The 72089-nt window shown below is 41.0% G+C and overlaps 2 protein-coding genes and 3 non-coding genes across 5 annotated transcripts; 1 reads left to right on the plus strand and 4 right to left on the minus strand.

Annotated features, from left to right (window-relative positions):
* Window positions 1-19943: 19943 nt before the first annotated feature.
* RPS12 (ribosomal protein S12) lies at window positions 19944-24973 on the minus strand. The gene is made up of 6 exons (XM_063309831.1): window positions 24936-24973; window positions 24745-24788; window positions 23253-23369; window positions 21069-21171; window positions 20687-20788; window positions 19944-20028 (listed from the first exon to the last, which is right to left on the minus strand). The coding sequence occupies exons 2-6, from the start codon at window positions 24756-24758 to the stop codon at window positions 19966-19968; spliced, it is 399 nt and encodes a 132-aa protein (XP_063165901.1). The 5' UTR covers window positions 24759-24788; window positions 24936-24973; the 3' UTR covers window positions 19944-19965.
* LOC134488698 (small nucleolar RNA SNORA33) lies at window positions 20237-20363 on the minus strand. Its single transcript, XR_010067016.1, has one exon. It is a non-coding gene; the product is annotated as a small nucleolar RNA SNORA33 (small nucleolar RNA).
* On the minus strand, window positions 20860-20949 carry LOC134488705 (small nucleolar RNA SNORD100). The gene has a single exon (XR_010067022.1). It is a non-coding gene; the product is annotated as a small nucleolar RNA SNORD100 (small nucleolar RNA).
* On the minus strand, window positions 21762-21835 carry LOC134488676 (small nucleolar RNA SNORD101). The gene has a single exon (XR_010066996.1). It is a non-coding gene; the product is annotated as a small nucleolar RNA SNORD101 (small nucleolar RNA).
* Window positions 24974-30883: 5910 nt separating the features above from the next.
* Window positions 30884-58246, plus strand: SLC18B1 (solute carrier family 18 member B1). The gene is made up of 14 exons (XM_063309843.1): window positions 30884-30962; window positions 31551-31690; window positions 32969-33064; window positions 35452-35525; window positions 36819-36966; window positions 38504-38660; window positions 39706-39842; window positions 41050-41151; window positions 46338-46429; window positions 48556-48651; window positions 49532-49606; window positions 55330-55423; window positions 55511-55560; window positions 57806-58246. Exons 1-14 carry the CDS (start codon window positions 30911-30913, stop codon window positions 57867-57869), a joined length of 1377 nt encoding a protein of 458 aa, XP_063165913.1. The 5' UTR covers window positions 30884-30910; the 3' UTR covers window positions 57870-58246.
* Window positions 58247-72089: the final 13843 nt, after the last annotated feature.

The following is a 72089-nucleotide window of genomic DNA, read 5'->3' on the forward strand; positions in this document are numbered from 1 at the left end:
CCAGAATGCGGCTGCATGGACAGTTACCGGTGCTGTAAAATCAGCCCATTTGACACCACTGTTACACAAGCTGCATTGGGTACCAGTCTGCTTCTGGGTCCACTTCAAGGTGTTGGTTATCATCTTTAAAGCCCTACATGGCATGGGACCAGGGTACCTGAGGGACCATCTCATCCCCATAACATTGACCTGCCCCACCCGGTCAGGCAGGGAGGGCATGCTGTGGACCCCATCAGTAAAGGAATTTCATCTAGCTGGGTCCAGGAGGTGAGCCTTCTCTGCAGTGGCACCCCCCCCCCCCTTTGGACTATCTTGCCCCCAGAGTTGAGACTGGTTTCCTCGCTCCTGGACTTCCGGAAGAAATTGAAGACCTGGTTCTGCCGCCTTGCTGGGGAGGGGGAGAGCGATAGCTCCACCTGGGGATGGCTGGCGCCATAGCACCTCTTAGTGATTGTGTTCCATCTCCACTTGGATTTTACATTTATTTTATTTATATTTTAATGGTAATTTAGGTGGTTATGTTTTTAGTGTCATTTTATTGTAAACCGCCCAGAGTCCCCCATTGGGGGAGATGGGCGGTGGTATAAATTTAATAAATAAATTTTTAAAAAAGTATATTATAAGAAACCTAATTCATTAAGTGAAAAAGTACAACTTGCTTTCAGGGAAGAAAAGAATGTTCTTTCTTCTAAGAATATGACTATTCTCCAAATGAAGCTCAAATGAAACTAAATAGAGTGGTAATATTGTATCCTATGACTTTGACATGATGTTTTGGTTAATGCATTCTATAGCAGTCATCTTTTCTTTTTCTTTTCTTTTCACTCACACTGCACTGTTGATTAACATTCAATCTGCAATCCCTACATGGCATGGGTCCAGGTTACCTGAGGGACTGCCTCACCCCCGTGACATTGACCCCTCCCACCCAGTCAGGCAGAGAGGGCATACTATGGACCCTGTCCATGAGGGATTGCCGATTGTCAGGGTCCAGGAGGAGGGACTTCTCTGCCATCATGCCCGCCCTTTGGAATAAGCTACCCCCAGAGGTAAGACAGGACCCCACTCTCCTGGCCTTCAGGAAGGGAGTTAAAACCTGGTTACACCACCTGGCTTGGGGTGGGAGGGGCAATAGTTATACATGGAGGTGTTTGGCACCATGATGGTGCCAACAGTAAGATCTTGATTTGCCATCTTGTATTTATATTTTATATTTGTATTTTTATATGTATATGTATATTATATTTATATATATTTATATTTATTACATTTTATTTTTAGTGATATGTTATTTTTATTGTTGTAAGCCGCCCAGAGTCATGTACACAAAGTTCAATAAATAAATAAATAAATAAGCGAATTAGTAAGTAAGTAAGTAAATAAATAAATAAAGTCCTTTGATAAATCCATCAAATCCAATCAGCATCCACTCTCCTTTTTTTTTTCCTCCAAAAGTACTCCTTTAAATTAAATTAAATCATTTCCTTTGAGTTGGAACTAAAACTATCCTGCCAGATTTTATCACTTCTTTAGGATTAGTGACCACCCCTCTTAGGTCTTGTAGAAACACAGTGCATAGAATAATTGGCACATGAATCTCCTGTGGTCCTTGCTCCATTATGTCTGTAGGGAGCTAGTCACCTGCCACACTTCCTGGTCCTTTAAGAAAAACATGGCTTTTAGAGGGGTCTTACTGAAGTGCCAGTCAGCTCTCCCTACATACCATTTACACTGAAGCTCAGTCCATCTGTTCTGCTTCAGCTCTATACACACATGGAAAGCAGTACTGTAGTAATTCTTTGCTACAGTAGCGGATTAAAGTTAATCGGGCATTATATGGACACTTTCCCTAATTATCTAGCGTCAGACAAAACCTAGAATTCTAACTCTCATCTCCAAACAAATAAGTGGCCAATTTCAGTAGCTGTTTCCCTGTCTTGAGAAAAAAAATTGGTTAATTCTATCTGCCTGATTAAAGCAATACACTTCGTAGCAAGTAGGGCTGAACCTACAAAGTAGGGAAACCAAACCCTCAAACTTCCTCTTCTCAGCATCCTCTGGCTTTTTGCAACATGGCTCCACCTCTTTAGAGTTTTGCACCTTAAGAGTCTGCCTCTATACACACTTACTAGGCATGGTTGTACTCCACACTTGTGTTCACACTACTCCATGAATTGGAGGATTCCAACCAGAATTCCTTCAATATTTTCCCCAGAGGTGAAGGCCGTAAGGATAGTAAGGATGACATAAACTAAAATAAACGTTAAAAAGAAAAGAGAGTGTAAGGCCTTTTAAAAAATGCAACAATAATCCCCCAAAGGAGCTATTCTGCTGTTACAAAGTGGAAAAAGGAAAGACAAAAGTTTCAGCATGAGATGGGAAACATCAGACAGAAAAGTGAAGTGGTGGATTGAAGAAATGCACAAGGGTGATGAAAAAAAGAAGGAAAGAAACAATGCCGGTCTGGTTTCCTTTCCAACATCAGCAGCCTGCTGCTGCGCTGGCCTTGTGCAAAGCATAAATACCTCCAGCTACAGTGGTAGAGAAAGCCAAGTACATCAAATGTGGGAGACACGCTTGGAATGTGACACGAAATGCCCTTGACAAAATTCTGCAGAGAGGAATCTAAAAGAACCTTGATAGATTTCAGTATTCTCTGTTAGCAGATTGCTAGGAAAGCCTTTGGCCCAGGAGAGATCAGAAAAGACACACACCAGGCATTTCTATAAAAATAATTTTATTTACAGAAAGCAAACATATTTACAGGCTCTCAGTGAGAGCTGCTTAACTCTCTACATGCCTACACAGAAGGGAAACTGAAACTAAAACACGTTCTTCCCCCCAGGTTCAAAAATTAACATCCCAAAAGAGGACAATTAAATTCAACCTCTCCACCCGGCCAAAATGATTCGTTACCATTGTAACCTTAATCTGTAGTAGAAAACATATTAACATTCTCGGCTTCAGGCCATTAGTTTATCAAGGCCCTGGGTGGTAAAGCAGGGAGAGAATAGTCTGAAGTCACTTCTTTGAAGAGGGCATTAGTGTTAATCCCTGATGGAGCAGTTACAGATCCACTAAGCCACCAAAAGAAGAAAAAGTGACAAGAAATTGTGTTTAGGCTCTAAGTGGAAAATGTTTGTTGCTGAGAAAGAACCTAATGAAGAGGGTCAGTCTCAGATAAGGGTTAAGACAATTGCACATTAAAGGCCATTAAGCCGCCCACCGTTGCTGGGAGTTGGGTGGCATATAAATTTAGTATGTTGTTGTTGTTATCAGGAAACTGACATAGAATAGCACAAACAATACCAGCTGGAGCTGAATAAGTTTAGACTCCACACATCACAACTGGAATTGCTATTATTTTGTGGTGGTGGGGGGGGAATCTTTATAGGCTGCCTTGGAAAGCTTTCTGTTCTTAAAGGCAGCCAATTAATAAAACCACACAAGTAAATGCTGAATTATCAAAACAGTTAAGAACATCAAACAACAGTTAAAACATTTCACGTGCACACCAGTACTGAAATCAGGCCCAATAACAGCTAAAATGCCATCAGGCAATACAACCTCTTAATTCATAAAACCAGAGGTAAGCAATCTTTTTATGGCTATTATGGCCATTCTTCCCTTTTTAATTTACCTCCCACCAGGGTCGCAGGAAGGCAGTTAAGAAAGAAACATGAGTGAACGTGGAACAACTGTAGGAAGCATTCACTGTTTTCTTAGTCTGAATCTTTAAATAATTACACATAAATAGTAAGTATGCATTCATTTTTGCAGAAAGGTATAGTGTTTAACTTTGTACCTTACCAAGGTTATGCCATCTTCTGTGCACAGATGGATTTATTGAAAAATGCCAGGTAGTAGGTGCACCTGAACTTTTGTGTGCAATGGTAGCTCTATTCCTTTTTATTATCTCCTGCCTTTTAATTTCTTTGTTTTGTTTTACTGTTGTTGTTGTTTGCCTGTGTTCTGCATAATGTCACCCACTCCAAAGGAAATAGTATGATGGGTATGGATGTATATGATCTGGAGATGCTATGCAGGGGACAGATACAACAGGCAGGAGAATGCATATAAGCTGAGGGTTGCCTGCTCTGAATATAGGTTATAGGAATATAATATAGGTTATAAAATATAGGTTACCTGCTCTGAATTAAACAAGTCAGGTGAGGATGTCAAGGTTCTGCCCCAGTGTCTGGAGTCCATGCAGGTTAGGATGGGGAGAAACTGTCTCCAATTCAATGGTACCAAGAGCAAGTAGCTGTGGGTGTTTGAGCTACCTAGATCTGGGGATATTCCATCTTTAATCTTGGATGGGGTGGCACTTCCCATTCAAGAGTGTGCACCATCTGGGGTCTTCTTGGACTCACAGCTCCTGCTGAATGAGCAGGTGGCAGCTGTGGACAGGAGGGCTCCATCTGCTGTGCCAGTTGTGTCCTTTCCTAGGTCAGGAGGCCCTTCAGACAGTCACTCATGCCCTGGTCACCTCACAGCTTGACTGCTGAAATGCACTCTACATGGGGCTCCCTTAAAGACCACCCAGAAGCTTCAACTGGTCCAGAATGCATGGGTGCACTGCCTCAGTTTGCCCATATACCACACCTGCTTCACAATCAGGACTGGTTGCCCATTTGCTTCTGGGTGTGATTCAAGATTCTGGTCATTAATTACATGGTATAGGGCCAGGTTCCTTGAAGGACTACCTATTTCCAATAGTATCTGCCTGGCCGATTCAATGTGACAGGGTTAGCATGCTGTGAGTTCCTTTGATTAAACAATGCCAACTATTGAGATCCTGGAAGTGTGCCTTCTTTGTCACAGCACCTGCCCTCTGGAATGAGGTTGCCCCCATGATCTGAGTGGTTCCCCCCCTCCTGGCATTTCACAGAGCCTTGAAGGCTTTGTGCTCAGGCCTTTTGGTAGGATGGGTATATGTTTTCATTTTGTCCGGTTTTGCCATCCTTTTCTTCCTTTGTTCTTATTATGATAGAGTCTTATTGTATTTTTTCTATGTATTTTTCTTTATGAACCACTTAGAGTCACTGGGAGTCAGGTGGTGTACAAGTTAATTAAATAAATAAATATCCCCCTGAGAGAACCTCTTGCCTGGCTTGGTTCCATTATGTCAAAGTTACTCTTAAGCACTGCAGTCTCCCAATGGTTGTATAAGAGTATCTCATAGTGCCTTCTCTATCACATCATATCCTCTGAGATTCATTTGGTCCCAATCATGCTGGCATTTGATAGGTCCTTGAAGATATGGGTGTTCCCTCAGGCATGAAATCTGGAGGTTGGGTAAGCCCATCAATGTGATTTTTCATGATTGTGGTTGTATGGATTTGGGTTAGATTACTCTCAGGTGCAATTATTTATTTGTTTGTTTGTTTGTTTGTTTTATTAGATTTATATTACCGCCCCTCTCCCCCAATGGGGGACTCTGGGCGGTTTACAATAAAAAAGATAATAAAAACGTCTAAGCCTCAGTCACAGTTTTAAAAACATAAATAAGATAATAAATATAAAATCCAAGGGGAGATGGAATCCTGATCAATAGGGGTGCTATGGCATCAACCACCCACAGGTGGAGCTATTACCCTCCCCATCCCAAGCAAGGCTGCAGAACCAGGTCTTCAATTTCTTCCAGAAGTCTGGGAGCGAGGAAACCCGTCTCAACTCTGGGGACAAGATATTCCAAAGGGCGGGCGCTGCTGCAGAGAAGGCCTGCCTCCTGGACCCCACCAGTTATTTTTTTCTTTTGTTGCCTTTATTGGTTTTAATGCTATGTTTGCCACCCATATATAGGTGTCTTCAAGTCAATGTTGACTCCTGGCAACTGCCTAGACCTTGCAGTTTCTTGACAAGATTTTCAGTAGCGGCTTGCCTTTGCTTTCTTCCTAGGGCTGAGAGATAGAGAGACTGGTCCAAGTTCATCCAGCTGGGTTCATGCCTAAGGGAGGACTAGAAGTCACAGTCTCTGGGTTTCTAGCCTGGTGTCTTAACCACTATGTGAAACTGGCTCTCAAATTATATATACAGTAATAAAAAGAAAATACAGCGTTAACATGTAATCACTTACCAGGATAGGTCCTACAGAGTAGTTGGTGGAAAATGGCCAAATGGGGGCAAACACAATCCAATTAGACTGCTCCTGGGATCATCTCCTACCTGTAGTATCAGCCCAGAATTTACAATAGAATCTAATATAGTACTCCTGTAGCAACGAAACAGTGATTAATGTATTAGAAATCAATATCCCTTTGTTGATTTCTGGTTTTATATGCTTTTTAATGAGTTCTCTGCTTTTTTGTATACTGAGTTTAAGGTTGTTTCAAATTCCGGTTGGCAGCTGAAACACTTACTGAAGCAGCAGTAAGCAGGCTATTTCATCTCATCTGAATGCAATCTGCTCTGGATCTCATTCTGTATTTACAGATGGAAGAAAATCACATTACCAGCCCATTATTATTTTAAAATAAAATAATAGGAAGGCTTGACCAAAACTGATGGCCCAAACTAGGTATTACTTCTCTGACTATATAATACAGTGTAACTGTATTCTAAACTTCACTTTATTAGCTTGTCAGAGACTTTAGTTACATTCATCAAGTGAAGCTTTACATTAAGCATTCCTCCACCTAATTGGAACCATCCAGGCACATTTTGGTCCACATTCATATTCTTGCTGAAGAAAAAAGGATACTTTGTTACCACTTCAGCATATGTTAGGGTTAAATTATATTTTGCTAGCAATTACAATGAAATATTAAATTCATGGTGAAGAGTAAGCCTTGTGATCAGTTAGAACTTGTTCTACTTCTAAAAGCAGTCTGCAGTGTAAACTAAAAAAATGCCTTGACAATTAAATCAACCATCCAGGAGCTTAAATATTCCCAGAATTTTAAAATGCAATAATGACAGATTAAAAACTTTTTAAACGTTTCCCCTACTGCTTAGAGCACCTATGGGAGCAGTGCACTTGAAGATCAATAAAAACAAGGTGAAATAAAAGAACAAAAGTTTAATAAACTTGTGGTAAATATAACTGCATAATTAGAATTTAGTAGGTTAAATAACTCCTTGTGGGGTAAAACTGTCAATCAGAAATAAGAATTCAAATCATTAAGTTGCCAAACAATGATCATTCCATTTTAAACTTGCATTTGAAAGGTTGCATTGTGAAATTAATTTTCTCTTTAGACCCTCCAAAGTTAATAATACATAGAAATGGGCAAAATATATACATTATGTAGTGAAAGAGTGTAAGATATATGCGTAATTTCATGTAAACTTGGAGTATGAATGCCTCCCAAAACATCTGCTTACTGCAATCAGCTTTGACATTAACTCCTGGGGAGGGCTGGTATTAGAAGGAGTTGAACAGAAGCTGAGTTTTTCTGCAGTTGGCACTTCCTATTGCAAGTGTGCATTTCAGCTGATATGTTATAAATATTTTAATCTAATTTTCAGTACCTCTGCTTCTGCTATGAAACTATTGTTGCCAGACACAATGGTTATTTGCAGACTTGTGATATTACAACCGTAACTTTGCTCTCAAAACAAATTTCAACGTAACAAACTCTCCAAAGATGACAGTTTTGTTTTTAGGAAAACAGTTAAGAAATTGATTGTTGCTAAATATTTTTAAGTTGTGTTGTGGTGATATAGACTGACTTGTCAATGATGGTGGTTATCTGATAACAAGCTGGTTGCTCTCTGGCAGATCTGATCTACTTTCTTGACAAGCAAGTAAACCAACCAACCTAGTTGATAAAAATGGAGCTTTTCTTCTCTTTGAGAAAATGTTTATAATAATGGTGTTTAGTTTGCAGTCTATAGGGCTAAATCTAGCCTGCCACAGGCAAAAAGACTGGTAATTTTAAGTCATGGTGGTTGCAACAACATTCAATTACATTTATGAGACTAGTTTTGTTTCAAGCCGTTATTTTGCCTTTTGTACTAACGCTTGCTTAACGCCTTCTAGTCAACCATCTTTCTCAGTGCTAATCAGGACCGTACATTACATGCATAGATATATTGATCATGTCTGCTTTGTACATTAAAGAGTCTGGTTGTAGAAAAAAGCACCAAACCATTCCCTTCTTGCAGTGTCAAGACTGATCTCTGCCATGATGCTAATATTTACCCAGGACAGGAATTAAGACCTGGGGATGTGTGGAAAGGAGGGTTCCAGACTCTCCCCCACCCTAGACACCATGATGCGCATCCAAACTGATTTTAAAAATCAGCTTTAAGTGACGTATTTAGCCTAGCTGAAATCTGGCCTTTTGGTGCACATTGAAAATAATGCACAAATTTGGCAATCTTTGGTTTCAAATAGTTCATTCACTGATTAGGAAACTAAAATTGGTTTGGGCAGATATATAAAATATGTCTTTCAAGTGAAAGTGTTAGTTATCTTGGCCATTCCTCCTACAAAAGGAACTGCTTACTGGGACTGTACCTTTAAACCTGAGATCCAGATTTGAAGAACAAAATGTAATTTGGAGTTCATATTTATCTATTTATCAAAATTTATCACTGCCCATCTCCCTCCCAAGGAGGGACTCTGGGCGGTTATAGGTGGACATGTAACACCTATCAGGAACACCTTAAACTCAAAGCATTTTTTCCCAGGATTGTGCATCAGCTGTGGTGAGCGGGTGTATAAGCCTAGGAAAAGACTCTGATGCTTTAATGTTTTCCAAATTATTTTTTGCCCTTCAAATCCAGGTTGTTCCACAGCCGTACTGGTTACATAAAGATTAGTTGGTTCATCTGCCTCCTTTTATTCTTTTAAGAAATCCTATAATATGAAAACATTGCAGGTTGTAAGCAATGGTGTGTTTTTAATTCAACTGGACTCTCTGTAATGGTTGCCTAATCCCAAATACTCAGTCTCACAAGCCCGGGCTTAAAGATAACTGATTTATTAAAGGAATAGTATGCAAATACAGAGAAAGCTGAGAATGAGCAAAAGTGCGCCAAATACAAACTTAAAAGCCTTGCTTCCAACCCAGTCCCGCCCCGAGCGCTCGTTAGCAACCACCTCCTCCCAGGTGCTAGCAACCATTACATCTGCCTGGGAAAGTAACCTTGAACAGAGTTGCAAACCCAAACATACATCTCAAAGTAGCAAAATAAGGAGCACAGCAATAATGGAAAATACCAGCAAACGTTCAAGCATGTAAGACACGGAAGAACGGTTTGACATGTGAAACGTTACGATGTTAACAAAACATTGAAATGGTGAACATGACACTCTCACTAGTTGCAATACCTAAGACTCCAAAGATCCACATTCCTAAAAGAGAAAAATGCTGTTCATTTTGCAATGCTTCCATCCATCAACCTTCATCTGTAAAGCTGAATCTGCACTTTACAATTCATTGTCAAATCCAATTTACTCTTTAAACAATCCTGGTGAACAAATGCTTTCTTCTGTATATTTTTAATAGAATATAATCTTTGTTGTGTATTATAGCAAATAAGGTATAACCAAACAGCACATTAAAAACTGTAACTCCATCTGGGGTTTGTTGACATTGATAACCCACTTAGGTTTCTCTTGCCATTCAAGGCATCATTAGAGTGGTGCTCAGTAAATTTCTAGAAGTCTCCATTTGGATGTACAGTATATGAGCCTGGTACTTCATGTGGTTTTGGGCACTGAATTGAGTTTTGTAACATAATTCTAGCCAATGTTCTAAGAGTTTAAACTATGGCTTATATTCTTTCATTACGCATGCAATTTTAATACACTTTTTTAGCTTTGACAATGAAAACATATAGGTCAGATGTATTTTCATAGGACACAATCCAGCTGAAGTTAAAACACTTGGAAGTCCTACCTGTTGTAAGTAGGAGAGAGAGAGGTGAGTACTATATATGTTTAACTCTTTCAGTATAACTAAGATGACTTGGAGTACCAGGCTTTGCCTGCTGGACATTCAAATAAAAGTTCAGGATATACCCCAGCAGCTGATGGAATGGAGAATGGAAGTGAGGCTAGCAGAGGGTGAGGTCTTTCCTGTGGCTACTTCAGCCAGGCAACAGGGTGAAGCAATCGTGCTTTAAACAGACATTGAAGGCAGTGATAAATGATTGCTGAAACTGGTATCTGCGTGGTGCAGCAAAACTTAGTACAGTATTTTACATATATAGTGATGGGGTCTGGATTGTCCATAACTAGCCAGAGAAAAGATTTTGGACTGTGGATGGCTCAAAGAAGGCGTTGACACATTGTGTGGCAGCTGTGAAAAAGGAACATTCCATGTTAGGATTTAGTACATGTTAGGGTTTAGTAAGAAAGGAATTAAACCAAAACTGCCATAATGCTTTTATATAAATCCATTGGACATTGGCATCTGGAATACTGTGTACAGTTCCAGTTACCACTTTCAAAAAAAGAATATAATTTTGCTGGCAAAAAGGGCAGAAAAGAGCAACCAAAATGATTGGGGGTCAAAGCCTGCTTTCTGAGAAAACATTCAAGGACTCTAGCTTAGAAAAAAAGCAACTGAAGTGGGATATGATTTAGATGTATAAGATCAAGCATGGCCTGGAGAAAATTTGACAGGAAGATTTTCTATCTCTCTGAAAATACTAGGAGCTGGCAATTTAATGAACACCAGTTGCACAGGAACAATGGCAGGAAAAAAATAGGTCTCCACCCGCTGCTTGTGAGCACCCCAGAGGCATCTGGTTGGCTTCTGTAAGAAACCAACAACTGGACCAGGATGGACTTTGGCCTGAATTAGCCTGGCTACTCTTATGCTTGAAAGAAAAGCAACCCAATCACACAAGCTGCAAAACAACAGCCCAGTTGCCACAGTTGAAACATCTGAAACAACAATACTCTGAAGTTTTGTTCATCCATGATTTGCTTTGAGTTCAGAATATCTGAGATGGTTGTGGTCAGACACATTAGAGATTGAATGTTTTGCACTATATCCACAGTGCTCCCAAATACCCAGGAAAAGAATATTGCAGGTAGTTACCAAACTGTATAATATACCACAATATTTATCTGCAACATCCAAAGCGTTACTTTCCAGATTTCAATTTTGGATAGAAGATTTTAAATAAAGAAATTGCTAAACAAGTTATTTCGGCCACACATGTGCAATGGGGTAGAAAGACAGCCATGGCTATGTCGTATTTTACTTTACTCTTATAAGGCTAATACTGGCAGGAAAAACTCACACACATTATGTTCCATAGCTTCCAGCTGTTCTTGCCCATTTATTCACATTCATTAATATAGACTAAGTGTCTGCTTCAAAGTATAAACTTTCCACTCAACTAGACTATTGTTTTAAATTCAGGATTCTTGGCAGACTGCAATTTAATTATCCACCTGATGTAGCTGTTTAGTTTGTGTTGAAATATAGTATGAAATATTGATGAGATTCTTTTCTTGTTCCAGCTTTTCTACATGTGCTGGACTGAATGTATATACAGTATTATGCTGTGCTTAGAGACTTCCAAATGCAAATTATACATAGGAGAAATATATTCCAAACTAAATATCTTATTTTTCTTCAGTGATTATAGATGAGGATTTTATCATGCAATTGACAGGCTCTTCATGGAATTTTATGAGGATTTCTGACCATTTTATCTTAACATGAAATCATCTGTATTTTTCAAGCTATCTCTTTCCATGGATCTTTCCTTTGGTTCACCAGCACCTGTCCTTCTGAATGATGGGGATTCAGGATGTCTGCATTTTGCTTGATGTACAGCTGCCATTCTGGAAAACTGTGAAGGCAATTTGGCTTGACAACAGAGTGCAAGCACAGAAAGGAATTAGATCAAAGAAATAACTACTGGCTGCTTAAATACTTTATTTTTGCCTAAAGAATTGTAAAAAATCTGTCTCCTCTTTATTTGCTTCAAGGTGAGTCTGTAGAAGGACATGAGACTGGACCTAGCTGTGAATAGTGACATGCTTCCTCAGTAATACAAGCAAAAAGTTTTTTTAAAAAATCCTTCTGCCTTGCAAACTCTTAGCCTCCTTCCCCTTCCCCCCCTTTTCCATGTGTCACAAGAAGCATGTCAAGAACTATTTATGAGTTCTTGTGCAAATTCCTCAACTGATAAATTTAATTTCACATTCCCTGGCTTAAGCAAAAAATAAAATGCTGCATGCCCTATACACATGTAGAGATTATATTACATATAGCAAAACTCCAGCAAGCAGTACATTATGGGTTTAACCACAAGCATTTAGTGTAGGAATGTCAAATACATTGCACCCTGTGAGTGTACTGCAATTTTATTAAACTGACATAATGTACTCAGGCAGGTTAATACAGGAAGATCTCCTTACAATGGCTGTGTGGAGCTTCCAAGTTTGATTTGATTCAAAGGCGGTTTAATCAAGTCATCCTTCAAAGTGAAATCCCTGACCGGGTAAGACGAGGTAGACCTCCATCTGCTGAGCCTGCAACTTACACTACCAGTGAGAGTGTGGAAAGAGATGCAGGACCTGCACATTCATCCCCACCTCCCCAATAGGCAGCTAACATTGCATGGGATTCCCTTCAGTAGAAAAAAGATTGCCCTGGTTTTCTGTCAGTACCCTTGGCAAGAACATCAACAAGGTAGACTTTATATTGTCAATGCTTTTACCTTTGAGGAACCATCACTGTCTTGTTCTTGTGGCTGTATGGATGGTAAGCAGTTCCCCTTGCTATTAGGCCCAGATCCCTTTTTCTTCAGCAGGTGAGTAGTGCACTTTGTAGCACTGGAGAGCTGGGACAGGCAAAAGTCAGGAGGTCCCCAAGGCAAGTGAGGTGATCCAGAGGATAAGCAAGATGCTGGCATTAGTTGGTCAACTCTCAAAATGGAGCTGCATTGTTATCTAAGGGAGCTAGAGGCTTCAGCCAACCTGTGACTGCCTCCTTGAGGTGGCAGGGCCAGGCATAATTCTACACTTCAGCCCTGACATGTGGAGCAGTAAAACAATAGCTGTGGAAGCTACAGATATCTTTCCAAGTGTATGCAAGCGTTTAGATCCAGAGGACAAGGATCCTAATTAAAGTATTAGGATCAGTAGGCAGTGCATGGAAGCTATGACATGCCATGAACCACAGGCTTCATGTTGACTAATAATGGCACCAATACAGTCAATATAGGGCATAGCAGGTACTCCTGTCCAGAATCACAACCTTAAACACAATGTGAAACACGCCTTCAGCTGTGAGAGAAGCAGGCAGTGACTGGTCTTCCTGCATCACCAAATCTATCAGGATGTGACTGCTCAATGAATCTCCACATCCCAATTGCTCAGCTGCTTGGTTGAGCAGAAGCATGAGTCTATGAGGAGTGAACACTAGTGTTAAACAGACCACTTGGCTGGCAGAAGTGGAACTGGCAGAAGTGGAACTTCATCTCAGCTCATGTTCATTCTCAAGCCTTTTCTTGGGGCCACCAATCTCATAAGTGCTAACATAGCCTTCCTTATCCTGGAATTCCTCTTTGTGAAGTTGCCTGAGGGAAGGATGAAAAGCTTCCCTTCATTTCCAGCATTCCCTGGCTAGAGAAGCCACTGGCATTATGGGTACTCTTGTGATGAGGTGGCTAAATGCAGATATTACAGGAGCCATTATTCAGGGACAGTTGGGATGTGTGGACTTCACCTGAAGGGAGGGGGCATATGGGAGCAACCTCTCGTAGCAGTGGAAGGCTGTGTAATCAGTACTGCCTGGGAGGTTCATGATTGACAGCAGGCAAAGGTGGAAGATGAGGGTCCACTTTTGCTGAATGGCAGTCTTGCCAGTAAATCCTCAGCCAGCACTATTCCAAATAGCAGCAGCAACCACCGACCAACTTTTCCACAAGTTTTCCATGTGAGCAGAGGGGATATCTAGAAGAGAAGGATCACAAAAGACTGTGTGCTGAACATGGATTGAATACAGAAGTGGGTGACCAGTATGAAAGATTAAACATGCTCTTCATCATCTGTTCCTCTTACATTCCAATCTTCCACATGCCATGGTTGTTACCAGATGAGCCCATCACTCTTTGGGTGGCTCCTGCCAGTACAATTCTGCCAGTTCAGCTCAGTGCTAAGCATTCTGAAGATGGTCTCAAGGCTGATCAGTATTCTTGGGTCCATTTTTTTCCTCTTTTTGGGCAGTCATCTTCCCAAGAAGGTAACAAATATCTGTTAGAACATGACCATGGTAGAAATCGATTCAGCCTTTTCTATAGATGTACAGAAGGCTACAAGGGCTTTTCTTCCTCTGCCACTAGCACAATTTACCAGTAGTTGTGGAGAAGATGCAGCAAGAAGCAGACAAGCAGGGAAAGCAAAATTGCAGCTTTATGTTTGAAAAGTACGTTTCTAAAATTTCAATTTAATTTTTTTTAAAAAGTCTCACGTAAAACATATAGTACAAGTTATGGGCTATATGATGGGGAAATAAATGACACAATTCTTCAATATTCCCATTTATTTCCTGAGAAGGCAGCTGAAAGGAACCACTGATGTGCCTACTGGGCTCCTGTTCAGCACCATCTTTCTCCTCTACCTCTGCATTGGTATTAACTGCTGTAGACCTATACCAATACTGCCACCTGCTGTTTTACCCTTTTTCCAAAAATCCTTTTTCAAGTGCCTTTGGTGATTTTTTTTTCATGCCATGTATTATTAAGTATGTAATTAAAACAGAATAGATTAAAAGGGCTGACTAGACTTTTACAGGAAAAATTCCCCAAGCAACACTATTTCTTTTCATGGTATACAAAAAACGAGAGACAGACAGACATCTGAAAGGTCTACAATCAAAGTCCTTGTGTGTGTAGTTTTATCATACAGTCCACTGGACTTGGTTGTATCTAACACCCCCATCCCTCCAACAACACAAACTTACGTGCTTTAGGCCCACTGTATCTGATTTCTCACTACAACTCCGCATAGCATTTCAGGCACCAATGGAAGTGTGTGTTTTGTGCAGGTAATACAACAGGGAACTCTGAAACTAAAGGAAGCCCTCAAAATAGTTCAACTTCCTGTTCATCTTATCCAATAGACAGCATGTAGCCTTTGCATAAATTCTGAATCAAAGCTGTCAGTTCCACAAACAGCTCAGATCAACAAGTTCTGCTCATGCATGTATTTGATAGGCAAGTAAAATCCTTTGCAACTATAATCCCAAACTTATTAAAGCATATTCATTTTAAGAATATAACAAATGATTCAAGATTATTGGTATTGCTGTACATGGGTCTTACCTTAAGGCAGTTCTATGAAAAAGCCTTAAACTATTTTATATTGTATAGTTTAAGTTTCTCTTGCAACTGCATATATCAACCATTATGCTGGCCAGGAATTATAGGAGTTTTAGTGCAACACTTCCTTGGAACTCTGGAACAACATAAAATTTTAACAGCAGAGGGGAAATGAAGGGAAAGGCTTTATCTACTGATCAAGCCCCACAACACATGATCAAGGAAACAACAATCAGGGATTTCAGTAAGTTTTAATGTAAGATACAGAATGTGGAGTCCTTGCCAGGCTAGGCAATATCTTCAGTGCGAACAGGGAATGGGCCTTGCTCTCTGTTTATATACTGTCCAGCTTGTGTTGGTGGAGGTGTTGTTCTCTCCTTGGGAGTTCCTTGATTGGGCTGTTGTTGCTGCTTGGTTCGTTGACTGGAGTTAGTAGTTCTTTGATTAGGGTATATTGTGCTGTTTGATACAGAACAATATACAGAATCCCGGAAACTGTAATATGCACCTCCAGCTCTTTTATTAGTTCCTGAAGGTGGAATCTCTGTGAATGCTTTCTATTCTTCCTGAGCTTTTTCCACCTCAGACTACACTGTCCTTTATGAAGTAACTAATCTCTTTCCCATCTGTTATGTCTGAAGTTCCTTGCATTTCTTTCTTAGCCTCCTCACAATCTCTCCTGTTTAATTCCTACAATCAGTTATAAAGGCTCATTAATCTAGCCAGGAGGTAATACTGGGATAGCGTGATGAGAGTACTACCTCTTGCCAGAATCAGCCCATTTTTAAGTCAACCATAAAACCACAATATAGAGAGAACGCCATCTTCCCCAGTATCACATTAATCTAACTCTGTCAATTATTCTGCTCAACAGCATCCGGTAACCCACTTCATTAAACTGTGCTAGAGTAAACATGAATGCTTAGTGAATAAACATTTTTTTAACCTCTTTAAAATCAAGGAATAAATTTAAGAGTTTAAAAACAAAATGTGAAAGCTTGTATAAAAACAAGTGACTATTTGTTTTGTTCTGCATTAACAGGTTAGCATATAGCTGTATACAAAAGCTTGATCAACTAAATAGCTTGCATCAATGAATCCCTACATAATCAGAATCTGACAGAATCTCTAGAGCTGAAATTGAATCATACTATCCATGTCACCCAAATCTTAGGTCATGTCCTTCTAACCCCAAAAGCCTTCTATTTCTCAGCAACACTCATTCTTTCATCCAAACCAAACAGCAAGCTGCAAAATACGATTTCAAATCAAGTAAACCCAATCCTCCTCTTTCCTTTCTTCCTGAACACCTCAAAACATTTATAGTAAGAACCTGATAATCCATCTGGTCCAGGCACCTTTCCTAGTTTATTCTTTTTTATGGCTTCAAAAATGTCCCTTATTGTTATAGGTCTGTTCATAATCTATCTCTGTTCCTCTGTAATCCTCAGTAAATTCTTTTTCTTAGATATTCATCTATTTTCTTTAGAGAGAGATCATTTCCTTTACATAAATTGGAATAATATTGATGAAATGCTTTTTGTATGGCTGCATTGTCCATTAATACAGTACCTCCCTCTTGTAATTTCATTTTCTTTTTGTAATTTATATCTAGCCACTTCCCTGGTTTATTTGCAAATTCAGAATTTTTTTGCTTTACGTAATTCATTTTTATTTCCTTTTCTCTTACTGTTAACATAGATAATTGTTGTAAAAGTTTAATTTGTTGAGAAATACTTATCTTTGGAATTTTTTTTCTTTTTATTTCATCTAAAATAGCTTGTGTTTTCTCTTGACTCTTCTTTTTAAGTTCACTATTATGGCAATTGCAATGGCAAACCACCCCACTATAGTCTGCCAAGAAAACATTGTGAAAGCGGTGTCCCCCCAAAGGGTCAGACATGACTTGGTGCTTGCACAGGGGACTTTTCACCTTATGTTGTATAAAATAACCACTTGCATCCCAAACGATTCTTAAATCAGTACCTTTACCTAACTTGTTTTCAAAAAAATTTTAAATTTTGTTTTACAATCCTCCATTATTGCTTCTTTCTGTAGCAACATTTCATTTAGTCTCCATCTAAAAAAATTAAATCACCTTTTATAAACCAAACTCACAGGATTATGATCCAAAACAAGTCTTTGGTAATCTCTACCTTAGAAACCGGGTTTGGGGGGGGGGGACTGTTCAGTATCAGTAGTTATGCTATCCAAAACTATTGCATCTAAAGATCCAAATGGCTGCTAGCACTTAAATATCACAGCACTATATATTATAGGATTGTCGTCTGAAAAAACATGGCACTCTTCCATTTCCATGTATTTTAATTCCAATATTCTCTTGGTTTTGATTTCCTTCTATATTACCCATATGCTAAAAATTGTTTGCTGTTTAGGCATGTTCCCTATCTGCTTAATTGCTTACCCATAAAAAACTTCAACGAACACTGATTACACCGTCACGCCAGCCACATACTCTTTCTGAATAATTTAAACTTTCCAAAGTAAAACAAGATTAAAACAAAGTTCTTGTTATTGTCAATGCAAATGTTACCATTAATCAGCAGCTTACAATTTCTAGGGCTCTGCAAAGTATTGCCAGGGGGAACTTTGCAAAGCAAGGATTTGCCCACAATCTAGCATTGTGCACACAGGGGCCTGGGATATCCCTGAAGCAGCTGTCCTTAACGGGTGACACGGCAGTCTCCGTGTTTCGTTCACAAGGCACTTCTCAAAGCATCCCTTTTGAACACCTCTAATTTCACATTACCCTTCTTTATACGAGCCTCATTTGTTGCACACATCACAAACTTGATTCTATACAACTCTCTCTTTCACGTTAGTTTTGGAACTGAATACTTTCCCCCTTAAACTTATTCTTCGGCACCAGGCCCAACACTCAGCAGCATTACCCTTATTTCATTTATGAATTAAATTTCCATTCACGGTACTTATGATATTCAGTGCCTACTCTCTAGTGTCAGAATTGTTTATCAGTCCTAGTTTCTTTACAAAAATCTCTTTAATCAGCAGGACTTTCTTTTTATGGAACTGAATTTTCTATACATCAATTAAGGCAGAAATCATGCCAGGAATAAACATAGAAAAGATGCAAGAACACAAATGATGTAAATGTCTGTTCTGTAGCTCATTATGATTTGTGTTACTTCCAAATTCATAGCCATTTCTTTTATATATAAAATATTAACAAAACATGTAGTTCAAATTCAAGTTTCTCCAACTAAGTACAGCAAATTGCTACTTTGGCTGAGCAACACAGCTGAGAATCATCCATCAGTGATTATCACAGGACTTTTCTGTAGCTCATTCTGAAATATTCTTAAAATGCTGTATTCGCTTGTGTTAGTTAACTTGCAGCTAAACTATGGCAGGCTGCAACTGTTTTGTAAAAATAAAACTTCAAAGTTGTCAGGTCAGTCTGTAAGCAGCTATTCAGGAATGTATGCAGGTACTTAATTGATGCAGGTTCGTAATTCAATGAAATCAGTACATTTTCTGGTTCTTTGTAAGAGGACATTCTCCATCCAATTCAAGTTCTGGAACTGAAAATGTAGTGGTTGGGTTTGCACATCTACACATGGCAATGTTTTGAGGATGGATAATGTCCATCTTCAATCAGACTCCAAACTTTTTCCAACAAGCCAGTTTGTGGTTATTTTTCCTTTCAGCTTCCAAAAATCAATATACATACACACCCTCCGGTTATACAACAGGATGCCTCCAGAAGTACATCTGGCCCTGACCCCTTACATTCCAAAACGACCTTAGAAGTACAGGTAGTTCTCAGGCTATGACCAATTGTGATTGGGATTGCTGCTGCCAAGCAATGCTGTCATAAAGTGCAATGTCATATGACATCACTTAGCAATGGCAATTCAGGCAGTCCCAGTTACCCTGGTAACCCCAAGACGCATGGGTTAAGCAAGAAATGGTGGGGGTCCACAGGAAAGCCCTATAAAGGCCACAAGGAAGTGGGGGAGGGGACGCTGTGGCACAAGGGCAGGGAGGCTGAGGGAAGGAGGGCATGGGTCCATGCAAGTGCAGGTAGGCTGAGGGAAGGTGGGCACAGCACACAAGGAGGTGGGGGGGGTGACTTACCAGAACTTGCAACCTTCCCTGCCTTCTTCCCCCATTGACTTTGCTTGTGGGAAGCCAGCAGGGAAGGTCACAAATGGCAATCACGTGACCACAGGACGCTGCAACTATCCTAAGTGCCAGCTGGTTGCCAAGCACCCAAATTGCAATCATGTGACTGTGGGAGTGCTGTGATAGCCGGAACTTTTTTAAAATTAAGAACTTTATTCAACATATATAGTTAGCATACATTATTAAAAAATCTAGAAAAGCAAGAAAAGATAGCAAAAGAACAAGGAAGGAACTGTAAAAGCCGGGACATTGAGGACCGGTCATAAGTACTTGTTCAGCACTGTTGCAACTCTGAATGTTTGTTGAGAGTGGTCAGTAAGCGAGGACTGCCTGTATTTCAAAAAGCCTTTTGACTTGGCCATCTGACTATATAGTTTTATCACTGATAAATTTAGTATTTCATTGATCATGTGTTTGTCGTACATCAGTCTTTTTATAATTAGGTCTATCATAAACATTATAATGGATAATGTTTATAATAATTCAATAATTATAATAATTCAAAGACCCATCATAAACCAGCAAAATACAAATACTGTCAGCTCAAATGTATTTTATTTATTTCTTGCACTTGAAGTACTCTTCGATGACATCTTTGGCCTGAGATTCTTTGCCATAGTCCTACAACAACACAGTGTATTAGTATCCCAATAAATTATGTGGATTTAAACAATCACCCATATAATGTCCAGACCAGTGCTTAAATCTTTAGCGATCTATTATGATATAACTGCAGAATCAGGAAAAAGGGCTACTTAGATTAATAATGCAGTTATTAGTTAACAATCGTTAACCATATTCTTTAAAGAAAAATCCATCCATAGAACACCAATGTGGCCTTTATTGGGACCTCAATGACTACAAAGTCTTTGAGGCTCGTACTCTGGCATTATTATTGCCAGCAATGATCTTCTGCAGAACATTAATAAGTTAAGCAGATTTTGTTTTACTGGCAGCCCCTTGGTGTACTAAACAACGGTGGTAATTTAGAAGACTGCAAGGGAATAAAACATTAAAAAAAGAAAAGTTCCCCTTATGTCCCTACCACACATTTACTGTCTTGTCTAGACAAAGTAACATTTCAAAAAAAGGATTTCTCCACCTTTCTCTACTATTTATGAGCAAAGGAGCAACTTCTATGCAGCCCAGCAGAAATTAATACTTTAAATGTAATGTTCAAAGATTATGACGTAGCACTTGCCATTTTAAGGAGCCTGTGAAAGTATACAATTTAATAAATGCAACCAATATAAAATAAAAAGAATAGCTGTTATCTTACTTTAACAACCACACAACTGCAACCCACAACTTTACGAGGTTTTCCTTCTCTGTCAATCTTGCAGAGACCTACCCACTCACCAAGCTTCTTGTTATCATCAACCTGTCAAGAGAGATTTGCATTTTGTTAGAAGTGCACATAGTACAAGACAGTAAAGAACAGAATCAAAGGTAGCTGTACACTCAGACAAATAGGGTAACAATTTGTGGTTGTTTTCCTCATACTTCTCAGCAGAGGGAGCCAAGTTATCATCACTGTACAGCACAAACAGCATTACTAACTTATTTTAACCAAGACATCCTGAGCAGCTGCATGATTTTTACTACAAGCTACTACTTGATTGTCTCGCATCAACAATTCTAAACAAAATAATAACTGTTACCTTTATCAGATTGATTTGATGTTCAGCACAAAGAGCCTCAACCAGCTTTACATACATAGGTTCATCACAATTGGATGCAAGAACACAAAGATGGGCTTGGCGTCTAAAATGAAAAGAGTATCAAATAAAATTGGTAAGACTATGTACATCTATTTCCTTAACCTAGCAGCATGGATTAAAAGTGTTATTTGCAAGGTGGGAGATACGGAGAGAGAGGAGAATATACCCACAAAGCCCAGGTCATAATTTTCAATCGTCCCCTAGCTCTACTTTACCCACAGAAATAGATTTTGGAAAGGTGATATAGAAAGCTGCAAAAGAATGGGGCACAGCTAAAATGTTTGCATGAAGCTAAATATGTTTAACTCACTGAAATTTTACTACTAATCTAGTGACTAGAAATATTACTTTTATCTTAAACAATAATGAAAAGTCATCATACAATTCTACAGTTAAAATCAGTATCATTCAACTGTTGTACCGGTGAATTTCACACCACTGCTATTCTAATGCTTAAATTATTAGAGTTCTAGTCAAGAATGTTTAAGCCATTTTTAAAAAAAAATATCCATTTGTTTACTACTCAGAAGTGGGTGAACCCACCATTTAGAGACATTCAAAAAGAATTGTCTCCTTTAAGTTTGTGCTATTGTTCCTGGCTTGTTCACTCACAAAATAAACTCCTCTCTACAGGTTTGTCAGACTCTTATTGTCACTCATAAAAAGAGTGAAGGGGTATCCGACTTTCATGAAGTCATCATTCAAACACTGTAGTTCTTTGAATATTATACACCGTTTACTGCTCATCTAGCCACCTTCTAAAATTCTTTAGTTAGTATGTCATTATATCATCTTTAACATCTGACTGGTATCTGAAATATATCCCCCCATTCACTACACCAGCTCAGCCCGACTGGCTCTTTTCCCATCTTCCTAACACCTTCCTTCCCTGCTATAATTACTCCACTCACTTGATGGAGCAGTTTTACCTCTCTGCTATCACTTTCCCACATCCACCCAATGGACCTGTCTTACCTCACCATCACTGCATACTGCTGGCCCTCCTTTCCCCTCTCTCTCATTCCGGAACAAACCTACCCGCACACATAAGCCATCTCTGTCCACAGACCAAATAGATGTGCTCCAGCTTAGTGCACAGATAAAGCATGTGTGCTTTAATCCATGCACAGACTGCTCAAGAGTGCCTGATTTGTAATAGAACAGTCTGCAGATCCTTAATATATAGGGTGCTGCACAATCCCAGGAAAATATATTTTGAACTATGGAGGTGCTGATGGTGTGTAACCATTGCATCTTGTTATTGAATACAAGGTTTTCCTAAGACTATATATTGTCTCCTGTGACTATTCTACAAGCCCTGGAAAAGTAGTAGCTTCTAAGCCATACCACACCCCCTCCAGATCATATTGTTCATTTTGGGCCCAAACAGCTGCACGTCTTTAGAATCCGGTCTACAAAAGAATACTGCTGGAGGAAGCAATAACAGCAGTATGTTTTATACCCCTTTCCAGTATAACTGCCAAGGTTCTGTACATTTCATTCTGGAGCATCTTCCAGTCTTTCAGAACATTTTGAAAGACATAAACTTTAATGAAAACATAGCAAATGAAAGGAAGATCAGACCTACACCAATTTTTCCAGTACCAGGAATGTAAGACTGAACCCAACTGATAGTGGACATTATATAATATCAGATCAAATAAATATGGAATTGATCTATCATTATATACTTATGAAATCTATTTATGGAAGCATATTAGGCTGACATAGTTTCAAACAGTTATAAAATGTGTACTAACATGGCAAATCAAAGAACATCAAGCTCCACAAGCCATGGGTTCATAGAAAGTTTTACCCCACCTTTAAACAAAGCTCATGAATTTGTATGAATCTTTTCCATTACACTAAACTTTTACAACACATCCCAATTAATCGTGACAATTACTACTTTGCAATGTGAGGAGGGAAGTTTGCAATTTAAGTCCTATATTTGATTCCACCTCATATTGGTAACAGAACAATTGCCCTAATAGACCTTAAAATTTCCTTATGCTATTATCTATCTACCATTATGCCAACATGAATCTCATATGAAATCAAAGCAATGGGCTGTAAAAATCTCTCTGATTTGGAGACAGCCTAACACTAATACCTATCACTTACTTGTCTAAGGCTTTGGCAGCTTCACGAATTCCACGTGCTAACCCATCATGGATAAGTGCAGTTTTCAACACTTCTTGAAGGGCAGTGTTGACATCCATTATACCTCCAGCAGTTATGCTACATAAACAAAATATGAAATAAGCAAACCAATGTAGATCACATAGAAATTCCTTATAACCTTGATCATAACTCTGTTAATATTAATCACAAGAACATAAAAGTTCTGAAGGATGAAAATGATGTGCAAGATCAGAACAGATATGAATTATGATGAAAATTTTAAAAAGTCCTTAGTTAGAAATTAGGGAGAAAAATACATTTCATACTCTGGAAGGATACTGATGATTGCAGTATCCTTAGACAAGGCTTGGACATAAAACACAAAAGACGTGTAACTCTCAAAAAGCAGACTGGCATTTCCATGCAAAATAGAAGAAAATGGTTAAGATTACTCTGAAACTGTAATTCTACTACTTTTTCTCAACGCTGTTGTAAATTTGGCTTCTGTTACTTCCTTTTACATTGTAGTGGATTTCTCAACCAGGGTACCGTGAGAGGTCACTAAGGGCTCCCTAGGAGATCAAGATTTATTTAAAAAATTATTTCAAATTTGGGCAACTTCACATTAAAGAGGTAAGTTTCATTCTTTTAGTTTAAGAACACTGTTAATGCATATATAAAGGCCGACACATGAAACAAATATAGTAATTTTGTAACTTCTGGCCTACATTTCAGTATGAATGTGCAGGGGCTCCCCAAGGCCTGAAAAATATTTCAAGGGTTCCTCCAGGATCAAAGAGTTGAGGCAGGCTGTATTATAGCCTTCTATTCCATTTTAATCCATATAAGTTACATAAAAAAACTTTCCTATCCAGTCCTTATTCCATCTCAAATGCTGCAGTACCTCCCCACCACCCCTACAGAAAAGTGATGAAAACTCTTTCATGAATGCAGAGGTTCCAAATTTTAACGGCAGAATCGAAACAGCTAACACACCATCTCTGTACTTGAGCCACCATCAGTAAAAAGCAGCTGAAACTTCTTAAAATGCTAGTATTTTGCTCTTGTTTTTTTGCCCACAAGTGATAAAATCTCATGTCCAAACAGTTTTTACCCCACAGCAGATAAATTCGCGCAGGCACGCTCTGCGACCTTTTATTAATCAACAACTCAGTTACAGGAACACTGCACAGATATATCACGTAAACACATTCGAAAATATCGTCGCTGCGATTACAGAAGTCACTGGCGGGCAAAAAGAGAAAAAGAAGCAATTATTTTACTAGCTTTTCTCAGCAATTAGAGCAGGGAAAAAAAGCACTAGGCCCCGCCACGTGGAGCAAGGCGACTGCGCCTTGCGCTCCACACACGGAACCACGCCTGACGAGGACAAGGCGGAACGAGGCAGCGCGTGCCAGTCCCAGGTGGCCTCGTGGATTCCTGGGACAGAATTCCAACGTCTCCGCAGCAACTCCGCCTCGCGCACACTTACCCTTCCTCGGCCATGGTTGGTGGTGATGCTCCCACCCGGAGTTCCTGAAAGAAGACAAATCCCTGTTAAACGTTGGAAAATACACCCAAGGCTCCTCTTCCTACCCTCTCTTTTCAGTCTCCCCACCAGGAAGAGCGAAAGAAACGAATAACCTTTTCCTAAACTCCAGGCCTAACAAGGCCCCCTCTTACCTTACGGCTTCCACGAGTAGCTGATGAAAAGGAAGAGGTGGAGCCTCTCGTTTCTTCTTTAACTCCGCAAGGACCCACTCGCACTTCTGAAAATAGGTGTCTGACCACATTGCCTGTTGGCAGGAGGGGGGTAAAACTTCTCGGAGTTGCAAGTGTTGCGATAACGCGGAACAGATGGACGCCATCCTATCAAAGTCGAAGGTCGCATATTCAGGGCGCGGAGATCTTTACGGCAGTGAGAGCTTTGCCAATAGGTGGCCATGCTACTGCCGGAAGCCTATTGCTCGGCTATTGCAGCACCCGGAAGCCGGGGCGAGGTGGCTGGCTTTCACGAGTTTTTGATTGTTGAAGCGGTGCCGGTTATAAATTGAATGGCATTCGTCCTGTATAAATTATCAGGGGCAAGCCACATTTCTTTCACTTTACTGTTTTACCAACTCTATCCTGATCAATTTCGTTTCGAAAATGAGCTTTTTGTCTGACTCCTTTTCAAAAAAATCGCAGTAAACACGTGCACGCGCGCTGGACTGCGCTTCGTTCGTGCTCGCGTTCACGCTCTTCCGCCTAATACTGAGGCTAGCAAATGGGTGCGCGGTGCTTGAAGGTTGTACTGAGGGACCGGGTAGTTATAAGAAAAGTTGTTGTTTAATGTTTGCCTGCTAACAGATAATATTAAACGCTTGAGGTTAAGTTTCAAGAGGATGTGAGTCGACAGCAGGTATCTGACAGGATGAGGAAAGTCTGCTCTACTTGGGGAAAAAGGGGAAGAAGACTGCCTTTGAAATCTGCTGTACTTGGAAAAAGGGAAGAAGACTGTTTTTGAGGTATTCAAAACCCACAGAGTGACCTTGTTATGGGACCACCGCTGAACTAGGTGTAGGGGCTTTCATAGTCAAACATATCAACAGCTACGTTCTCGTGCCACAGCTGGCAAATTTTATTTTAACATGATAATTATAGTTTCTATTTTAAAAACACACTCGATTTTTAAAAATCGTGTTACTAGGTAATAAATGGATAATTCTGTTGATTGCTCAAACCTACAACGTGCCTTAATCCCAAACCAGATTTTAAGGTTAGTATATGCTGCTGAAGGTGCTTTAGTTGCTGCTGAGCGCAGCACAGTACACACACATAAGTTTTAGAAGGAATTGTACTTCTAAACAAAGTGGTTAGTGGATAGTGAAGTATATCCCATTCACAAAATGTTGTTGGAACTCCAGATGATGTCTTGGATTTATAATCTTGTGTTTTGTCACTGATGCTTCCAGCTTTCCCTCCCAGGAAAAATCCCTCTTAAGAGGAAGATAGAATGGCATTTGATCGCTAACACTAGGACAGCGTTTCTCAACCTTCGCTGCTTTAAGCTGTGTGGACTTCAACTCCCAAATTTCTTGGAGTTGAAGTTCACACAGCTTAAAGCAGCCAAGGTTGAGAAACACTGCACTAGGAGGAGCCCTTTGCATGAAAGCAACTGAAACCAGCTGTTGCAAATTGTCAAGACACTTTTGCTAGGGGTTTGAGTGAGATTTGAATGAATGAATTTGTAAAACATAAACATGTAAGGTTCCAATAGAAAGCTCACTTATGAATAAGTTATAATTTGGAACTCAGTGGTATTTATTTCAGTAGATAGTGAAGGCTACAGTAAATATGTTGACAGAAGGAGTAGAATCCTATGCGTCCTATTTCAAAAGTTGGCCCACCAAAGTAAATGGGGGTATTTACATGACTCCCTGAAACACAAACTAGTACATCACATTTATTATGCAAACTCAACCCATGTGGTCAGGTAATATGGTGCAGTTTGCTGTAGGAACCAGGAAGATTAGATACTTTCAGTAAGTCATAATTGTTACTTCAGCAAAGGATTGTTACCTTGTTGTGGTGCTGGAGCTTGAGCACCTCAATGATGCCATGAGCTAAACCGTGAAGGGCCACCCAAGATGGGAAGGTCATGACAGAGAGGTCAGACTAAATGCGGTCCCTGGGGAAGGTAATGGCAACCCATCCCAGTATTCTTGCCGTGAAAACTAAATGGATCAGTACAACCAGGGATATGTCAGTATACCATCGGAAGATGAGACCCCCAGGTCGGAAGATGGTCAAAATGCTACTGGGGAGGAACAGAGGATGAGTTCAACTAGCCCCAGATGTGATGATGCAGCTAGCTCAAAGCCAAAAGGACGGCTAGCGGCCGACGGTGCTGGTGGTGAACAGCGAATCCGATGTTCTAAGGATCAACACACCATTGGAACCTGGAATGTAAGATCTATGAGCCAGGGCAAATTGGATGTGGTTATTGGTGAGATGTCAAGATTAAAGATAGACATTCTGGGCGTCAGTGAACTGAAATGGACTGGAATGGGCCACTTCACATCAAATGACCACCACATCTACTACTGTGGACAAGAGGACCACAGAAGAAATGGAGTAGCCTTCATAATTAATAGTCAAGTGGCTAAAGCAGTGCTTGGATACAATCCAAAAAACGATAGAATGATCTCAATTCGAATTCAGGGCAAGCCATCTAACATCACAGTGATCCAAATATACGCCCCAACCACAGATGCTGAAGAAGCTGAAGTAGAGCAGTTCTATGAGGATCTGCAGCACCTACTGGACAACACGCCTAAAAGAGATGTTATTTTCATCACAAGAGACTGGAATGCTAAGGTGGGCAGTCAAATGACACCTGGAATTACAGGTAAGCATGGCCTGGGAGAACAAAACAAAGCAGGACATAGGCTGATAGAATTTTGCCAAGACAACTCACTCTGCATAACAAACACTCTCTTCCAACAACCTAAGAGATGGCTTTATACATGGACTTCACCAGATGGACAACACCGAAACCAGATTGACTACATCCTTTGCAGCCAAAGGTGGCGGACATCTATACAGTCGGTAAAAACAAGACCTGGAGCTGACTCTGGTTCAAATCACGAACTTCTTCTTGCACAATTTAGGATCAGACTAAAGAGATTAGGGAAGACCCACAGATCAGCTAGATATGAGCTCACTAATATTCCTAAGAAATATGCAGTGGAGGTGAAGAATAGATTTAAGGGACTGGACTTAGTAGATAGGGTCCCAGAAGAACTATGGACAGAAGTCCGCAACATTGTTCAAGAGGCGGCAACAAAATACATCCCAAAGAAAGAGAAAACGAAGGAGGCAACATGGCTGTCTGCTGAGACACTAGAAGTAGCCCAAGAAAGAAGGAAAGCAAAAGGCAACATGGGGAGATATGCCCAATTAAATGCAAAATTCCAGAGGTTAGCCAGAAGAGATAAGGAATTATTTTTAAACAAGCAATGCATGGAAGTGGAAGAAGACAATAGAATAGGGAGGACAAGAGACCTCTTCCAGAAAATTAGAAACATTGGAGGTAAATTCCAGGCAAAAATGGGTATGATCAAAAACAAAGATGGCAAGGACCTAACAGAAGAAGAAGAGATCAAGAAAAGGTGGCAAGAATATACGGAAGACCTGTATAGGAAGGATAACAATATCGGGGATAGCTTTGATGGTGTGGTCAGTGAGCTAGAGCCAGACATCCTGAAGAGTGAGGTTGAATGGGCCTTAAGAAGCATTGCTAATAACAAGGCAGCAGGAGACGACGGCATCCCAGCTGAACTGTTCAAAATCTTGCAAGATGATGCTGTCAAGTTAATGCATGCTATATGCCAGCAAATTTGGAAAACACAAAAATGGCCATCAGACTGGAAAAAATCAACATATCCCCATACCAAAAAAGGGAAACACTAAAGAATGTTCAAACTATCGAACAGTGGCACTCATTTCACATGCCAGTAAGGTAATGCTCAAGATCGTGCAAGGTAGACTTCAGCAATTCATGGAGCGAGAATTGCCAGATGTACAAGCTGGGTTTAGAAAAGGCAGAGGAACTAGGGACCAAATTGCCAATATCCACTGGATAATGGAAAAAGCCAGGGAGTTTCAGAAAATCATCTATTTCTTTTTTATTGACTATTCTAAAGCCTTTGACTGTGTGGACCATAACAAATTGTGGCAAGTTCTTAGTGGTATGGGGATACCAAGTCATCTTGTCTGCCTCCTGAAGAATATGTATAACGACCAAGTAGCAACAGTAAGAACAGACCACGGAACAACGGACTGGTTTAAGATTGGGAAAGGAGTACGGCAGGGCTGTATACTCTCACCCTACCTATTCAACTTGTACGCAGAACACATCATGCGACGTGCTGGGCTTGAGGAATCCAAGGCTGAAGTTAAAATCGCTGGAAGAAATATTAACAATCTCAGATATGCAGATGATACCACTTTGATGGCTGAAAGCAAAAGGGAACTGAGGAGCCTTATGATGAAGGTGAAAGAAGAAAGTGCAAAAGCTGGCTTGCAGCTAAACCTCAAAAAAACCAAGATTATGGCAACCAGCTTGATTGATAACTGGCAAATAGAGGGAGAAAATGTAGAAACAGTGAAAGACTTTGTATTTCTAGGTGCAAAGATTACTGCAGATGCTGACTGCAGTCAGGAAATCAGAAGACGCTTAATCCTTGGGAGAAGAGCAATGACAAATCTCGATAAAATAGTTAAGAGCAGAGACATCACACTGACAACAAAGGTCTGCATCGTTAAAGCAATGGGGTTCCCAGTAGTAACATATGGCTGCGAGAGCTGGACCATAAGGAAGGCTGAGAGAAGGAAGATCGATTCTTTTGAACTGTGGTGTTGGAGGAAAACTCTGAGAGTGCCTTGGACTGCAAGAAGATCCAACCAGTCCATCCTCCAGGAAATAAAGCCAGACTGCTCACTTGAGGGAATGATATTAAAGGCAAAACTGAAATACTTTGGCCACATAATGAGAAGACAGGACACCCTGGAGAAGGTGCTGATGCTAGGGAGAGTGGAGGGCAAAAGGAAGAGGGGCCAACCAAGGGCAAGGTGGATGGATGACTCGTCCCTGGGGGAGCTGGGGGTGTTGACGACTGACAGGAAGCTCTGGCGTGGGCTGGTCCATGAAGTCACGAAGAGTTGTAAGTGAGTAAATGAATAAACAACAACAACATAATTGTTAACCATGCACAAGCCTGTCAGGCAGCCAAATTTTGGACTCGCACATTGGCCATAATGTGGCTGGTTTAGTTTCTGACTTAAAATACAGAGTGAGCATACTGTAGTTTGTAAAACAAACTTTGTGATTAAAATCAGTTGTAATTGATTAATGACACTGTGGATAAACAAGCCATTCACTGATATATGTGAACACATCCATTAAAATGAAGGGCAGAAAATTCCCATTAAAATGTAGGGCCCCACCAAATCACCTTAGGCAATCATAATTTGTTGCATAAAGCATTTGGCAGAATTCAGACTTCACTACGCCAGAAATCATGGCTCACTAACCACAGTTCAATACATTAACTTAAACCATATTATAGCATAGTGCAATATATAAACACAATTGAATTTCCAAATGACCATTAGAATACAGTTTAGGCTAGATAACCCATGCATTTTTTTCTCGTCTACTTAGGTTTGGCTGATATCAAAAAGCAAAGCAAGGTCGGAACACTTAACATTTGGAGGGGAGATCAAGGGAAATCCAGGTCGATAAACTAAACTGGGAAGTAAAGAAAAAAGGAAAAAAAAAGCCGGAAGAAAGTACCGACCATTGTTCCCGAAAATAAGTTGCCGGGAGTCGAGCCTCACTGGAAGCAAACTTTACGTCATTTATTTCGAAAGTGCGTTGACGGATGCCTGAGACATTCTCATAGCTATAAATCTGGGTTCCTGACCGCGAATATGGATGATTTAATTTTCGACCGCAGCGTCTAACTAAAGGAGGGATCCTAGGCTTGGCTAGATCTCGGCTTCCGGCTGAATTTCCTCCGGTGCTCCTGCGACGCCTGGGGCAGTTCCTGACTGCACGAGCTGAAGCTTTTCGACCCCGTGCTCCTTCCAAGCCGCCTTAGAGCAGGAGCCCCATGGCTATGGGAAGCTACGAAGCGGCGGGTCCCCAGGTTGGCGAGATTCCAGGTGAGAGGGGTCCGGGAGCGAGCTAGTGCTGGGAATTCCCGAGTCTTTTATTTATATAAAAATAAATATAAAATTTATTTAATAAATTATATATAAAATAAATGTAAATAAATAAATAAAGCCAGCTTGGTCTAGTGGTTAAAGATACTGGGCTAGAACTTGGGAAACTGTAGAGGCTGTTCAATAAAGGAGTGGAAGGGACCTCTTTAAAGGAAAAGTAAAGAAAGCTGAACAGCAAAAAAAAGTCATAATGAAAATCATTAAATGATTAGTCCTGCCTGAGGCACAAAGCCAGCTGGCTGATCTTGGGCCAGCCACTCTCTCTCAGTCCTAGGAAGCAGGCAATGGCAAACCTCTTCTGAAAAACCTTGCCAAGTAAACTGCAGGGACTTGTCCAGGCAGTTTCCGAGAATCAGACACAACTGAATGGAGTAAAATAAAATTAATTAGGAGCAGGATTCATTCGTAAGTTTCTGTATTTCTTTGCTAGCTGATCAGTGTAAGAAATCCATAGTTGTTTGTTTCCAACTGTTAGTTTTGAATGCTGCATTCCTTTTTTCTGTTCTAAGAGAGATTTTTGCTGCTCAGATAATGATAGATCAAAGGTTGCCAATGAGGAACCCAGGCGGATGACCAGAGAGCAGGTGTTTATCCTGATAGCAACAGCATCTCTCAACTTCAGTTCAATGGTTTGCTACTCGATTCTGGGCCCCTTCTTCCCAAGAGAGGTAAATGGATGTATGCATTTAAAACAAGTGTCTATAATAAGATGCTTTAATGAAGAACTCCGTAGCACTTAGCGCAGCTTAAAGGCTCATTTACCCTTGTAGCAGTTTGCATTTCACAGAATACAAAGAACTCACATTTTGTAAACTGTTGCTAGAAAAAGCGTTTTGTCTCCCTCCCCAATCTAGTACTTTTATGCAAATATGTAGAAGAAGCATAGGAGTTATGACATTTCAAAAACTGGGTGCCATTCTGAATTAGTTTAATATAACAGTCTTGTTCATTGTCTATTTGCGGACTCTCGTTATTTTTTAAAAAGCAAATAATTATGTGCAAGTCTCCCAACTGGATATCCTTGCCTGTCAGTTGGATTAGATTCCCAAAAGGGTTTAAACAGCCTTTTAAAAGCTGCTTCTACAAAGTTGTAAACTCCCAGTCTTTGAGGACTGAGCACCATTGTTCACACTGTTCTGCTTTTCAAAGAGAATTCAGCAGCTCTCACTACCCAGAAAGTACTTGCATAATTATGAGAACACTTTAAAAAATGATTGCCTCACCTCACTTGCTGTAATAATGGTCCTTTTGGTTTCCAACTCTCTCTTTCTCTCTCTCTCACACACACACGCAAACACACACACACACACAATATCACTCTGACTTTGGTATGTATGTGCAGTTTTCTCAGTTGCTAGCACATGATAAACATCTAAGCCAGTGTTTTTCGATCTTAGCAACTTTAAGATATGTGGACTTCAACATGCTGGCTGGGGAATTCTAGAAGTTGAAGTCCACGTATCTTAAAGTTGCCAAGGTCGAGAAACACTGATCTAACCTGATAAAAATAATTATACAAATGACTGAACCCAGGGAGGTGTGGTACAAAGAGCAGCCGAAAGCGGGCTCTTCTAACTTAATTTTTCATGCCACTTTTCAATATCTATCAACATTCCAATACCGCAGGCATTTATACATTTAAATTTATTTTTCCTCTTCTTGCTTTATACTTAAGAAATGCTGCAGTAATTTTTCACAATACTATAAGACTTGTAGTTAGAAGGGAGCGCATAAATATAAGCATAATCACAAAAACACTAATTGTAGGAAAAAATCAGGAGGGAAAAAACATGTATATTATACAACAGCCAGAGTTTCTTTTCATACAGTATTGTGGTAGTCCAAGTTCCTTTAGGCACTTTTGTAAAATTTGAGCCATGTAATTATTTTCTGCATGCTACAGGCTTTTGTTTTCTGAGTCTTTGTATTTGATTTTTTTTTTTAAGGCAGAAAAGAAAGGGGCTAGTAGTACAATAATTGGACTTATTTTTGGATGTTTTGCATTATTCAACTTCCTGACATCTTTGATAATGGGAAAATATGTAAGTATCTTCAATAAATACCATAATGACTAAACAAAAATGTTATATAGCCTGATAAATAAAATTTTCATTGTACTGGAAAAATAGTTCATAATGTTCTAAACAGTCCTGTAAACAGAACTTAGGGGGATAGTCCAAGCTTTTAAATGGCGGAGCATATGAACTGAAACACTGTTCAGTGAATATGCGCCCTTAGTACTTTGCGAACATTGACACTCTTAACAGGTCTGGGAAATCCAAAACCATCTCTAAATTATGTAGTGACCAAGGAATTTAGGACTATATGAGACTCCTAAATCATGTCCCAAGGGCAACAGAGGGCTTTATGTAATATCAGCGGTCTGCTGTTGAATATATCCTAGCAGATAAATGAATGCAAATCTCTAGCAGGCAAAGCTTTCAAGATCTATCTACCTACCTACCTGCCTGGTTTCTAGACTGCTCCAATCTGCCAACTCTGAGTAGTATAGAACTCCGCAATATATAATACAGATTAAAACCATACACTTACGATTAGAAACAACAATGTATCATATTCCTATACAAACAGGCGTTATGACTAAAACATTTACAATAATAATAAAGACCAATCCATCAGTGTGAAGGGCAGTCACAACAGTCTAGCCCCCATTCTCCCATGCCCCAGGCTTGGTGTAACAACCAAATATTCACTGTTTAAAAAACAACAACAACACGTACCAATACATCAGAGGAAGTATTTTTCCAGAGGAGGGCAGTGGTGACTGAAGAGGTACTTGAAGATGGCAATCACTAATCAATAGGATACACAGTGATTCCATCCTATTAGATCTTATTGGGCAGATCTTAATGGGAGAAGATGGTCCCCAGCTACCCAAGCCCTGAATTAAGGGCTTTAAAGATGACGCGCAGTACCCTGAATTGCACCTGGAAGCTAACTGGCATCCAGTGCAGGTCCTGAAGTAGAAGTGTCACAGTGGACTCTCAGTTAACTGTCACCCATGGGGATTGGTAGATGCTGGATAAATGTAGTTTCTGGTTGCTTGAGAGTTACTATTAAACTCTAATTCCCACTAGATGGCAGCAGAGAGAGAGAGATTTTTTTGCCCATGTCTTGAGAGTGCCCTTTTTTTTTTCTGGTTGCTTGAGAGTGCCGGGTTTTTTCCAGTTCGATTTTTGTACCGGTTGCTTGAGAGTGCTGGTTGCTTGAGTTCCGGTTAACTGAGAGTCTACTGTATATGGGTGCCTTAAAATGCATCCTCAGTTACTCAAGCTGCTGTATTCTGGACCAGCTGTAGCTTCCAAGTGCTCTTCAAAGGCAGCCCCATGTGGAGTGCATTGCAGTAGTTCAAGTGAATAGCACTTTGACAGTATTATTTATTTAACCAGGGGTTGAGGTGTACAATTGGATGTCGTCAGTTTACTGTGAACATGATCACATGCCAACAGATGATCTCATCCAATGGTTTCATGTAGATGTTGAATCAGAGCAGAAGAAACAGTGAGCCCTGCAGCACAGAAGGTACCTGGGGCTCGATCTCTCTCCACCATTCCCACCAACTTGAACCATCCCTTCAGGAAAGAGTAGAAGCGCTACAATACAGTGCTTCTCACTCCTAACCTTTGGAGACAGCTCAGTGGGATAATATAATTGATGGTATAAAAAGCCAATGAGAGGTCAAGCAGGACTGGAAGAGTTGCAGTACCCCTATCCTGGTCCCACCAGAGATCATTACAGGGACCCCACTTATGCACCCATAAGATTGTTTGGAAATCATAGCTAATGATAATGATGGCCAATATAAGCTACCAGTTTTCTGTTCATTCCTGAAGCATATCTCCATAAGACATGCTAACATGTTAGTTTTTTTTTTCTTAAATCCTGGAACCTTTAATCAAAAGACAAAGCTGTAGTGATAGAAAATTGACTGCATTGAGTGGTTATGCCTTCCATGGCAGTCACATTGTAAATAGGCAATAAATTGTTTTTGCCTGATGTTGTATTAGCTTGCATTTCCTATGAAACTCCAAGATTTTTCCATAGTGCTTCAGCAATATTGGGGCCAATTTATCCTACTGGAAATTTAGAATTAGATGCATTGGAATGTATTTAACTTTTTTTTTTTAGCATTTTATTGGCCAGTCACTGCTCCTCGATCTTTTCAATAAACTTTGGTAGTCATAAGCATTATATAGTGCTGATAATACTACATAAAGTTTCATTATGTTATTTATTGTATGAACTGTTAGCAACAAACAGTTAATTGTACTCATTTTCTTCACATTGTGAAACTAGGTTGGTTCATTTATTTAAAATGTTAGAAATGTAAATGTACAAATCTACCGTTTGTTTTTGAAATATAAGTAAGTCCCCAAAACAAGCATTTATTTTTTTTAACAATTTACAGCTTGCACGGATTGGAGCAAAGTTTATGTTTGTTGCTGGTATGTTTGTATCAGGATGTGTCACAATTCTCTTTGGGTGAGTATAGATACCCGTTTTATGCAGCAACTTTTCCTAAAAGCCCCCACTGTGTTTCTGTGGCTAGCTTATTTTGGCATATGCATCTACTTTCTTTCTTCCTTTTTTCAACCAGAATTGTTATTTGAAAGGAAGGGTTGTCACTGGAGTTCATTGTCTTAGTCCCTTTGAACAACTGAAGTAGGGTTTTTTTCCTCCATTCCTTTTGATATTAGGCTGTAGGTCCCAGGCAATTATCCTGACTCTGCAGGGTGAAATGTTTGTTAGTACTTCCATGTTTTGGAGCATTGCTGGAAATACAAATTACTTTTATTTTATTCTGCAGTAGAATACTGCTAAACCAGTCAAAATACAATGACTTTAACGCCTGTATGAATTAAGATAATGTAAAATGCTTAGCTATTTTGATACATTCACAGACCTTTATTTAATGGAGAACATCATATAGCATGGCTGTTACCTTATGAAAATAGCCACATACTTAAGTCAGCCTTTACAGCAGAAAGTACTGTAGAATATATCCACAACTCAGTTTATGTGCACAAGTGGCCAGATGGAGATCTGCCTGAAACTTTGTCACATACGGTCCTTTCTCAGTGCAGTGTTCAGATTAGTTGCAGCCATTCTTTTGCGCAGCAAGAGTTCCACAAATTGAATGGGAGGCCACCATATCGAAACAACGTAAGTCGTGATTTTTAACGCACAGCAGTGCTTGGACTGCACATAACAAGAGCCCATAGCAAGTAGACTGATAAGGCATGCTTAGCTGACAACAAACCACAATACAGTTTAGCGCCGTGGATGAATTAGGCCAAAGAGAGAGAAAAGATGACACTACCACTACTGTGTACAGTCCATTAACAGCTCACCCTGGACGAAATGTGGTCGACATCAGAAAAAGTTCCCTAGTCGTGCGTGGTGGATTTCAGTAATGTTGCCGGCTCTCAGGAAGGAGGGAGCACACTCCAAGGAGGAGGACAAGGTAAGAGGAGACACAGTCCAGGAGGCAATGGTGGTGAAATTAAGATGTTAAGAATAGCCCCGCCCTAGAGTCTCCCAGGTGATTTCCCCTTAGGTTAGGTAGAGTAGCTTTAGTCTGGCAAGATTCTGTCTATATGGTGTGAGCAAATAAAGAACTGAAGTTTGGCTGGACTGATTCTCTGAAATTCTTGGGCTGGGCCTGCCATGCCCTGATGATTAGTTTGCCCAAGGCAGAAAAACATTTCCGTCTGTTACTAAAGCAGGATTCTCTGCTCTAAGAGATTAAGTGATTAGTTGTATCTTTCTCTTTAGATTTTTGGACAAAGCACCTGACGGGCCAATATTCATAACCCTGTGTTTTTTGGTTCGAGCAATGGATGCCATTGGTTTCTCTGCTGCAGGAACAGCCTCATTTTCTATTCTCATAAATGCTTTCCCCCAAAATGTAGCTACAGTTATGGTATGCATGAAGCCGATCAAATGTGGTAAATAAGTAAATAAATGTTTCTGCCTCCTAGTTTCCCCACAACAACAACCCTGCGGGGTGGGTTAGGCTAAGAGAATGACTGGCCCCAAGTCACCTAGCTGGCTTTCATGCCTAAGCAACATAAATAGCAGTAATCTTTCTAATAAATAACCATTAGTATGATGTAGTAGTTAAAATGCTGAACTCTGAGGCCCCATTCTACCACAAAGTTGCTAGGGAATTTTCCTCTCACTCTAATGTACCCCACAGAGTTACTCTTGTGAAGATAAAATAGGCAGTCAGAGAAAAAGTGTGATATGTAGTAGTAATAATAAAATATATACAGTATACGGTATATACAATATACAGTCCTGTTTGCATAAAAACATGGACCCCTCCCTATTCCCTTTTCTTTTTTCCCTGTAGCACAAGAATCCATTGCTTGCTGATTGTTTATATTTTATGCTACATTTCAGAGCAGAAAAGCACTCTTTAAGAATTCTAGAGTGTTTTAAAACATCAAACACATCTTAAGCATTAAAAAAATGTTAAACAAGCAGAAACGTTTTAGAACTTAAAATGACAACCCAGAGCAACTCAGAGTAAGATCAGGAACATAATATAAAACCACTAGCAGAGGCAGAGAAAAAAATCCAGCTCAATATTATTAATTAAATAGGGACTTGTTTATGAAGATTTATTATTCAAAAAGGACAAAAAAGATCAAACATCCATTATGTGTATATGTGTTTCATGACAAGAAGGCCGTCACTGAATTGATCCTGTCCTTTTGCCAGCTACTTGGCTGACCTTAAAAGGTAGCAATTCAGAATAACCTCTGTAGCTAATCTAGGAGGCCAGAAAAGTTGATTGAGGTGTAGTCCTTTTAATTACCTTTTTTTTTCTTGTCCTTTTGAGTCAGCGTTGACTTCTGGCAGCTGCCTGGACAAGTCCCAGCAGCTTTCTTGGCAAGATTTCAGAAGTGGTTTGCCTTTACCTGCTTCCAGGGCTGAGAGGGAGGGACTGGCCCAGGGTCACCCAGCTGGCTTTGTGCCTGATGCGGAACTAGAACTCACCATCTCCTGGTTTCTAGTCTGGTTACTTAACCAATACACCAAACTGGCTTGTCCCAGGCTTAATTAAGGTTCTGCAGTGCAGAAAATGGAGGCACTTTATTTCTAAACAAAGCATAAGGCAGCTCACTTTGCTTCAGTGGAAAGGTCTTTGGTGGTGTGTCCAGAAAAGCCATAGAAGGCCTGTGAAGCAGTTGCTTTAAAATGGCACAGCAATTCAGTGAAATAGGTTGCCATATTATTTTGCAGTTTTAACCAGTCATAACACTGATCAGCTCCTGTAAAACATATTAGCAATTATTGTAGTGGGGTTCAGTACGTGTGTTACATAGACTAGTCAAGAAACCACATGCAGACTGTTGTTAATACATGGTAGGTATTCACCAAGACCATGATTTTCTGCTGGTGCCAGATGTCTGTCCTTTCTCACTGCATTACTGCCTCTTCCTTCTTTTTAGGGTACTCTTGAAATTTTTACCGGTTTGGGATTAGTGATGGGCCCCCCAATTGGTGGCTTTTTGTACCAGAGTTTTGGCTATGAAATCCCTTTCATTGCACTTGGAACTGTGACGCTGCTTATGGTGCCTCTGAACATGTTCATCTTACCAAATTATGGTAGGTGGAGGTTTTATTGCCTTCCTTTTTAAAACTGGGGAAGGGAAGGGGAAAATAAGGTTTGTGCTGTTTAACTCAACTTAGGAAGTTTCTTTCCTAGAGAGCGGGCTATTGTTTATTTTGTCACTAGTATCCCTGAAGTAGACTCTGGTTGTAATTCATAGAACCTTTTTCCATAGTTTCATGGATTTTAGAGTTGTGCAGTGCTCTGGTAAAAATTTCGGAAAATATATTTTCAAGTACTTGGGAGCACAAACAGCACCTGTTTGCAACTCTTGAAAGCAGCTTCATCTTCTCCCATGATTGCATGCTGCCACATGATCTCAGGAAAAGATGGGGTGGTTTTAAAGAATTGCAGACAGGTGCTACCTTTGTGCACACTCGGAAACATGCCAGAGCTCTACTGTAATGGATTTATACGTGTGCCAAAATACTTTTTTGTCCTAAATGGCAGTCTGACCTCACATGCCTCAGTGAAAGCTTAGAAAGCAGTGAGAGGCAGGAGAGATGATGATAGTATGATAAAAAAACCTTGTGGGTATTTCAGGTGGGTGGGTCCTGCAGGAAGAGGTTACTGTTTTTGTTTCTCTGAAACAAATGCATTAAAGGTAGAGATCTATGACTGTGTTTCTACAGAGTTGAAAATTAATTATAGCAATGTTATTGCCAGTGGAGCATGGCTGGCTGGGGAATTCTGGGAGTTGAAGTCCACACATCTTAAAGTTGCCAAGGTTGAGAAACTGTGGTATACAGGGGGTTACCTTCTGTTCTGACATGTGGAGCCTGCTCATCATTGATATTTTAAATGATTCCTGTTAATTCTTGTTTATAAGGAAAATGCTTGAGGAATACAATTTGTGAGTCAGCCTGTGTAACTGAAACAACTGGTTAGGCATTAACAGGGAAAGGCTATCTTCCCCTTTCTTTATCTGAATTTAGGATTGTAGGCTCAGATCAAGGAATAGTATCTTTTAATCTCTAAAAGATAGTTACAGATTAATTACTATAATGATTAATGTTATATTCTGTGTTTTTCTAATTACAGGTTCAGTTCCTAAAAATGATTCGTTCTTGAAGCTTATTGTTCTACCAAAAGTTATAATCCTTTGTCTAACTATATTTGGATTAAGTGCGAGCTTAGCCTTTCTAGATCCTACCATGTCATTATTTGTCTTGGAAAAAGTAGGTACTTCTTGGAAGAAAAAAATCTTTTAGATACATTCTATCCATTCTAAAATAACTCATTAAGCATAATAGATTTGGTAAAAGATTTATAAATTATGGCTGTAAGGAATATTAGCTGCTTGATTTAACCATTCAAATGGTTGCTGCATCTCTAGGTGTCTCTTCCTACACAGTAACTCTAAGGCAACGGGCTAGAAACCAGGAGACTGTGAGTTCTAGTCCCACCTTAGGTATAAAGCCGGCTGGGTGACCTTGGGCCAGTCACTCTCTCTCAGCCCAACTCGCCTCACAGGGTGGTTGTTGTGGGGAAAATAGGAGGAGGAAGGAGTATTAGGTATGTTCACTGCCTTGAGTTATTTATAAAAATAATAAAGGAGGATAAAAAAATAAATATAAATAATTAGGGGTGCCAAAGGGCCATATGTGCTCCAAAAAATAAATGAGCTCATATCTCAGAAATTATAACTTTTAAAACAATGGAAGGAGAAAATTATTAAAATTAAGTACAATTGATGGGATTCATCTTCAGCCATGTAGTCAATAAAGTAAATGGAATGAAATATAGGTGTCCCTAGGGGGATAGGAAGGGGCAACGGACAAAATGGGTATCACTATGTCATGGTGCCAACTCCCCCCCTTTAGGTATTTGCATGAGATGTGATACAAAAAGAAAAAGAGTGGAAATTGCATTATGACATCACAGTTGCATTATGACATCACAACACGTGTTTGTGTCATTTTGGCATCATTATGGTTAGAAGAAATCCCTCCAGATGTTTTGTACTTCAAAATCCTTCAGCCCCTTCAAGCTGAATGGTGAGGGACCAAAGCTAATAATGAGGGATCCAGCCAGTTAGGATTATAGAAAAGTCCCTTCAGGAGCTGTGCCTGGGTTCCAGAATTTCCAAAATAAGTTCCACCTTGATGAAGATCTTTTTTGTTAGGAATGTTTTAATTTGGTTGTGTGCGTGTGTGTTTAATTAAACAGGTGTTTTAATATCCTGTTACTGCTGCATTCATCTAGAAATATGTATAGGATAGGCAGGGGTTAAATGTTTTAAATAAACTGAGAAAGACATAAATCAGAACATCTGAAAGGCCTCAGAATGCCCATTATTCAACAGACTAAGTCAATGGAATCTGTTCAATTAATATTATATACTATTTTTATGCCTTAACATGAATATTGGCTTTCTTTCTATAGTTTAAATTGCCAGCAGGCTATGTTGGATTAGTATTCCTGGCAGTAGCACTCCCTTATTCCTTAACTGCACCGCTTCTTGGTTTTCTAAGTGACAAAATACCGGTGAGTACAAAATCTTACTCCAGCCTTATTTTAATTTGTGAAGTTCTATAGGTTGTGATTATCCAGTATTAGTATTTAGGTTTGGCATGCTTCAGAAGCCAAATAATAGAAATCCTTGTCTTGAAATTGGATCGTACCAAATCCCATAGATCAACTATGAAGTCATGTGTCTCTCTGTTGAGTTCCCTTAGTATGCTATCCCTCAGCCAAGAAATACTACAAAATAATAATAAAATATATTCATAATAAGTGGAAGACACTGTAGAGCTAGTTTGTCAAACCTATCAAGTCTTTTCTCAAGAAGTCTCATGTCTGATATGATAGATGTGATGAAACTTGTGTTTTGCACATACAGAGTTCACAGCAAAAAGATCACCAATAGCACAGCTCTCTGCAACTTGGAGAACCATTGTCAGCGATAGCACACAGGATCATGGAGTACTCATTAGTTTTATATTTTAACATGCAGGACTCCTGTCTGAAAACAGACAACTTGTATCCTAACTTTCTGAAGAAACAGTCTGCTCACGAGATATTTCCATTGGTAGAAGGGGAAGGTTTTTTTGCCTAGTCACCCTTTCCCCTCTGTAGGTCTTCTGAAAAAATAACCTGCTTCAGAGGATTAGATATATCTGCTCCCTATAAGTTGGTGCATCTGTTAAATCAGCGTTTCTTCTATATGAAGAAGAAGAAGACTGAAGAGCACAAGCCATTGACTGTTCTGTCAGACAAACATACTGCTGTCTAATAAAAAAGTGGAGTCCTGCATAGATACTAAAATCTTCTCAGCCCGTACCATTCTTGGAATTCAGCTTCTTCAGTTATGGTGCAACATGGGAGCAAAACCATAGGCACTTTTTTTGTTGTTTATTCGTTTAGTCACTTCCGACTCTTCGTGACTTCATGGACCAGCCCACGCCAGAGGGTCCTGTCGGTCGTCAACACCCCCAGCTCCCCCAGGGATGAGTCCGTCACCTCTAGAATATCATCCATCCACCTTGCCCTTGGTCGGCCCCTCTTCCTTTTGCCTTCCACTCTCCCTAGCATCATCATCTTCTCCAGGGTGTCCGGTCTTCTCATTATGTGGCCAAAGTATTTCAGTTTGGCCTTTAATATCATTCCCTCAAGTGAGCAGTCTGGCTTTATTTCCTGGAGGATGGACTGGTTTGATCTTCTTGCAGTCCAAGGCACTCTCAGAATTTTCCTCCAACACCACAGTTCAAAAGCATCGATCTTCCTTCTCTCAGCCTTCCTTATGGTCCAGCTCTCGCAGCCATATGTTACTACGGGGAACACCATTGCTTTAACTATGCGGACCTTTGTTGTCAGTGTGATGTCTCTGCTCTTAACTATTTTATCGAGATTTGTCATTGCCCTTCTCCCAAGGATTAAGCATCTTCTGATTTCCTGACTGCAGTCAGCATCTGCAGTAATCTTTGCACCTAGGAATACAAAGTCATTCACTGCTTCTACATTTTCTCCCTCTATTTGCCAGTTATCAATCAAGCTGGTTGCCATAATCTTGGTTTTTTTGAGGTTTAGCTGCAAGCCAGCTTTTGCACTTTCTTCTTTCACCTTCATCATAAGGCTCCTCAGTTCCTCTTCACTTTCAGCCATCAAAGTGGTATCATCTGCATATCTGAGATTGTTAATGTTTCTTCCAGAGATTTTAACTCCAGCCTTGGATTCCTCAAGCCCAGCTTGTCGCATGATGTGTTCTGCATACAAGTTGAATAGGTAGGGTGAGAGTATACAGCCCTGCCATACTCTTTTCCCAATCTTAAACCAGTCCGTTGTTCCGTGGTCTGTTCTTACTGTTGCTACTTGGTCGTTATACAGATTCTTCAGGAGGCAGACAAGATGACTTGGTATCCCCATACCACTAAGAACTTGCCACAATTTGTTATGGTCCACACAGTCAAAGGCTTTAGAATAGTCAATAAAACAGAAATAGATGTTTTTCTGAAACTCCCTGGCTTTTTCCATTATCCAGTGGATATTGGCAATTTGGTCTCTAGTTCCTCTGCCTTTTCTAAACCCAGCTTGTACATCTGGCAATTCTCGCTCCATGAAGTGCTGAAGTCTACCTTGCAGGATCTTGAGCATTACCTTACTGGCATGTGAAATGAGTGCCACTGTTCGATAGTTTGAACATTCTTTAGTGTTCCCCTTTTTTGGTATGGGGATATAAGTTAATTTTTTCCAATCTGATGGCCATTCTTGTGTTTTCCAAATTTGCTGGCATATAGCATGCATTACCTTGACAGCATCATCTTGCAAGATTTTGAACAGTTCAGCTGGGATGCCATCATCTCCTACTGCCTTGTTATTAGCAATGCTTCTTAAGGCCCACTCAACCTCAGTCTTCAGGATGTCTGGCTCTAGCTCACTGACCACACTGTCAAAGCTATCCCCGATATTGTTATCCTTCCTATACAGGTCTTCCGTATATTCTTGCCACCTTTTCTTGATCTCTTCTTCTTCTGTTAGGTCCTTGCCATCTTTGTTTTTGATCATACCCATTTTGGCCTGGAATTTACCTCCGATGTTTCTAATTTTCTGGAAGAGGTCTCTTGTCCTTCCTATTGTATTGTTTTCTTCCACTTCCACGCATTGCTTGTTTAAAAATAATTCCTTATCTCTTCTGGCTAACCTCTGGAATTTTGCATTTAATTGGGCATATCTCCCCATGTTGCCTTTTGCTTTCCTTCTTTCTTGGGCTACTTCTAGTGTCTCAGCAGACAGCCATGTTGCCTCCTTGGTTTTCTCTTTCTTTGGGATGTATTTTGTTGCCACCTCCTGAACAATGCTGCGAACTTCTGTCCAGAGTTCTTCCGGGACCCTATCTACTAAGTCCAGTCCCTTAAATCTATTCTTCACCTCCACTGCATATTCCTTAGGAATATTAGTGAGCTGCTATCTAGCTGATCTGTGGGTCTTCCCTAATCTCTTTAATCTGATCCTAAATTGTGCAAGAAGAAGTTCATGATCGGAACTACAGTCAGCTCCAGGTCTTGTTTTTACCGACTGTACAGACGTCCGCCACCTTTGGCTGCAAAGGATGTAGTCAATCTGATTTTGCTGTTGTCCATCTGGGGAAGTCCATGTATAAAGCCGTCTCTTAGGTTGTTGGAAGAGAGTGTTTGTTATGCAGAGTGAATTGTCCTGGCAAAATTCTATCAGCCTATGTCCTGCTACGTTTTGTTCTCCCAGGCCATGCTTACCTGTAATTCCAGGTGTCATTTGACTGCCCACCTTAGCATTCCAGTCTCCCGTGATGAAAATATCATCTCTTTTAGGCGTGTTGTCCAGTAGGTGCTGCAGATCCTCATAGAACTGCTCTACTTCAGCTTCTTCAGCATTTCTGGTTGGGGCGTATATTTGGATCACTGTGATGTTAGATGGCTTGCCCTGAATTCGAATTGAGACCATTCTGTCGTTTTTTGGATTGTATCCAAGCACTGCTTTAGCCACTTGACTATTAATTATGAAGGCTACTCCATTTCTTCTGTGGTCCTCTTGTCCACAGTAGTAGATCTGGTGGTCATTTGATGTGAAGTGGCCCATTCCAGTCCATTTCAGTTCACTGACGCCCAAAATGTCTATCTTTAATCTTGACATCTCCCCAATAACCACATCCAATTTGCCCTGGCTCATAGATCTTACATTCCAGGTTCCAATGGTGCGTCGATCCTTAGAACATCGGATTCGCCGTTCACCGCCAGCACCGTCTGCCGCTAGCCGTCCTTTCGGCTTTGAGCTAGCTGCATCATCACATCTGGGGCTAGTTGAACTCATCCTCTGTTCCTCCCCAGTAGCATTTTGACCATCTTCCAACCTGGGGGTCTCATCTTCCGATGGTATACCGACATATCTCTGGTTGTACTGATCCATTGAGTTTTCACGGCAAGAATACTGGGGTGGGTTGCCATTACCTTCCCCAGGGATCGCATTTAGTCTGACCTCTCTGTCATGACCTTCCCGTCTTGGGTGGCCCTTCACGGTTTAGCTCATGGCATCATTGAGGTGCTCAAGCTCCAGCACCAGGACAAGGTAATGATCCTTTGCTGAAGACCATAGGTACTACCAGGCTGTAATTTAAACATTAGAGTAATGGGGGTTGGGAGGTTATAACTAAAGGTACTTGTTACTGTTATTGCTGCTGCGGGGTTTGATAATTCTTTTCTTCTATTTTTATTAGTTCTTGACTTCCATGTTGCATTTGTGTTAATTTAGAAGCAACTTTGAGCATCTTGTTTAACTGAAAAGTGAAGTACAATAATTATATATGCAGTAACTGCAAATATTGGCCTTGTGAGCTTGGATCTTATTATGATAATGGAGAGCAGCCTTGGATTAACCATTAAGCAAAATAAGCACATGCTTAGGGCACCATGGGAAGGGGGGCACCTTGGTGCCCTAGGTGCTATAGGTAGTGTGATAACCTGTAAATTATAATTGCCATTATTCTGACTACTTCCAATATTATTTTCTTCCCTGCCTATTACTTTTTTAGAGAAAGTATGCGTGAGTACATAGATTCAAATGACATGTAACTAACATAGGTAGTGTATGTGTGTGAAGTGCCCTCATTGGCCACTCTTCATTCATCTGTTTTATTTTTCTGGAAATTAGGCACTGGCTTTCATATTGTGTTTTGAGGAACTATAGAGCTCATCAAATAGAAGTTTAGCATCAAAGTATGACATAACTCCCTAAGAGCCAGGTTGCAGATCACCCTAGGCTTTGCTTGTTCCCTCATTCCCTATTGTCATGTTAGGACTACAGTGACCAAAATTTCAAGCTTTTGGAATATATGAAGTAGGTGAAAGCTAGCTCTTGTTCTCCTACATAGAAGCACAAAGGGATGCTAGATGCATATTTCCGCTTGGGCGGTGCCTTGAGTGAATCAGATTTGCACCCTAGAACATGTACTGGTGTTCCTCTTGAGACCAATCAGCATGGAGGACATTTAATGAATGTAAAAGAAAGCTTGAAGGAATCAATTAAACCAAAAGGCTATCTAAAACTATGAATGCTAGGTTCTGTTTGAACTGACTTGGAATGTATGAAATGACATATAATTTCTGTTATTTCACTTTGTACCCTATTGGTTGAATTAATGCATTCAGTTTACAGAAATATGGTATTTTGGTGAGATTCAAGATCTTGTCTATCTCTTACAGAGTTTAAGGAAGTGGCTGTTGATCTTTGGAGGTTTGCTGTCTGCATTTTGCTATTTTTTCTTAGGACCTGCTCCCATCTTGCATATTGAAAGGTAAAATATACTTTACTGACTTTACCACCACTGACTGTTTTCCTGTTCTGAAGTTTTCCTGTTCATCAAGTCATCAGTGAGAAGGCCTGTGTATATACTACCTTCCAGTATCAAAATTTTGTACCCCAATAAATGAATTCTACTGCCTTGCATTAGGTATTCTTTTTAATGTTTTCTTCCGCCTGTGGACAGAATAATTCTGTTTTTCCTTACCTGTAAATGGAAATGCTTAGAGACATTGTATCTCCAGACAGGAATTCCACTGTCATCTAATTTTATTCAGCTTTTTATCTGGAAAGATCAGAGTGGTATTCCTGGGAATTGCAGTCAAATATATGAAGGGAATTAGGCGATTGTATGCTTTTCATTTAAGCCAACAGGTATCAGCTCTCCAATAGATGATTAGAGATTCAGGGATTGGCCCATGTGCTGTAGCCTTTCCCCAAAAGTTATGTTGTTTCATGGGACTCAACATCCCATCTCCTGCCTCCCACCCTGGCTCCTGTGCAGTAAGAAACATGGTTCTTGTTACTCATTGGCAAAATGTAAATGCCATTGCTCAAAATTAAACAATGGTTATGAATTGAAGCTCATTAGATACCTTCAGGGAAATCAACATATCTCCATAGAAATTAGGCAGCTTTGAGCCCTAATGGCATAGGAATGTGCTAAGTGCCAGGTTGCCCCTTCGTATGAGCCAACTGTTTCTAGAGGGCAGGAACAAAAAATGTCATCCTCTATCCATCTCAGCCCAATGTGAATGCAAACACTGCCTGTTTTTTCTTGCTCTGGGTTTAAAGGGGTATTTTCCAGCTTGTGCCAGCTCAAGTGTTGCTATTCAATTTGCTTGTTGTGCTTTACTTTCTTGCTGGCAACTCCGTGCACTTTAATTAGATATGGTGCATGGTGGCTGGAACGCCCTCTCATCTGGATCACTACTCCAGTGTTTCTCAGTCTTGTCAACTTGAAGATGTGTGGACTTCAACTCCCAGAATGCTGGCTGGGGAATTCTGGAAGTTGAAGTCCACACATCTTCAAGTTGCCAAGGTTGAGAAACACTGCTCTAATTTCTGCTCCAGCTACTGTTACTGTTGGGGTTCCAGTTGCATACTGGTCATAATATTTCTCTGTCAAACAGAAGGTCCCTGGTTCAAAACATGGCAGAATAACTTTTGGTTTTGATTTTGTCACTGTTTTTCTTTCCTTGAGCTATCTACTTTTTTTTTGGATCTTCTTTTCAGGTAAGTCTACCAGTGCATCATTGAAATATTTGAGTCTTTTTCTCTTTTCTCTTTTCTTTTTCTCTTTTTCTTTTTTTCTTTTCTTTTCTCCCAGCTATTTTGGGAACTGGGGTGAAATTCTTCCCCCTCAGATGACAGGAAAAATAATAAAATGATGCACCAGTGAACTTGTTTTAAAAAAAGCCTAACAGTAAAGGGGGTAGCTCAGGAAAAGAAAAATAGTAATTGAAAAGAAAAGGCTTCTGCTGAGTTTTGAACCAGTGACTCTCTGCATGTCAGTCGGATGTTATAAGAGGCTTTTGCAACAGTAGCTCTGTCAGACGTTATTGAGTCAAACCTGGAAAAATGCAAGAAATGATTTTTTATTTATTTAAAAGTTTGTTGTTGTATCTGCATATATGCATATTTTGACACTTTAACACTGTACATATAGATTTTGCTTAACCTTAGATAGATGTATTTTTATGAGCATATACAATTGTCAATTACTTTCTTGGCATGGAAAGTTGGGACAGCCTAGCAGCAAGGGACTTTTCAATGGAGGGCTGCTGTACCTGGCAATGCTAATTAAAAACCTGACAAATCACTAAAGCAACCCAGAGTCCAGGCAGAATATTCTTAAACTGGCTTAGAGTCCAGGTAGCACCAGCATGGAACAGGAGAAGTTTAGTGTAGCAGTGCTGATTAACAGAATGGAGCATGTGTAGTGTTATTGCAGCCAGTGAGAATGACACATAACAGATAAAAGAAGTGGTGGACTCTAAGTCTCTAAGGTCACTGTGAGTTGAATGGCCTTATAAATGATGACAGACAGACAGACAGACGGATTCATACTATGAATTACAGCTGAAATGAAGCATTGTGTCTATGCTTACGATTTTGCAGTCAGCTTTGGCTTTTCATTCTGATGTTGGTCCTGATCGGTTTTGCTCTTGCGATGACTGGTATCCCAATATTCCCTGAAGTACTCAGTTGTGCATAGTAAGTGATCTTCTCTTGATGTTTATGTTTTCTTTAGTCTCAGAGTCTAGAGTAATTAACTACAGTTCTGTACTAGGATTGCTTTAAATATACAGAGAGGATTATTCTGGTTTAAACCAAATTATGATTTAGGGGAGTGGCTCTGCCTCTGTTTAGAAAAGGCTTTCCTTCTCTTTCTCCCTGCCCTGTCTTGCTTATCATAAGATACATCCATGGCTTCTATTTAACATAACCTAACACAAGACAACACCATGCCACTCAGCAATTATATGTGGAAAGGTCTGCATGCCATGGTTCATGGATTAATGTATTGTACATACATGGTCAACCCCCATTTATTCAATAAACTGGAGTAACCATCCCCCGATCCATGGCCACATGTGGCCCCCAGGTTCTCTTTTTTTGACCTTGGTGTTCTCCATTTATGACAGCTGAAACCTAATGGCCGTTTCCTGCTGTTTGAACTGGGAAACGCATGAAAAAAAGAATGTAACAAAAGCCATATCAGTTTAAACAAAGTGCCCCCATCCCCCTCAACTGCCAACCCACATATCTGATACAGCTCTTGGCCATTGTTAAGAACATTAAGTGTGGCCCTTGGCCAATCCCAGAAACAACCATGATTAAGCAAACCAAGTCAGAGTTCAGTGTGCAAACCAAATCACTGAAAAGATTTTAAATGCTGAATTTATTCCACTGAGGAGAAAGAGGACCCTCAGTACTTTTCTGCACTACATTTAAGGACAAAGCAGTGCTATTACAGACGTCACTGCTCTGGGATTATATAATTATTGTCTTTTAGGTTACTGCTTTCTAAAATATTTTGTAGTTGAAAATATTGTCTTTGGAAATAACCCTGTTTCTGCCTTTTCTTCTGCAGTGAGAATGGATTTGAGGAAGGATTAAGCTTGTTAGGACTTGTGTCTGGACTCTTCGGTGCATTATGGGCACTCGGGTACGTAACCACTCATCAAACACCTATATAATTCATGATAACAGATACAACTGCTGACCATTATGCAGACCAAAGAGCATAATACAAAAGGAACTCTTAAGAGTCGGGGAGATCTAAGGTTGGTAGAAATATATAAAAACAAATAACCCTTTAGGAAGTAGAGCAGTAGCATCTGCGGGGGAGGGTCAAACAAGGGAGGGTCAGACTGATGAATGCAGCATCCCAGCATCCCAATAGAAGCCCTCCCCATTTTCTGTCTGCATCATGATATTGCATGCATGCCCCAAGGGGAGACGCTCATGGTACAGTGCTACAATGCTTCATCATTTCATCATCAGGATGCTATAGTGGTGCTTCATGAACAATAGAACATGTAGCAGCCTTTATCTTCTAAAACATACCTGAGGTTTACAAAATGGCACAGACATAGGAAGGAAGAACTATTGTTGCTTCAAGTGATGACACTATTTCTATTTGATACTAGCCCGTGATGCTTGCACAGCCACATCATATGCCATCAGTGTATTAGCTGGTGAGAACAGCGCTTTCTCAGAAACATTGCACCTTAAATTTTGGCAAAATATGATTTCTCCCAATATCTATATCCTCCATAATTTGTTGACTAACTCATGTAGGACCTTGCCAGAAGTGTAGAAGATTGAACTGCACAAAGACACCAAAGCACTATACAGAATAATCATAGTTTTTTGTGATAGGGGCAGCTGATTGTTTCTGATCTTTGGATCACAATCATGGTCATTTAGCTGTCCTTTGGATTTTACTGTATTATTAAGCAGGCCTTACTGTTACACTGAAAGCTGGTTATGAGCACAGCTAAAGAACATATATTACACTGTTTCCTTCACAAGCCAGTATTTTGTATGTAATGGGTAGGAACGTGATGCATTTGAAAAATTTACGATTATTGATTTGGGTTTTATAGTCCTAATGTAAAACTAGCCACTTCCTCTTAAAAATAAATGTAACATTTAAAAGCAAACTAATAAAAGAACTTCTTCAGCAAAGGATCATTACCTTGTCATGGTGCTGCAGCTTGAGCACCTCAATGATGCCATGAGCTAAACCATGAAGGGCCACCCAAGACAGGAAGGTCATGACAGAGAGGTCAGACTAAATGCGATCCCTGGGGAAGGTAATGGCAACCCACCCCAGTATTCTTGCCGTGAAAACTCAATGGATCAGTACAACCAGAGATATGTCGGTATACCATCGGAAGATGAGACCCCCAGGTCGGAAGATGGTCAAAATGCTACTGGGGAGGAACAGCAGATGAGTTCAACTAGCCCCAGACGTGATGACACAGCTAGCTCAAAGCCGAAAGGACGGCTAGCGGCCGATGGTGCTGGTGGTGAACGGCGAATCCGATGTTCTAAGGATCAACACACCATTGGAACCTGGAATGTAAGATCTATGAGCCAGGGCAAATTGGATGTGGTTATTGGGGAGATGTCAAGATTAAAGATAGACATTTTGGGCGTCAGTGAACTGAAATGGACTGGAATGGGCCACTTCACATCAAATGACCACCAGATCTACTACTGTGGACAAGAGGACCACAGAAGAAATGGAATAGCCTTCATAATTAATAGTCAAGTGGCTAAAGCAGTGCTTGGATACAATCCAAAAAACGATAGAATGATCTCAATTTGAATTCAGGGCAAGCCATCTAACATTACAGTGATCCAAATATACACCCCAACCACAGATGCTGAAGAAGCTGAAGTAGAGCAGTTCTATGAGGATGTGCAGCACCTACTGGACAACACGCCTAAAAGAGATGTTATTTTCATCACAGGAGACTGGAATGCTAAGGTGGGCAGTCAAATGACACCTGGAATTACAGGTAAGCATGGCCTGGGAGAACAAAACGTAGCAGGGCATAGGCTGAGAGAATTTTGCCAGGACAACTCACTCTGCATAACACACACTCTCTTCCAACAACCTAAGAGACGGCTTTATACATGGACTTCACCAGATGGACAACAGCAAAATCAGATTGACTACATCCTTTGCAGCCAAAGGTGGCGGACATCTATACAGTCGGTAAAAACAAGACCTGGAGCTGACTGTAGTTCCGATCACGAACTTCTTCTTGCACAATTTAGGATCAGACTAAAGAGATTAGGGAAGACCCACAGATCAGCTAGATAGCAGCTCACTAATATTCCTAAGGACTATGCAGTGGAGGTGAAGAATAGATTTAAGGGACTGGACTTAGTAGATAGGGTCCCGGAAGAACTCTGGACAGAAGTTTGCGACATTGTTCAGGAGGCAGCAACAAAATACATCCCAAAGAAAGAGAAAACGAAGGAGGCAAAATGGCTGTCTGCTGAGACACTAGAAGTAGCCCAAGAAAGAAGGAAAGCAAAAGGCAACATAGGGTGATAGGGGGAGATATGCCCAATTAAATGCAAAATTCCAGAGGTTAGCCAGAAGAGATAAGGAATTATTTTTAAACAAGCAATGCGTGGAAGTGGAAGAAAACAATAGAATAGGAAGGACAAGAGACCTCTTCCAGAAAATTAGAAACATCGGAGGTAAATTCCAGGCCAAAATGGGTATGATCAAAAACAAAGATGGCAAGGACCTAACAGAAGAAGAAGAGATCAAGAAAAGGTGGCAAGAATATACGGAAGACCTGTATAGGAAGGATAACAATATCGGGGATAGCTTTGACAGTGTGGTCAGTGAGCTAGAGCCAGACATCCTGAAGACTGAGGTTGAGTGGGCCTTAAGAAGCATCGCTAATAACAAGGCAGCAGGAGATGACGGCATCCCAGCTGAACTGTTCAAAATCTTGCAAGATGATGCTGTCAAGGTAATGCATGCTATATGCCAGCAAATTTGGAAAACACAAGAATGGCCATCAGACTGGAAAGAATCAACATATCCCCATACCAAAAAAGGGGAACACTAAAGAATGTTCAAACTATCGAACAGTGGCACTCATTTCACATGCCAGTAAGGTAATGCTCAAGATCCTGCAAGGTAGACTTCAGCAATTCATGGAGCAAGAATTGCCAGATGTACAAGCTGGGTTTAGAAAAGGCAGAGGAACTAGGGACCAAATTGCCAATATCCGCTGGATAATGGAAAAAGCCAGGGAGTTTCAGAAAAACATCTATTTCTGTTTTATTGACTATTCTAAAGCCTTTGACTGTGTGGACCATAAAAAATTGTGGCAAGCTCTTAGTGCTATGGGGATACCAAGTCATCTTGTCTGCCTCCTGAAGAATCTGTATAATGACCAAGTAGCAACAGTAAGAACAGACCACGGAACAACGGACTGGTTTAAGATTGGGAAAGGAGTATGGCAGGGCTGTATACTCTCACCCTACCTATTCAACTTGTATGCAGAACACATCATGCGACATGCTGGGCTTGAGGAATCCAAGGCTGGAGTTAAAATCTCTGGAAGAAACATTAACAATCTCAGATATGCAGATGATACCACTTTGATGGCTGAAAGTGAAGAGGAACTGAGGAGCCTTATGATGAAAGTGAAAGAAGAAAGTACAAAAGCTGGCTTGTAGCTAAACCTCAAAAAAACCAAGATTATGGCAACCAGCTTGATCGATAACTGGCAAATAGAGGGAGAAAATGTAGAAGCAGTGAATGACTTTGTATTTCTAGGTGCAAAGATTACTGCAGATGCTGACTGCAGTCAGGAAATCAGAAGATGCTTAATCCTTGGGAGAAGAGGAATGACAAATCTCGATAAAATAGTTAAGAGCAGAGACATCACACTGACAACAAAGGTCCGCATAGTTAAAGCAATGGTGTTCCCTGTAGTAACATATGGCTGCGAGAGCTGGACCACAGGGAAGGCTGAGAGAAGGAAGATAGACGCTTTGGAACTGTTGTGTTGGAGGAAAATTCTGAGAGTGCCTTGGACTGCAAGAAGATCAAACCAGTCCATCCTCCAGGAAATAAAGCCAGACTGCTCACTTGAGGGAATGATATTAAAGGCAAAACTGAAATACTTTGGCCACATAATGAGAAGACCGGACACCCTGGAGAAGATGATGATGCTAGGGAGAGTGGAAGGCAAAAGGAAGAGGGGCCGACCAAGGGCAAGGTGGATGGATGATATTCTAGAGGTGACGGACTCGTCCCTGGGGGAGCTGGGGGTGTTGACGACCAACAGGAAGCTCTGGCATGGGCTGCTCCATGAAGTCACGAAGAGTCAGAAGCGACTAAACGAATAAACAACAAATATAAGAACTTATTAATGCTAGCTGCAAATATTAACGTTAATAGTTGAATGCTATGTTCATTCACAATGGACAAAAAAAACAAGGAAAAATCATGTGAACAGATAAAAAGAGCTTTTTAGATGTTTAGATAGTCATACATTCTATTCCTAAACTGCTTTTTGCAGCTGCCAAAAAATTCTTACTTATAGAAACAGACTGAGCTTGACTCGCACAGTCATGAGTACATCTCAGAGCTTGAGTACATCTCAGAGCTTGAGTTTCTTGACTGCCTAGAAAGATCAGGGTGGATGCATATATGGAAGTGTTGGCTACTCATTACTATGTAGCCAGTGATAAGTCAGGAATATTGATTATACAAACCTGTCATCTGTGAAACGTAAGAGGAATTGTGCAATTCAAACATCTTGCCTTACAGAAGGCAGAATATGGTTACTAGCTCTGAGAGAGTATATATATTGTATATATATACAATATATAGTATATATATATTGCGCCGTATGTATGTATGTAACAAAATAGTCTGTGGGGCCTGACTTTTGGTACATCCTGTATATGCATTTTGTGGTAGATCCAGAAACCTGTGGATTGCGTGGCCAGCTGGCTCTCTGGGGATTCCTAAGTGATCTACAAACATAACCACCATCTTTCTCAAGTGAGAGACAGGGGATGGAATTCAAGGGGAAAAAATAATAGGAATCTACTTCTGTTGAGTCTTGGCTGATGGTCTTAGGGAGAAGCCAGGACCTTAAGAAACAGATTTCTTCTGACTGAGTCTAGGAATTCAGGACAATCACTCAAGTCCCAGGAGATCTGGAACCAGCAAGTTAAAGTAGGCAGGAAATGAGCAGTTGGCTGTGTCAGGAATCATTTGTTTTTTTTCCAGGTGGCTTACTCAGTTTTGGGGTAGCTTTATATGCATTCCTATTCTTGGTCTATCAGTCTACTCAGGTGTTTACAAGTTCATGATGGTTACCTTTGGTATGTACAGTATCTCCCAGCCTCACATAAATTGTTGCATCTCACGTATTTTATCAAATCTTTGTTGTCTTTATTAAGATAAAATCATTTATTCTTTTTCACTCTGGGGTGGGGTTTATCCTTAGCACCCTGCATTCTGAAACTACTTGGGCCTGGTAACCCTGGTTCAAAGGGCAAAACTGGAGCCATTTATTTGAAAGCTTATTTCAGAGGAAAGGGGAGTTCTTATTCTGCCCCATCCGGAGTTCAGAAGAGGGCGGCGTCTCCCCATTCCAGAATAGGTGGTAGTAGAATAGCTACCTGCCCAAGTGGAGTTGTTTCACCTATGGAATAGCCACACCCAGGCACCACAACTCAGGCAGAGGGGTTGAGCATGGAGCTCCTGGAAGGGACCTGGCAGGCTTGTGTGGTTGTTGATTACCCCAACCTCTTCTTCCCTGCTACATATTTATTTTCTGATTTTATATATTTTTAGATCTATGATAAATTTGGTGTGTTTCTGTTCAGGTCTTTTGTAGGTCCAACTTTAGGTGGCTTCTTAAATGAGAAACTGGGTTTTGAATGGTCTGCAGCTATACAAGGAGGATTGCCTTTGTTAATTGTATGTACACTAACATGATTTATTCATTCTTTTATTATATTTAAATCTGAAATACCACAAATATACTAATAACTGCTTTCTCTCAAGGGACTAGCAGCTGCAATTTTTTACATCTATGAAGCTGTACAAAAGAAGAGGTACAGTGAAATTTTATTCTTTTTCTTAAAACATGATGAGGGGAATACTTTGTTCCTGATTCTCATTTAGACCACAAAAAAATCAGTGCAAATTCCTGTTAGCTCTTCAGTGTTATTCTTGGATTAATTGGCTGAGGGTTTTTATTTTTTACAAATATTAGCAGATGCCATTCAAATAGCATTATGAACAACATGCCAACTTGTCCCTTAATTTCAATATTTGCTTTTAAATAACCCATTAAATGAAACCAAACTAATCATTGGAAAATATCTCCATTGCTAAACATTCACACTGAGAGTGTTTGCATATCATATTCACTATGGCACAGTTGCAAATTGCTATAATATATTCACTGCTGGCTCCTGCAAGCATAAATATAGTTACCTAACTATTAAGTAATGGATTGTTTTAATTATGCTCTTTAAGTCTCTCATTCCAGATAAGGCTTAAATCCAAATTTGAGATTTAAATGGCCAAATATAGAGCACCTATTTTCATTCATTTATTCAATTTATATACTTGCCCATCTCACTTTTACGTGACTCTCGGCAGCTTACCATAAAATAAATAAAATGCATAAAATACCCCAAATAAAAAATAAAACACATAGCAGCCAGGCATTATCCAACCAATCATCCACAAAGCCAGGAGATGGGCTCTATCCCATGCCCAGGGCCCCAGGCTTGGGCACACCAAGTTTTCAAGGCCTTACGGAAGGCCAACAGGGATGGGGTCAATCTAATTTCAGGGGTAATGATGTTCCAAAGGATGGGTGTCATGGCAGAAAAGGTACTCCTTCTGGGCCCCACCAGCCAACACTCCTTAGCATATGGTACTCAGAGCATGCCTCTCCAGCCAGGTCTAACAGGATGGGTAGACACCACTGGGGAGAGATGGTCCTGGTCCCAAGCCATGAAGGGCTTTAAAGGTGACAGCCAGCACCTTGAATTGCACCCAGAAGCACACCAGAAGCCAATGCAGCTCATGGAGCAGTGGTGTTACATGCACCGAGTAACTGGCGCCAGTAACTGCCCACACCACTGCATTCTGCACCAGTTGAAGTTTCCAAATACACTTCAAGGGCAGCCCCACATAAAGCAAATCACTGTAGTCCAGTCTGTAGGGCATGACTGTGACTGTGGACAGGGCCCCCCAGTCCAGGAACAGGCGCAACAGACGCACAACCTGAAGTTGCATAAAGTCCCTCCTAGCCACGGCTGCCACCTGCTCTTTGAGCAGGAGCCGTGAGTCCAGGAGGACCCCCAGATTACAGACTAGGTCCCTCTGGGGCAATGCCACCCCATGCAGAACCAAACATGGAAGGTCTCTAACCAGGAGGTCCAAAAACCCAGAGCCACTCTGTTTTGCTTGGGTTTTGCTGAAGCCTGTTACACCCCATCCAGGCCCCCACAGCCGCCAGGCATAGAGAGAGAACCTCCATAGTATCATTCAGGTGGCCCAGGGTGGAGGTATAAAGCTGAATATCATCAGCTACTGATGATACTTCGCCCCAAACTGTCAGATGACCTCACCCAGCCACTTCAAGTAGATGTTAAACAGGAGGGGAGAGAGTCCTGAGCTCTGTGGCACCCCACAAAGGAAGGGCTGCCGGCTGGATCGTGTCCCCCCATCAACACCAGCTGACCTCAGAGAAAGGAGGAGAACCAGCACAACACTGTGCCCCCCCCCCCACAACTCCCAGAGCCAGTCCAGAAGGATACCATGATTGATGGTATCGAAAACTGCTGAGCAGTGAAGAAGAGTAAGGATAGACGCCCCATCCCACTCCTGCCACAGGTCATCCAATGGATGCACCACCCCCATCCTGCTCCCACCAGAGGTCATCCAAGAGTGGGATCAATGCTATCTCAGTCCCATACCCAGGCCTAAACCCTGACCAAAAGGGGTCCAGATAATCCACTTCTTCCAGAGTCCTCTGAAGCTACCATGCAACTACCTTCTCCACAGCAGCCCTCTTTTCTGGGCTTCCCATGTGAATCAGACAAAAAAATTGCAGCTACATTTGAGTTGACTCTGTAAAACAACGTCATTGTTTTTGCAGCCAATATCCACAGCATACTGTAATACTATATATGTAATACTATGTATGTAATATTATATACATATATATAATATGAATATATAATAAATAGGTTCAATTATGAGGGAAGTGTATATGTATTGGCTCTTTGTCTTTGTAGTGTCCAATATGCTGAGAACATTCTTTCTTTTCATTTTGCATAGGTCGCATCCTGGAAATCTGCTTGGTTCAGAGCAAGAGAGAACTCTTTTACTGAATGGAGTTTAATGAGATTTGTTTTGTTGCCAGTTTAAATCTAACCTCATCAGCAAATTTAAGAGCATAATATGCAAACAAAGAGCAAGCAAATGTCATGAAATGTAGTTCTTGCACAATGCCCCTTCACAATCTCTGGATCCTAAGGAATTATGGTGTACCGCTCTCTTATTAGACAATAATGTACCATTCCATTATTAGATATACCATTCCAATTTTAGCCTTTTTTCATTTCTGTAGTGATCTTCTGAAAAAGTTACATTGGAATGTCAAAGACGTTTAGATAGTAAAAGTGTTTTGCACAAAAGGTTCTATTATTTGTGACACTGATACTGTGATATGGGGGCATGCACAAAAATGCAAACTAATAAGAATGTTATTTCAAATGATGCTATGTTGGTTTGGTCAGTTTATTGAACTTTACTATGGAACTGCATTCTGTGCACGCTTTTGTATCCTTTTCTTTTTTAGGCACGCTCTGAAGCAAAACATCATCAGGACAGAAGAAGAAACCATCCATGCATCCCAAAGCTCAGAGAATCAAATAATTCAACATACCTTTACAGCTTACACTTCCTAGAGTGGAGCAAATGTCTGACATGAAGTGCATATTTACATCACGGCCTTTGGCTTGCAAAGTCCTGCTACTTCTGTGCATCAGCCATATAGGGAGAACACCATCTGCTTACTTAAAGAGGCATACAAAGGGGCCTGCTAGTTGGGGGCAAGTACATAGGGGTTAAAGGCCCCGTCCGCCATTATGTTGTCCCTTTCCCAGTCATTGTTTGGAAAAGTGGGGGCAGTTTATAGTGTAGAACAGGATGAACTAATCAACTATCTCTAAACTGGAGGAGGTTTCGGAGGAGAAGCAGTAAAGGCCAGCTTTGTTTCAAAATGAAATGTTTGGGTGTGTGTAGTCTACCAAGCATCCTATCAGTACCCTTAGCGCTCTTTATGCACTACTTAGCTGGAAACATTATCATTTTCTCCCAAATAAACAAGCTTCAGTTCGAGGAGGGGAAGAAATGTGCTATTCACTTTAAAGGGGGCTAACTTGAAAAATGGGGCTGGGAGGGAGAGGTAGTCCCTCCCCCTGTAACCTATCAGTTCTTACACTACTAAAACTATTGAAACAGCACACAGTGGGGGGAAGGGATTTATCTGAGGTAGACAGTCAGGCACTGAACCGGCAAAGCTTCAGCTGCAGCCTGTAGATTGCAACATGCTTTTTCCAGCAGCCCAGCAAAATCCTCAGTGGAGTTGCTGCCTTGCATTGCACGCCGTCTGTCACGTTTTTCTGTGCAGAAACAGAATGACACCAATGTTGTATTTATTAATTTATTAAAATAAATTTATTTTAAAACATTTAAAGAATAAAATAAATGGCTACACAAAAGTAAAAAAAAATGAGAAAAGACATAGTGGATAGGAAATAAAATATCAGTTATTAAATGGGTAAGATAGATTTATGCTGCTCAGAAAGCACAAATAATTGTTAATAGAGAACCAGCAAAACTCTAAGATTCAGAAAGGGATAAGACAAGGATGCCCACTGTCTCCACTTTTGTTCATTTTAGTTCTTGAGGTACTAAATAGAGACATAAAAATCTCATTTATTGTAAACCGCCCAGAGTCCCTTTCGGGAGATGGGCAGTGATAAATTTGATTAATACATACATACATACATACATACATACATACATAAATAGGACAAGATGAGAGAATTATGGGAGTTAAGATTAAAAAGAAACTTATGGTTGTAGGTCAAGGGCTACTTGTAAACTTTTGTTGAAATTTGAAACAGGAAGAACAAGTTAAAGAATGTACAATAAAGTGGGCTAAGAATTTTGGTTATAATATACAGATGGATCAGTGGAAAAATATGTGGTTAAAAGGGTTGAAATTTACATTGTGTTATCTTGAAGAGAATTTTTATAAAATGATGTATTTGTTGGTACAAGACACCAGAGAAATATCTAGAATGTATAAAGGTACTTCAAATGTAATTTGTGAAATGTGAACAACATGAAGAGACATTTTATCATGCTTGGGGGACATGTAACAAGCTAAAAAAATATGGATTCAAATACATACTTTGATACAGAGGTTTTTAAAGATTAATATTCAATTGAAACCAGAACTTTTCCTTTTAGGACTAATGGATAAACAGTTAGAAAAAAGCCATGGAAGATTACTTCAATATAGGATTACTGCGGCAAGATTATTGTATGCACAGAGATGGAATGATTTGACATTACCCATTATGGAGGAATGGTTGGTGAAATTGACAGATCTTGCTGAGATGGATAAAACTTCTTTGATTAGAGAAAAGACACTATCTACATTTATTGGTGGCTGGAAACCTGTTAAGGACTTTTTGCCTAAAAATGAAAAAAATGAACTTGTAATTTATGGCTTTGATGATTAGACAGGATAGAATATAGAAAGCAGAGTATTATGATGTAACTTTAGAGAGAGAGGTAAAAATATAATTGTACTTATAACTGCTGTGAAGGATATCGGAAGGCACTGCTTTGTATCTTTTTTCTATTTTTCTTCAACTTTTTTTCATTCACTTCTTTCTTTCTCTTTGCTTTTTCTTTTTTCTTCCTTACTTTATATTCGTTTGTATTAGTTTTTATTTTCCTTTTTAAAAGTTTCAATAAAAATCATATTTAAAAAAGGAAATAAAATATCAGTATAATTTACAGTTGTCATAAAATTTAAAATTTATTATTTCATTAAGTAATTGAGTATATAAAACTAAACTCATTACATCATATTGATAAATCACTGCAAAACTCTAAATGTTAATATTTATATTGATATCTCCACTATTTGTCATTCTCTAAAATAAATGCTCATGATCTTGTGAAAAATGAAAGAAAAAAATAAATTCAAAAACAGTCAGTAAAAACAGTATTAAGTTCTAAGTTCCCTCCCATTATACTCAATTAGTGATTCCATCAACTTATTTATAAATACTAAAATTGCTTCTGATTACTATATTAAATATTTTAATTCTGTATCTGAGTTTGCCTTATTGTGTGATATGTAATATATACGGAAGCCATTCTTTCTTGAATTTAGTTAAACTACTGTTCTGGATGTACACTGTTAATTTTGCCAATGCTGTGTATTCCCCAAGTTGGGTTTCCCAGTCTGATATTGTCAGAAAAGTATATCTATTCCAATGTTGGGCCAACTTTGTCCTCATGGCTATCAGCATATATCTTCATAGACTGTGATATTCAACTGTATAGTCACTGATGTATAGGTAAGAACAGCTAACCTGTGGATTAGGTAATACTAAGCATTTTGCTCTTCATAAAACATCATTGCTGTATGACCTATGCTGCTACTGAATTTTACATTAATCTACCTTTGCTTGATCCATTCAATTGTGTCCGAGTTTTGGAGACTCACTGGACAAGTCCCTGTAGTTTTCTTGGCAAGGTTTTTCAGAAGTGCCGTGTAATGATTGCCTATTCAAAATCACTATCAGGCTCACACAGGGCTTTCATGGATATCTGATTTAATAATGAATAGTATTCAGGATCACAAGCAAAGCTGAGAATAGTAAAAGCACGGGATGTCTCCCAATAAATCCCCAAGCAACTCCCAATCCCTCCCCCCAAAGTCAGTACAATTCCATGCCCCAGGTGCCCCTAATGGTTCCTGCCGGTCTGCGGGAAAAGTCCTTGACAAGGTGAGATAACCCAAACATCCATTCCTCATTCTTCACTCCTTGCATCGCAGCCTGGTACAAGGAACAGGAGCAGCCCCCTCCCGTAAAGCAACTCGTGTCAGCCCCATGGCATGGGAACCCGTTACGATGTTTTTCAGGAACATTGGAATAGTAACCATGACATACTGCCCCCCTGGAAAAAGAAAACTTAAAAGGTTAATAACAAGCAAAAAGCCAGATATGTGGCTTGTAAGGATAAGTAAGATGAAAGCGCCGAGCAGGCACCCATTCAGGGTGAGGGAAATGTTTCCAGCTAACGAGATATTGCAGGGAGCCTCAAAGCTTTCTGAAATCCACAACGTCCTTCAACTCAAAATGCTGCTGTCCATCAATCATGATTGGAGGACGGGGGGTGGAGATGGGTGCCAGCGGTGCAAGGCACAAAAGGGTTTTAGCAAGCTGCAATGAAAGACAGGGTGGAGGCGTTTTAAATTATGGGGAAGCTGAAGCTTCACAGCCACAGGATTAATGATGTCAATGATAGGAAAGGGCCCAATAAATTTGGGAGCCAATTTTTTGGATGGTTGGGAGGATCTGATATATTTGGTAGACAGATAAACCTTATCTCCAACTTTAAAGTAATCAGCAGGGGAATGGTGCTGGTCGGCATTTGTTTTATAGGCAGCCTGTTCGTCAGCCAGGGCTTGTTGAATGACAGGCCATGAGTGCGAAATGTGGGTGCCCCAGTCAGCCGCTGAGCCAGAAGGGGAGGGAGGCTGGGGTAGTTCTGGAATAGGTACAAAGTCGTGTCCATTAACAACTTGAAAAGGGGTTTTCCCAGTACTGTGGTGTACAGTGTTATTATATGCCACTTCAGCAAATGGCAGTAAGTCAACCCAATCATCCTGATGGTAGTTAATGTAAGCTCTAAGAAACTGCTCTAAGGTAGCATTAAGAATCTCAATTGAACCATCTGTTTGAGGATGCGAAGCAGTGGACAGAGCTTGCTTGGTGCCAATCAACTTCAAAAATGACTTCCAAAATTGAGAAGTGAACTGTGTTCCTCGATCCGAAATTAAGCGGGAGGGGCTACCGTGTAACCTGTAGATATGATGTAAGAAGAGCTTGGCCAATTGCAGGGCTGTTGGCAACGAAGCACAAGGAATAAAATGAGCCTGCTTTGAGAAAAAGTCTTTAACCACCCAAATGACTGTTTTCTTTTGGCTGGGGGGTAAATCCACAATGAAGTCCATAGAGATCTGCTCCCAGGGTCTCGTGGGGTCAGCCATCTTTTGTAACTCCCTGTGGTTTGCCTTCTTTACATTTAGATATGGCACGCACAGGACAAGCGGCCACATATTTCTTGACATTACTGCGAAGTGTGGGCCACCAAAACTGCCAGCAAATTAGGTGCAAAGTTTTGACAAATCCAAAATGCCCAGCCACTTTATCATCATGGGAATGGTGTAAAATTTTGGCACGTAAAGCCTCAGGCACATAAAGTCTATGTTCCACCCAGCATAAGCCATCAGCAAAAGTTACTTTGTCTCTATGAGATTGCAACCAAGTATCAGATTTCAAAGCCTGAATGAACTCAGCATGTAATTGACTAGGAACCTTTGCTTTCTGCCTTTGGGGCTGTGTTTGTTGCAAGCGAGACTGGCTTCGGGTTACAGCCGCCAAGCCCAGCTGAGGTTTTGTTAAAACTGTGTTAAAAATGTCAGCTGGCTGTCCATCATTTTGAGGAAGACGAGAAAGAGCATCAGCTAGAAAGTTTCTCCGTCCTGGGAGGTACTGTAACTGGAAATTAAAACGGCTGAAAAACTGAGCCCAACGAATCTGCTTGGGGCTAAGTCGGCGAGGAGCGTGGAGGGCTTCTAAGTTTCTATGATCTGTCCACACCTCAGAAGGAAATTTGGCACTCTCCAGTAGGTGGTGCCAAGTCTCTAGAGCTGCCTTAAATGCAAAAGCCTCCTTTTCCCAAACATGCCAGCGTCGCTCTGCCTCAGAGAATTTCTTGGACAAATAAGCACAGGGTCGCAATTTATTTTCAGGGTCCTTTTGTAACAAAATAGCCCCAATGGAGGTGTCAGATGCATCCACTTGCACCACAAAGGGGCGATTGGGATCTGGGTGCTGCAAGGTAGGCTCAGCTGTAAAAAGCAGTTTGAGTCTCTCGAATGCAGCCTGGCACTTGTCAGTCCAGTGCAGCACAGCCCTGGGATTTTTAACTTTTTGGGTTTCGCCTTGCCCCTTTGTTTTTAATAAGTCAGTCAGAGGCAGCGCTATCTCCACGAACCCCAGAATAAACTGCCTGTAAAAATTGCTGAACCCCAGAAAACTTTGTAATTGCCTTCTAGTACAAGGTTGTTCCCAAGCCAAAATTGCTTGTATTTTGGCTGGATCCATCTCAATGCCCTGTACAGATACCCTATAACCCAGGTAGTTGAGCTGTGTTTTATGGAATTCGCATTTAGACAGTTTTGCATACAGCTTTGCCTCCCTAAGCTTGCTCAGGACTTGCCTCAGAAGGTGTTCGTGCTCTTCCTCTGTTTCAGTGTAAATCAAAACATCATCCAAGTAGACCAACACCCCTTTAAACAGATGGTCATGTAGTACTTCATTGATTAATTGCATGAACACTCTGGGTGCCCCTGCTAGCCCAAAAGGGAGGACTTTGTATTGGAATGATCCCAATGGGCAATTAAAAGCAGTTTTCCACTCATCCCCTTCCTTTATACAAATATGAAAATACGCCTCTTGCGGATCTAATTTGGAAAAGATTTTTCCTTTGGAGAGGTGAGCCAACATGTCCTTCATGAGAGGGAGAGGGTATTTGTTCACTATGGAAAACGCATTTAACCCTTGGTAGTCCGTGCAAAGTCTCAACGTGCCATCCTTTTTTCCCCTGAATAAAACTGGTGCCCCTACTGGGGAGTTGACAGGCTCGATGAACCCATGTGCCAAATTCTTATCAATAAAGTCCCTCAGAGCATCCAACTCCTTTTGAGTCATGAGGTAAATTTTGGGCTTCAGCAATTGTGCATCTGGAACCAATTCGATGGCACAGTCAGTCTTCCGGTGAGGGGGTAACTGATCTGCCTCCATCTCCCCAAATACATCTGCAAACTCATGATATTGATGAGGCAGTTCCTCCAGCCCTGGCAGTACAGGAAATGCCTGGCCAGCCCCCACCTTGCAAACTCTGGCCCATGTGGCCCTACTTCTGTGGGGCCATTGTAAAATCCATTTTTGAAAGTCACAGTCCTGTGCTCCTAATTTATATAAGGATGTTTCAGCCAGGGCATGCCAAATATTACTGGAGGGCTTCCTGCTGGGGCCACCACAAACTTTAAAGTCTCTAGGTGGCTGCCCACTCTCATTGTCACAGTTCCAGTGAAATGAGTGGCCGGAACCCCCCCCCCCCCCAGCTTCCGAGCCATCCAGCTGGGTGAATATTAATGGGTGTTTTAGAGGGAAGCTTGGAAGGTCCAAGGCCTTGACTAGATCAGGATGAATCAGACACCTGGAGCATCCAGAGTCAACCAAAGCCCAAACTTCGGTAGATTTCGTCTGGGCTGCAAGTGTCACTTTTAACATCAAAGTGGGGTAATCATCACTCACCATAGAGTCTTCGCACCCATCATCCTCTGCCTGCTCACTGGCACCCTTCACAGCAGGCAGCTGGAGTTTCCCGCTGGTTCCTTTATTTTGCCCTCTGACTCCCCCGAGAAATACACCAAATCCTTAGCCTCTATCCCTTCACTGCTGTCATTTTGTATGTGGTTGGTGGTGATTTGGCTGCCAGTTTCCCCTGCTTGGACTCAGCTCTTCCCCTCAGACATTCAGCTGCGTGGTGCCCCTCTTTCCCACAATGAAGACACTGACCCCTGGCATAGCGGTGCTCCCTCTCTTCATCCCAGGGCTCGGGGCTCTGTTTAACAGCTGCAGCTTCACTCCTGGGGCCTCTGGCAGTTGGGTGAGCTCTCTTGGGTTTACGGGTTTGTAAAAAAGTATATCGGGCATTCTCAGCCTTCCCAGCCAAGCAAATCCAATCGTATAGTGAGGTGGAGTCATCTCTACCCAACGCCCACCTCAGAATGTCTCTGTGAAGGCCCTCTTTAAAGTATTCGATCAGGGTTGACTCTGACCAATCAGTGATTTTGCCAGCTAGTGCCTTAAATTCCAATGCATAATCAGCCACCGACATCTGACCTTGGGAAAGCTCCTTTAATGCCTTCTTGGCCCACTCCTTAGCTAGCGGGTCCTCAAAGTGCAGCTTCAGCACCCACAAAAAATCATTGAAGCTATCTAGAGCAGGGGAGTCAGCATCATGTAGTTGGAAATGCCAGTCTGCTCCTCTACCCTTGAGCTTGGTGGCAATGGCATTAATTTTGGATTCCTCTGTGGGGAAGCATGCATCACATTCTCTCATATAACTCTTGGCATTGGTCAGAAAGAATGACAGCCTCATCGGGTCTCCATTGAATTTTACTGAAAAGCCTCTCACTCCTCCACTTGCTGGACCCAGTCCTGCAGCTGCCTGGGGGCTGTCACTCCAAGTGACTGAAGGTCTGGCCCTGTGCAGCGAGGATACGGCAGGCTGAGCTCTGCACGGCGGGGACCCACCCCTGGTAGGCTTCCGTCCCCAATCAGCTGCTGGCCTCAGGAGGGGTATGGGAGAAAGCTGCTGATGGGTATCCTCCCCTCGTCTCCCTGGCTCTCCATTGACATGGACAGGTTCTTTAACAAACACTCCAGGGATTCCATTTTTGCTTCTAGCACTCGCAGCCTCTGGGGGGTTGGGGAGTCCCCTCTCACCTGCCCTCCTGGTGTCCCATCCATCGACAGCGTGGTGGATTCCTTCTCCAGTGTCAGCGGGAATCAGTGCTTCCAGGATGTCCCCAATGTCCCTGGCTATGGGTCCTCCACCTCATCCAGGACAATTAGCTTGCTAATTGACTCCACGGGTGCTGGTTCACCCTTCGACACCCCACAGCTCTCTGACTCCCCCAAATCCGAATCTGACGACTCTTTTGGAGAGTTCAGGGCAGCAGACGTCTCTGAGGAAGTGTCTTGCCTTCCACTCCCAGTTGCAGGTTCGGGAGCTGAGCTGGTGGGCTCCTCCGGTCCTTCGGCGCTCATTTGCAATTCAGCCATTGTTAGCTATAATCCCTCACAAGAAGTGGTTCTTGGTAGGAGCTAACAGTTTTATAGGATTCTCAGCTTTATGTAATGATTGCCTATTCAAAATCACCATCAGACTCACACAGGGCTTTCATGGATATCTGATTTAATAATGAATAGTATTCAGGATCACAAGCAAAGCTGAGAATAGTAAAAGTGCAGGATGTCTCCCAATAAATCCCCAAGCAACTTCCAATCCCTCCCCCCAAAGTCAGTACAATTCCATGCCCCAGGTGCCCCTAACGGTTCCTGCCGGTCTGCGGGAAAAGTCCTTGACAAGGTGAGATAACCCAAACATCCATTCCTCATTCTTCACTCCTTGCATCGCAGCCTGGTACAAGGAACAGGAGCAGCCCCCTCCCATACAGCAACTCGTGTCAGCCCCATGGCATGGGAACCCGTTACAATGTTTTTCAGGAACATTGGAACAGTAACCATGACATGCCGTTGCCTACTTAAGGAAATTTTAAGGTCTATTAGGGCAATAGTTCTGTTACCAATGTGAGGTGAAATCAAATGTAGGACTTAAATCGCAAACTTGCCTCCTCACCCTGTTGCTGTTTATTCATTCAATCGCTTCCAACTTTTTGTGACTTCATGGACCAGCCCACGCCAGAGCTTCCTGTCGGTCGTCAACACCCCCAGGTCCCCCAGGGACGAGTCCGTCACCTCTAGAATATCATCCATCCACCTTGCCCTTGGTCGGCCCCTCTTCCTTTTGCCCTCCACTCTTCCTAGCATCAGCATCTTTTCCAGGGTGTCCTGTCTTCTCATTGTGTGGCCAAAGTATTTCAGTTTTGCCTTGAATATCATTCCCTCAAGTGAGCAGTCTGGCTTTATTTCCTGGAGGATGGACTGGTTTGATCTTCTGGCAGTCCAAGGCACTCTCAGAATTTTCCTCCAACACCACAGTTCAAAAGCATCGATCTTTCTTCTCTCAGCCTTCCTTATGGTCCAGCTCTCGCAGCCATATGTTACTACGGGGAACACCATTGCTTTAACAATGCGGACCTTTGTTGTCAGTGTGATGTCTCTGCTCTTAACTATTTTATCGAGATTTGTCATTGCTCTTCTCCCAAGGATTAAGCGTCTTCTGATTTCCTGACTGCAGTCAGCATCTGCAGTAATCTTTGCACCTAGGAATACAAAGTCTTTCACTGCTTCTACATTTTCTCCCTCTATTTGCCAGTTATCGATCAAGCTGGTTGCCATAATCTTGGTTTTTTTGAGGTTTAGTTGCAAGCCAGCTTTTGCACTTTCTTCTTTCACCTTCATCATAAGGCTCCTCAGTTCCTCTTTGCTTTCAGCCATCAAAGTGGTATCATCTGCATATCTGAGATTGGCAATTTGGTCCCTAGTTCCTCTGCCTTTTCTAAACCCAGCTTGTACATCTGGCAATTCTCGCTCTATGAATTGCTGAAGTCTACCTTGCAGGATCTTGAGCATTACCTTACTGGCATGTGAAATGAGTGCCACTGTTCGATAGTTTGAACATCCTTTAGTGTTTCCCTTTTTTGGTATGGGGATGTAAGTTGATTTTTTCCAATCTGATGGCCATTCCTGTGTTTTCCAAATTTGCTGGCATATAGCATGCATTACCTTGACAGCATCATCTTGCAAGATTTTGAACAGTTCAGCTGGGATGCCGTCGTCTCCTGCTGCCTTGTTATTAGCAATCCTTCTTAAGGCCCATTCAACCTCACTCTTCAGGATGTCTGGCTCTAGCTCACTGACCACACCGTCCAAGCTATCCCTGATATTGTTATCCTTCCTATACAGATCTTCCATATATGCTTGCCACCTTTTCTTGATCTCTTCTTCTTCTGTTAGGTCCTTGCCATCTTTGTTTTTGATCATACCCATTTTTGCCTGGAATTTACCTCCAATGTTTCTAATTTTCTGGAAGAGGTCTCTTGTCCTTCCTATTCTATTGTCTTCTTCCACTTCCACGCATTGCTTGTTTAAAAATAATTCCTGATCTCTTCTGGCTAACCTCTGGAATTTTGCATTTAATTGGGCATATCTCCCCCTATCACTGTTGCCTTTTCTTTTCCTTCTTTCTTGGGCTACTTCTAGAGTCTCAGCAGACAGCCATTTTGCCTTCTTGGTTTTCTCTTTCTTTGGGATGTATTTTGTTGCCGCCTCCTGAACAATGTTGCGAACATCTGTCCAGAGTTCTTCTGGGACTCTATCTACTAAGTCCAGTCCCTTAAATCGATTCTTTACCTCCACTGCATATTCCTTAGGAATATTAGTGAGCTCATATCTAGCTGATCTGTGGGTCTTCCCTAATCTCTTTAGTCTGATCCTAAATTGTGCAAGAAGAAGTTTGTGATCAGAACTACAGTCAGCTCCAGGTCTTGTTTTTACCGACTGTATAGATGACCACCACCTTTGGCTGCAAAGGATGTAGTCAATCTGATTTTGCTGTTGTCCATCTGGTGAAGTCCATGTATAAAGCCGTCTCTTAGGTTGTTGGAAGAGAGTGTTTATTATGCAGAGTGAGTTGTCCTGGCAAAATTCTCTCAGCCTATGCCCTGCTTCATTTTGTTCTCCCAGGCCATGCTTACCTGTAATTCCAGGTGTCATTTGCCTGCCCACCTTAGCATTCCAGTCTCCCGTGATGAAAATAACATCTCTTTTAGGCGTGTTGTCCAGTAGGTGCTGCAGATCCCCATAGAACCGCTCTACTTCAGCTTCTTCAGCATCTGTGGTTGGGGCGTATATTTGGATCACTGTGATGTTAGATGGCTTGCCCTGAATTCAAATTGAGATCATTCTGTCGTTTTTTGGATTGTATCCAAGCACTGCTTTAGCCACTTGACTATTAATTATGAAGGCTACTCCATTTCTTCTGTGGTCCTCTTGTCCACAGTAGTAGATCTGGTGGTCATTTGATGTGAAGTGGCCCATTCCAGTCCATTTCAGTTCGCTGATGCCCAAAATGTCTATCTTTAATCTTGACATCTCCCCAACAACCACATCCAATTTGTCCTGGCTCATAGATCTTACATTCCAGGTTCCAATGGTGTGTTGATCCTTAGAACATCGGATTCGCCGTTCACCACCAGCACTGTCGGCCGCTAACCATCCTTTCGGCTTTGAGCTAGCTGTGTCATCACGTCTGGGGCTAGTTGAACTCATCCTCTGTTCCTCCCCAGTAGCATTTTGACCATCTTCCCACCTGGGGGTCTCATCTTCCAATGGTATACTGACATATCTCTGGTTGTACTGATCCATTTAGTTTTCATGGCAAGAATACTGGGGTGGGTTGCCATTACCTTCCCCAGGGATCGCATTTAGTCTGACCTCTCTGTCATGACCTTCCCGTCTTGGGTGGCCCTTCATGGTTTAGCTCATGGTATCATTGAGGTGCTCAAGCTCCAGAACCACGACAAGGTAACGATCCTTTGCTGAAGCTCCTCACCCTGCAAATTAATATTTGTCATGATTAACCAGGATGTGTTGTAAAAGTTTAGTATAATGGAAGAGATTCATACAAGTTCAGGATATATTCATGGGCTTTGTTTAGACTCGCCCAAGGTCCCCCAGCTGGCTTTGTGCCTGAGGTGGAACTAGAACCCATGGTCTCCTGGTTTCTAGCCTGCTGCCTTAACCACTACACTAAACTGGTTCTCATCTTATTTTTATATTTGCAAATATATACTGGATAAGTTAACTGGATAAGTTCAGCCCGCAGAGGAGAAAACCTGAGGGGAAATATGATAACAGTACTCAAGGTTGTCATACAGAGGAGGCAGTGTACTTGTTCTCTGTCACATTGGGGAACAGGAGCAGAACCAATGGGCTGCATGCCCACGGTCTTACCCAATCCAAGGCTGGATACCAGGCACTGACACACAACTAGTGTCTTTGGGCAGAAACCCCCAGAAATAGGTCAGTCAACCTACAGGTCAGGGTTTTTTAGAAGTACGTTTTGTTAATGTTTTTCAAAGATCATTGTGCTAAGGTAGTACTATCACCTAAAATATTGCCTACTAATGTACAATAAAAAGTAGTAAATATTGCAGGGAATAAGAACAATTTTCTTTATTTGTATATTTTCTGATTTTCCAACAGCAACGCAGGTGTTCATAGTGACAGGTCTATATTGCTGTGCTTCCATGAATTGTGGTAAATGACACTTTGGCTTAGAGTCTTCTTTGTACTTAAATGAGTGTCTTCTATTTTGGAAGCAAATGGACTTTTCCTCATTTCTTTAATCAAAGCTAGAGCTGTTCCCTGCCCTGAAATACTTGAGGAGCGAGAAATGAAGGCCAGGATATTTAAGATGAGATACCTGCAGCATATAGGTAATCAATCGAAGCAAATGTTTGTAGCTCAGGGTTGAACTGTGGAGTCCTTGGTGCTCTCTGAGCCTGGTTGTTTTCTTGCAGACGTTTCATCGCCAGACTAGGCAACATCTTCAATGCAAAAAGGGAATGGGCCCTCTTTGAACAAACAAACTATGACTTCTGAACACATCAGCATGCTGACAACTACAATCAAGACCACATCACTGAGACAAGCCAAAAAAAGGAAAACCAAACTCCAAACCAAACTACTTAAATTGAATTCCAGAAACAAAGAGGCACCAGAACCAGAATGGGTGGTCAACATATTCAGCCGCCCACTATCCACTGCAGAACACAATATCCTACAGAGAGGCCTGAACTACAACACAGAAGATGCAAATAAATTAGAATTCTTCACAGCTCTAGAAGCGGCATTTAAAACTACAGGACTTACTACAGAAACCCAAGAGGATGTAAGACAGACAATCAAACCACAAATCAGAAGGACATGGAAACAGAACCAACTGAAAGCAGAGGACAGAGCAACCCTCAAACACCTAAAGATGGACCAAACCATCATCATCCTCCCAGCAGACAAAGGTCACGCCAGTGTCATTATGGACAGATCACAGTATATACAAAAGGCCAAAGAATTACTTGAGGACAAAGAAACTTACACCCCAGTGAACACCAATCCCATACAGAAACTGGACAACCAGGTAAAAAGAATTCTCAACAACCTCACCAAGAAAGGCCAAATTACACAAGAAGAACAGAGGCGGATGAAAAGCCTGCCTCCCACGCGTCTATGGACACCCCAAGATACACAAGCCGGGCATACCACTTCAGCCCATTGTATCATTACCAGGGACTCCCACATATAACATAGCTAAAGAGCTTACAAAGAAACTCAGACACCTCACAGAGGAGAGTGAACATTTGATCAACTCCCCACTACAGTGCCTCCAGAAAATCAAAAACATAAAAATAGAAGAAGATGAGATCATGGTCTCATTCAATGTTACAGCTCTCTTCACATCCATAGACCCAGCACTAGTGAAA

The sequence above is a fragment of the Candoia aspera genome, chromosome 1 (assembly GCF_035149785.1).
Source record: "Candoia aspera isolate rCanAsp1 chromosome 1, rCanAsp1.hap2, whole genome shotgun sequence".
NCBI classification, from domain to species: domain Eukaryota; kingdom Metazoa; phylum Chordata; class Lepidosauria; order Squamata; family Boidae; genus Candoia; species Candoia aspera.

Excerpts from the sequence above, each read along its gene's own strand:
- SLC18B1 (XM_063309843.1), top strand. The coding sequence starts at position 30,911 with ATGGCTATGGGAAGCTACGAAGCGGCGGGTCCCCAGGTTGGCGAGATT. Across the intron at positions 39,843-41,049 it reads CATTATTTGTCTTGGAAAAA|TTTAAATTGCCAGCAGGCTA; the intron begins GTAGGTACTTCT and ends TTCTTTCTATAG. Across the intron at positions 46,430-48,555 it reads CCCATCTTGCATATTGAAAG|TCAGCTTTGGCTTTTCATTC; the intron begins GTAAAATATACT and ends ACGATTTTGCAG.
- RPS12 (XM_063309831.1), bottom strand. Across the intron at positions 21,172-23,252 it reads GCTGCCAAAGCCTTAGACAA|ACGCCAAGCCCATCTTTGTG; the intron begins GTAAGTGATAGG and ends TTTTCATTTTAG. Across the intron at positions 20,789-21,068 it reads ATCAAATCAATCTGATAAAG|GTTGATGATAACAAGAAGCT; the intron begins GTAACAGTTATT and ends CTCTCTTGACAG.